The sequence below is a fragment of the Salvelinus fontinalis genome, chromosome 42 (assembly GCF_029448725.1).
Source record: "Salvelinus fontinalis isolate EN_2023a chromosome 42, ASM2944872v1, whole genome shotgun sequence".
NCBI lineage: Eukaryota > Metazoa > Chordata > Actinopteri > Salmoniformes > Salmonidae > Salvelinus > Salvelinus fontinalis.
The window spans coordinates 532,888-604,976 of NC_074706.1; the positions used below are offsets into that span (position 1 = coordinate 532,888).

General features: G+C 42.7%; 2 protein-coding genes across 2 annotated transcripts; one reads left to right on the forward strand and one right to left on the reverse strand.

The window, feature by feature from the left end:
* Window positions 1-1,722: 1,722 nt before the first annotated feature.
* On the forward strand, window positions 1,723-26,862 carry LOC129841037 (interferon-induced very large GTPase 1-like). The gene is made up of 10 exons (XM_055909150.1): window positions 1,723-1,881; window positions 5,441-5,560; window positions 6,295-6,408; window positions 12,997-13,291; window positions 13,738-13,762; window positions 13,929-14,195; window positions 14,316-14,582; window positions 14,848-15,117; window positions 20,185-20,454; window positions 20,535-26,862. Exons 1-10 carry the CDS (start codon window positions 1,778-1,780, stop codon window positions 25,151-25,153), a joined length of 6,351 nt encoding a protein of 2,116 aa, XP_055765125.1. The 5' UTR covers window positions 1,723-1,777; the 3' UTR covers window positions 25,154-26,862.
* Window positions 26,863-27,344: 482 nt separating this feature from the next.
* On the reverse strand, window positions 27,345-59,672 carry LOC129841038 (calcium-binding protein 5-like). Its single transcript, XM_055909151.1, has 7 exons — window positions 59,358-59,672; window positions 44,748-44,975; window positions 33,751-33,781; window positions 32,501-32,635; window positions 32,133-32,242; window positions 30,573-30,720; window positions 27,345-29,131 (listed from the first exon to the last, which is right to left on the reverse strand). The coding sequence occupies exons 1-7, from the start codon at window positions 59,670-59,672 to the stop codon at window positions 29,106-29,108; spliced, it is 993 nt and encodes a 330-aa protein (XP_055765126.1). The 3' UTR covers window positions 27,345-29,105.
* Window positions 59,673-72,089: the final 12,417 nt, after the last annotated feature.

Genomic DNA, 72,089 nt, shown 5'->3' on the forward strand with positions numbered 1-72,089 from the left:
ACTATGACAGACAAAATGAGGGGAAAAAATCCAGAAAATCACATTGTAGGATTTTTTATGAATTTATTTGCAAATTATGGTGGAAAATAAGTATTTGGTCACCTACAAACAAGCAAAATTTCTGGCTCTCACAGACCTGTAACTTCTTCTTTAAGAGGCTCCTCTGTCCTCCACTCGTTACCTGTATTAATGGCACCTGTTTGAACTTGTTATCAGTATAAAAGACACCTGTCCACAACCTCAAACAGTTACACTCCAAACTCCACTATGGCCAAGACCAAAGAGCTGTCAAAGGACACCAGAAACAAAATTGTAGACCTGCACCAGACTGGGAAGACTGAATCTGCAATAGGTAAGCAGCTTGGTTTGAAGAAATCAACTGTGGGAGCAATTATTAGGAAATGGAAGACATGCAAGACCACTGATAATCTCCCTTGATCTGGGGCTCCACGCAAGATCTCACCCCGTGGGGTCAAAATGATCACAAGAACGGTGAGCAAAAATCCCAGAACCACACGGGGGGACCTAGTGAATGACCTGCAGAGAGCTGGGACCAAAGTAACAAAGCCTACCATCAGTAACACACTACGCCAGGGACTCAAATCCTGCAGTGCCAGACGTGTCCCCCTGCTTAAGCCAGTACATGTCCAGGCCCGTCTGAATTTTGCTAGAGAGCATTTTGATGATCCAGAAGAAGATTGGGAGAATGTCATATGGTCAGATGAAACCAAAATATAACTTTTTGGTAAAAACTCAACTCGTCGTGTTTGGAGGACAAAGAATGCTGAGTTGCATCCAAAGAACACCATACCTACTATGAAGCATGGGGGTGGAAACATCATGCTTTGGGGCTGTTTTTCTGCAAAGGGACCAGGACGACTGATCCGTGTAAAGGAAAGAATGAATGGGGCCATGTATCGTGAGATTTTGAGTGAAAACCTCCTTCCATCAGCAAGGGCATTGAAGATGAAACGTGGCTGGGTCTTTCAGCATGACAATGATCCCAAACACACCGCCCGGGCAACAAAGGAGTGGCTTCGTAAGAAGCATTTCAAGGTCCTGGAGTGGCCTAGGCAGTCTCCAGATCTCAACCCCATAGAAAACCTTTGGAGGGAGTTGAAAGTCCGTGTTGCCCAGCAACAGCCCCAAAACATCACTGCTCTAGAGGAGATCTGCATGGAGGAATGGGCCAAAATACCAGCAACAGTGTGTGACAACCTTGTGAAGACTTACAGAAAACGTTTGACCTCTGTCATTGCCAACAAAGGGTATATAACAAAGTATTGAGATAAACTTTTGTTATTGACCAAATACTTATTTTCCACCATAATTTGCAAATAAATTCATTAAAAATTCCACAATGTGATTTTCTGGATTTCTTTTTCTCATTTTGTCTGTCATAGTTGAAGTGTACCTATGATGAAAATTACAGGCCTCTCATCTTTTTAAGTGGGAGAACTTGCACAATTGGTGGCTGACTAAATACTTTTTTGCCCCACTGTATCTCTACAATGCTTTCGGGTAAATTTCAACAAATGATATCAGATGCCCAACCTCCATTATTATAACAATAAGATTATTCACCATGAAGAGGGAGGTAACAATGTATTGTACTTTTTACCAATAGCATTTGTCACAAAATGGTTCTAGAAGGTCAGCAGTGTTTTTGTGTCTAAAGTGTTGTATCAATATCTTAATTTTTATTTGTTCTATTTACAGATTGATATGGGACTAGACCAGTCCTCTTCAGGATGCTGAGACCTCTCTGAGAGTTATAATGAGTTATCAGCAGGGGACTGAGGGTGGAGTCATCCCTAAAGAAAGACAGAAGGATGGGTCACCGTACAAGGAACTTGATGAGACCATGGACCCTGATATGAGGTGGGTGTGTCCAATTATGCATGTTTCCAATTCAGTTATTAGGATGAATGTTTATTATTATACACTGCTCAAAAAAATAAAGGGAACACTTAAAAAACACAATGTAACTCCAAGTCAATCACACTTCTGTGAAATCAAACTGTCCACTTAGGAAGCAACACTGATTGACAATACATTTCACATGCTGTTGTGCAAATGGAATAGACAAAAGGTGGAAATTATAGGCAATTAGCAAGACACCCCCCAAAACAGGAGTGATTCTGCAGGTGGTGACCACAGACCACTTCTCAGTTCCTATGCTTCCTGGCTGATGTTTTGGTCACTTTTGAATGCTGGCGGTGCTCTCACTCTACTGGTAGCATGAGACGGAGTCTACAACCCACACAAGTGGCTCAGGTAGTGCAGTTCATCCAGGATGGCACATCAATGCGAACTGTGGCAAAAAGGTTTGCTGTGTCTGTCAGCGTAGTGTCCAGAGCATGCAGGCGCTACCAGGAGACAGGCCAGTACATCAGCAGACGTGGAGGAGGCCATAGGAGGGCAACAACCCAGCAGCAGGACCGCTACCTCCGACTTTGTGCAAGGAGGTGCACTGCCAGCGCCCTGCAAAATGACCTCCAGCAGGCCACAAATGTGCATGTGTCTGCTCAAACGGTCAGAAACAGACTCCATGAGGGTGGTATGAGGGCCCGACGTCCACAGGTGGGGGTTGTGCTTACAGCCCAACACCGTGCAGGACGTTTGGCATTTGCCAGAGAACACCAAGATTGGCAAATTCGCCACTGGCGCCCTGTGCTCTTCACAGATGAAATCAGGTTCACACTGAGCACATGAGCACATGTGACAGACGTGACAGAGTCTGGAGACGCCGTGGAGAACGTTCTGCTGCCTGCAACATCCTCCAGCATGACCGGTTTGGCGATGGGTCAGTCATGGTGTGGGGTGGCATTTCTTTGTGGGGCCGCACAGCCCTCCATGTGCTCGCCAGAGGTAGCCTGACTGCCATTAGGTATCGAGATGAGATCCTCAGACCCCTTGTGAGACCATATGCTGACACATGCACATTTGTGGCCTGCTGGAGGTCATTTTGCAGGGCTCTGGCAGTGCACCTCCTTGCACTAAGGCGGAGGTACCGGTGCTGCTGCTGGGTTGTTGCCCTCCTACGGCCTCCTCCACGTCTCCTGATGTACTGGCCTGTCTCCTGGTAGCGCCTGCATGCTCTGGACACTACGCTGACAGACACAGCAAACCTTTTTGCCACAGTTCGCATTGATGTGCCATCCTGGATGAACTGCACTACCTGAGCCACTTGTGTGGGTTGTAGACTCCGTCTCATGCACCACTAGAGCGAGAGCACCGCCAGCATTCAAAAGTGACCAAAACATCAGCCAGGAAGCATAGGAACTGAGAAGTGGTCTGTGGTCACCACCTGCAGAATCACTCCTGTTTTGGGGGGTGTCTTGCTAATTGCCTATAATTTCCACCTTTTGTCTATTCCATTTGCACAACAGCATGTGAAATGTATTGTCAATCAGTGTTGCTTCCTAAGTGGACAGTTTGATTTCACAGAAGTGTGATTGACTTGGAGTTACATTGTGTTGTTTAAGTGTTCCCTTTATTTTTTTGAGCAGTGTATTTATTAGTAATTACTGGTATTATTAGCAAGGTATGGTAATAGATTTTTTAAAATGTTTTGGGTTGTCAATCTGTTTTGGAATGCATTTAAAATTTGACTGTATGCTGTTGTCTAAGGGTGGAACTCGGTTTCCCCTAATTAATCCTGAGTATGCACTGCAGTCTTTAATTTCCATCAAACTAATACTCTCTGTGTTCACCTTAAAACTTCTTATGGCTGCAGGGGCAGTATTGAGTAGCTTGGATGAAAGGTGCACAGAGGTGCCCAGAGTAAACGGCCTGCTCCTATGTCATAGTTGCTAATATATGCATATTATTAGTAATATTGGATAGAAAACACTCTGAAGTTTCTAAAACTGTTTGAACTTTGTCTGTGAGTATAACAGAACTCACAAGGCAGGCAAAAACCTGAGAAGTTCCACTTCCCGTTTGTATTTTTTCTGGGGGTGCCAGATTTTCAACCAAGCTCTCATTGAAATTACAGCGAGATATTGATGAGTTTTCACTTCCTACGGCTTCCACTAGATGTCAACAGTCAATAGAACTTTGTCTGATGACTCTAATGTGAAGGGGGGCCGAAGGAGACAGGAATTAGTGACCACTGCCACGAGGTGATCACGCATTGAAGAGGTGCTTTCACGTGGGAGGCAGCTCCGTTCCATCGGTCAACTGAAGTCAAACTAATTCTCCAGTTGGAACGTTATTCAAGTTGTATTTTAACAACATTCTAAAGATTGATTCAGTACATCGTTTGACATGTTTCTACTGACTGTAACGGAACTTTTGGACATTTCGTCACGTTAAAGTGGACGGTAGTGGACGCGCTTTATTACTTTGGGTTGGGCGTTTGGTAAACAATCCCAAAGTAGCTAATTGGACATAAATAACGGACATTATCGAACAAATCAAGCATTTATTGTGGACCTGGGATTCCTAGGACTGCATTCTGATGAATTCATCAAAGGTAAGGAAACATTTATCATGTATTTTCTGGTTTCTGTTGAGTCCAACATGGTGGCTAATTTGGCTATTGTTCTGAGCTCCGTCTCAGATTATTGCATGGTTTATTTTTCCGTAAAGTTTTTTTGAAATCTGACACAGCGGTTGCATTAAGGAGAGGTATATCTATAATTCCATGTGTATAACTTGTATTATCATCTACATTTATGATGAGTATTTCTGTTGAAACGATGTGGCTATGCAACATCACTTGATTTTTTTGCAACTAGTGAATCTAACACGCCAATGTAAACTCAGATTTTTTTATATAAATATGAACTTAATCAAACAAAACATGCATGTATTGTGTAACATGAAGTCCTATGAGTGAAACCTGATGAAGATAATCAAAGGTTAGTGATTAATTTTCTCTATTTCTGGTTTTTGTGAAAGCTATCTTTCGCTGGAAAAATGGTTGTGCTTATTGTGGTTTTGTGGTGACCTAACATAATCGTTTGTAGTGCTTTCGCTGAAAAGCATATTTGATATCGGACACTTTGGTGGGATTAACAACAAGATTACCTTTAAAAATGACATAAAACACATGTTTGTTTGAGGAATTTTAATTATGAGATTTCTGCTTTTTGAATTTGGCGCCCTGCACTATCACTCGCTGTTGTCATATCATCCCGGTAGCGGGATGGCAGCCATAAAAGGATATCACTATCAGAAAAGTTCTCAGAAGCTAAAGCTGCGCTACAAATATTCTCTGTTCAGTGTCCATGTGCATAAGACAGACTTTCCTACACCCAGCTGTGAGCCCACTAGAATACTGGAGAGTGACGGAGAACTAAGGTGCTTCTACTTCTAATTAGTTGTGTATCTGATGTTTTTTTTTCTTGATTACCTCACAATTCACAGTTGAGTCAGTTTTTAAAATTTGTTTTATTAAAAATGTGAGTACCTTTTTTTTATATGTTCACAGCATTTTTAAGAATCTCCATCTACGTTCAGCTAGTCATATGTCTATGAGTGTCCAGAGCGCCCAGTCAGGGAATTCAAGCATAGACCCAAGTGATGATGGAGACCAAACCAGAGATGAAAGGTAAACTAGTACAACCTATGCAGAGTTGTATGACATAGTATACCTATATATAACATGTATGACATAGTAGGTCGATATATAACATGTATGACATAGTAGACCTGTATTTAACATGTATGACATAGTAGACCTATATATAACATGTATGACATAGGTCTATATATACCACAGTAGGTCTATATATAACATGTATGACATAGTAGGTTTATAGGTTTATATATACCATGTATGCCATAGTAGACCTATTTATAACATGTATGACATAGTAGGTCTGTATTTAACATGTATGACATAGTAGGTCTATATATAACATAGTATACCTATATATAACGTGTATGACATAGTAGACCTGTATATAACATGTATGACATAGTAGACCTATATATAACATGTATGACATAGGTCTATATATAACATAGTATGTCTATATATAACATGTATGACATAGTAGGTTTATATATATCATGTATGACATAGTAGACCTATATATAACATGTATGACATAGGTCTATATATAACATAGTAGGTCTATATATAACATGTATGCCATAGTATACCTATATATAACATGTATGACATAGTAGGTCTGTATATAACATGTATGACATACTGTAGTAGACCTATATATAACATGTATGACATAGTAGACCTACATATAACATGTATAACACGTGCGGCTGTTTAATGTACAGTAAGTTTGATTGAATTGTGGGACTTTCTTTTACTGCTTGCAGGATCCACCTGGAGAGATCAATGTCACAAACCCCCAGTTATCTATCCATGAAGAGTGACACATCTATGGATCCCCCACTTTTCTTCAAGGAGGGAAACTTAACTCAAAAACAGGAGTGAGATGATACATTTTATTATGGCATTTTATACAATTTGACGTAATTAATTAACTAACTGTTGTTGCTTGTAATCGGCTATATTTAACTATGGACATAGCTGTGGGAAGTAGGGGGTTCTGGAGGTGCTGCAGCACCCCATGATAAATTGAAATATTTCCAAAATTATAAATAATTTCCCAAAAAATTGTATTACTCCTGTCTGAACAGACAAATACAATCAGAATGTTTTAAATCTTTAATTTACAATCTGTAGAAACTATGAGAAAAGAAAGGTTCAGAACGTTTGTAAACATCACAGCACAGTTAAAAATATAAGGCAAATAGAAATCAAAACTGGATGGTGTTCATTGATAGATTGGAGGGGTTGAGGGTAGCTGAAGGAATATTTTTTTTAAATATAACTATTGTAAAATATACTATGTTCGTAAAATGTATATAGTATGTATAAGCTGGAAGTATTTGTATTTTTTATGGATCCCCATTAGTTCCCGCCAAGACAGCAGCTACTCTTCTTGGGGTCCATCAAAATGAAGGCAGTTAGAAGCCTAAGTGTTGTTGTCCATTAGTTTACTCCAATTAGGGAACGGGTGGCAGGGTTAGGGGAACATAAAAAAATATATAAAAAATATATATTACCAAAAAAATATATGGGGGATTGGAAATGATGTAGACAATTACATTGATGGAAGCTACAATCTCTCTGCAATATTACAAACGATCTACCCACTAAATAAAAAAATAAACCATTAAAAATACTACACTAGAGAGCATAATTTAGCCACAGAGTATCAGTAGCTTAAAAAGAAATAGCTTCTAAAAAAATTGTTAATAAGACATGTAGCTAGCTAGCTAGCTAAACAATGAACCATAATACCAGCTCATGACGTTACTACCATGCATGAATCTGCAGGTAGTTAACCAACCATGTTCAATGTTAGCTAACTAACATTAGGCTATAATTGGTTAAGCAAATAGCTCTGAGATACAAATATTAAGATCATACACGTAACGTTAGCTAGCGAGCCAGCCAGATAACATTAGCTAGCTAACAGTATAAAACTAAACCACTTTCTCCAAATTAGATAATATCTGAATTAGTGTAATATCTGAAAATGTATCAAGCTAGACTATCTCACCCGTATACATTGATGGACGCGTCTCCTGTCAGATGCCATGGTTGCCCTTAGTTTGAAGATGTAATCCGGAGACAGGTGTTTTCTCCATCTCCTATCATACTCGAATTCCACTGATTTCAAAACTCGGTCCTCCAGAAAGTGGAGAGCATACACATAATGTTAGCTAGCTAACGGTATACATTAACTTGACATTAGGTTTATGCAGTTTTACTATGTGAAACATAAAATGTTAGAGAGGATTACCTAGATGTACTGACCAGCTCAAATAGACAGAAGCGTGCAATATGACAGACCAATCCAAACTCATCTCTCGCCATGTCCAGCCCGCTCATTATCTCAGCCAATCATGGCTAGCAGGAAGGTTGCTCCCTTTTTCTGTGGCTAAACCAACTAGGCTCGTAATTTAACACTTTTTTTCGTTAATACATTTGTTATTAAGGCACATGACAGTTCACATATTTGAGAAGGCATTTTTGCCACAAAAAAACAACAACTTTATTTTCAAACGGCTCTCCTGTGAAATTGTGACCCGCAACATACGTCTAGTTTCCTGAGACGGGTCACATATTCAAACCTTGTCTCTGATTTGTAAGCACATTTAAATCAGGACTGAGACTAGACCACTCAGGAACACTCAACACCACTTGGAAAGCCATTCTAGTGTGTCTTTGGAATATCAACTTGTTTTATTGTCTCGCTGAAAATAAAACTCAATCCCAAGATTAGGTTTTCAGAAGACTGAATTCAGTTTTCCTCTAACTTTTTATCTGGGCTTTGCTCCTTTCATATTTCTTCTGATCCTAACAAACTCCCAAGTTGCTGCCTCTGACAAACATACCCATAGCATGATGCTGCCACCACAATACTTGAAAACACAAAGGGATCAACAATATTGCATTCACTCCATATTACTGGCCTGTGTGACAAAGTGAAAAGAAGGAACCCTGTGTGAAAAAGGCTGTTAAGTAATACTATAAGGTAACACGGCAAAAACATGTACTTTTTGTCCTAAATAAAAAAATACAGGGTTGGGTCAAATCCAATACAACACAGCAGAGTGAAAACCTCTCCATTTTTAAATATTGTGGTGGCAGCATCATGTTATGGGTTAATCGTGTAGATTCTCCTCTAAGAATGGTCCAAACCTCATGTCTCTATCATAATCCATTAAAAAAGTTATTGAAGTTTTAAACCTTGTAGGATGGGCAGAATTTGGGTGGCTAAGTCAATGGAGGCCAGGGTAAAAAAAGGGTAAAAAACATGGTAGAGAATATTAGAATTAAGTCTTACTGACTTGCTCACCGTTGAACATGTCATCTTACTTCTCAAATCCGGAGAGCATTAAACAATATAAAGTAAGATAGATAAAGATTTTGAGGACATGACATGTATTATTTTTATATTTTAGTACACGCTTTTCATATTAATTTGAAATTCTTGTTCTTTTTCAAAGATTTCTCACAAAACCAGCGTATCTCTGTGAAATGTCAACGGAGCACTGAGCGCACATTAGGCTTTTCATTTAATTCAGCTTGTGTCATGTTAATTTTGCTTTTTGCAACCCGAGAGAGAGAGAGAGAATTTAGTTTTACTTGCATTTAAGAGCAGTTGGAGGCCACGGAAGGAGAGTTGTATGGCATTGAAGCTTGTCTGGAGGTTAACTAACACAGTGTCCAAAGAAGGGCCAGAAGTATACAGAATGGTGTTGTCTGCGTAGAGGTGGATCAGACAATCACCAGCAGCAAGAGCGACATCATTGATGTATACAGAAAAAAAGAGTTGGCCTGAGAATTTAACCCTGTGGCACCCCCATAGAGACTGCCAGAGGCCCGGACAACAGGCCCTCTGATTTGACACACTGAGCTCTGTCTGAAAATTAGTTGGTGAACCAGGCGAGGCAGTTGTTTGAGAAACCAAGGCTTTTGAGTGTGCCGATAAGAATGTGGGGATTGACAGAGTCGAAAGCCTTGGCCAGTTCGATGAATACGGCTACACAGTATTGTCTTTTATCGATGGCAGTTATGATATCGTTTAGGACCTTGAGCGTGGCTGAGGTGCACCCGGGACCAGCTCAGAAACCAGATTGCATAGCGGAGAAGGTACGATGGGATTCGAAATGGTCAGTGAACTGTTTGTTAACTTGGCTTTCGAAGACCTTAGGTAGGCAGGGTAGGATAGATATAGGTCTAGAGTGTCTCCCCCTTTGAAGATGGGGATGACCGCAGCAGCTTTCCAATCTTTGGGGATCTCAGGTTGTCTAGCCCAGCTGATTTGTAGGGGTCCAGATTTTGCAACTCTTTCAGAACACCAGCTGTCTGGATTTGGGTGAAGGAGAAATGGGGGAGGTTTGGGCAAGTTGCTGTGGGGGGTGCAGGGCTGTTGACCGGGGTAGGGGTAGCCAGGTGGAAAGCATAGCCAGCTGTAGAAAAATGCTTATTGACATTCTCAATTATCGTGGATTTATTGGTGGTGACAGTGTTTCCTAGCCTCAGTGCAGTGGGCAGCTGGGAGGAGGTGCTCTTATTCTCCATGGACTTTAGTGTCCCAGAACTTTTGGAGTTTGTGCTACAGGATGCAGGATGCTTTTTCTGTTTGAAAAAGCTAGCCTTTGCTTTCCTAACTGCCTGTGTATATTGGTTCTTAACTTCTCTGAAAAGTTGCAATAATGGTGGGGCCCAGGCCTCTAATCTAAGCTCTGTTACAGTCAACTATGATATAGGCCCTCATGAGAACTATGTTAACCATGAGACTGTTTCTTATACTGATTTCTATAAAGGAAATAGATACTAAAACATCTGCAGGTCCAGACATCCTGGACCCCTGCCTCTTAAAGATAGCAGCAGGTATTATTACTGAATCTGTGGTTCACATTTAACTTGAGTCTCTTGACCAATTCCATACCCAGCATTTGGAAATCAGCTTATGTCCTCCCACTGCTAAAGGGAGGAGATCCCTCAGATGCTAATAACTATGGTCCTATCTCTAAACTCCCTATCCTGGCCAAAGTCTATGAATCCCTAGTGAACTCAGTTAAAAAAACGTCTTATATGAAAAGAACATACTGAGCGGGGTTCAGTCTGGCTTTAGATCGGGGCACGGCACCACAACTGCAGCTATGGCAATGGCAAATTACATCATTAATGCACTTGATAAAAAGCAAACATTGTGCTGCTCTGTTTGTGGATTTATCAAAGGCATTTGATTCAGTTGACCATGAATTGTTGCTAGCTAGACTTAGTAACATTGGTCTCAGTGAAGGGACAGTAATTTGGTGTAGGAATTATCTTTCTGACAGAACACAATGTGTATATACTGACAATCACAAGTCTAGCTTTCTTGAGATGAAAAGAGGTGTGCCCCAGGGTTCCATTTTAGCTTCAGTGTTGTTCTCAATTTTTATTAATGATTTGGGAAATGGGATACAACAACTAGCAAAGTTACATCTATGATGTAACTCAGCCTACTGTTCTGACTTGGTGGTGCACATTTACCCTGTAGCCTGTTTAAGAGAAATGTCATCATCGAATATTGTAAGAACTTTCCTTGTCTGCTTATGCCCCCTTTATTTATCCTACAGTTCTGGGTTGGTGCACAGCGAGTACACTGTAAGAATTCTGAATTCTGTCGCAGTACATTTTCAGAAGTGCTGAACAAACAGTTATATTGACTACATCCATCCTAGCTCGCTCATTAATGTCTTAAACGAAATTACGGATTGCCTCTTATCCACTCGTCGTCCCGTTATGCCATAGTTTGTACATCTCAATTGTCAGCAGAACCCACGTCTTTAGGCAAGTCAGCCATATCAGCTATGTCCAGAACTTGGTAGGGTTGTTTAGGTTCTCTGTGACTGCATTTAATAGTAATCTGATTTGAACTTCCTGATCAAACCTGTGCATTTGTTTCTTAGCGCTCTGAAGGAGGCCCAGTCAACAGGAGCATTTGTATGTCTAGCTTGAACCCAATAGATATGTCCCTTTCTAATTAATTCTGCAAACCAGGGATTGTCCCTACCACTGATTTAAACATTTCTTCACAGGGGCATGCTAATCAAAAATGGACACAAATTTCATATAAAAATAGTCCCAGGCAGTGTCAACATCAGGAATCAGACTTACTCTGTCAATATTATGGTACAGATCATGTAAGAATGCTTGCTCATCAAACGGTCTAAAATGTCTTTAAAAAATATAATGTGATTTGGCTTGTAGGGGTCGGGCACTGATGTTGGACAATTAGTCCTGGCTCGCATTCAGCATTCCAATTCATCCTAAAGGTATTCGATGGGGTTGAGGTCAGGACTTTGTGCAGGCCAGTCAAGTTCTTCTACACCGATCTCAACAAACCATTTATGTTTGGACTTCGCTTTGTGCACCGGGGTATTGTCATGCTGAAACAGGAAAGGGCTTTCCCCAAACTGTTGCCACAAAGTTGGAAGCACAGAATCGTCTAGAATGCCATTGTATGCTGTAGCATTAAAATTTCACTTCACTGGAACTAAGGGGCCTAGCCCGAACCATGAAAAACATTATTTCTCCTCCACCAAACGTTTGTTGGCACTGGGCATTCGGGCCGATAGCGTTCTCCTGGCATCCGCCAAACCCAGATTCATTGGTTGGACTGCCATATGGTGAAGCGTGATTCATCACTCCAGAGAACGCGTTTCCACTGCTCCACTGCTCCAGAGTCTAATAGTGGAGAGCTTTACACCACTCCAGCCAACGCTTGGCATTGTGCATGGTGATCTTAGGGTTGTGTGCGGCTGCTCGGCCATGGAAACCCGTTTCACGAAGCTCCCAATGAACAGTTCTTGTGCGGACGTTGCTTCTAGAGGCAGTTTGGAACTCGGTAGTGATTGTTGCAATCGAGGACACGTGTTTTTTACACGCTACACGCATCAGCATTCGGCGGTCCCGTTCTGTGAGCTTGTGTGACCTACCACTTCACGGCTGAGCCGTTGTTCCTCCTAGACGTTTCCACTTCACAATAAAAGGTCACCCAGTCAACTTACAGTTGACCAGGCAGCCTTAGCAGGGCATAAATTTGACAAACTGACTTGTTGGAAAGGTGGCATCCTATGGTGGTGCCACGTTGAAGGTCACTGAGCTCTTCAGTAAAGTCATTCTACTGCTAATGTTTGTCTATGGAGATTGCATGGCAGTGTTCTCGATTTAAAACACCCATCAGCAACGGGTGTGGCTGAAATAGCCAAATCCACTAATTTGAAGGGCTGTCCACATACTTTTGTATATTTAGTGTACTTCACAACACTTTCAAGGATGTAACAGTATGACAAAGGCATAAACTTGTGATGAAGACAAGGCTGCTAGACTTGTGTTTATAGGAAGGAGGGGGGAAGAATTAGGACTTGAATCTAATAGAATAATGCATTTTATTCAATATATTATAATGTTGATAATTGTGCGGTATTCCACTTCTGTATCATCAGGCCAGAGGAGGTGGTCTGTGATGTCTGTGAGGTCAAAGCTGTGAAGTCCTGTCAGACCTGCAATCAGTCCTACTGTGAGACCCACGTTAGGAAGCACTACACACTACTTAAACTACAGACACACACCCTGGTGGTGGTGACTGAAGAACTGAAGGAGAAACTCTGTCAGGAGCACCACAGAGCTCTGGAGGTGTTCTGCAGGACAGACCAGAAGCTGATCTGCAGTCTGTGTTCTGTGACAATGCACAAAGGACATGATGTAGTCTATGAGGAGATAAAACAAGCTGGAAGACAGGTAGGGGCTACACTTTTGTGCTCTTTCTTGAGATAAACAAAGTAATGGAGTATGCTTGTATCTTAGGATTCCAGTACTAGTGTGAGACCCAGTTCCTAAAGAAAAGGCAGGATATAATTCAAGTATTTTGGGGCTGCAGCATTTACTTGTTTGTGTGATTTGTAGCACAATGTCATCATCATGTAAAATCTAATATTTGCTAAGCAAATTAGTGCAGAGTCATATCAGATCAGTAGAATGCAATGTTCAAAGATCTCAATGCCTGCATTCTGGATATTAAGCAAGGCCAATATTGGTTATGTTGATATGACAAGGCAATTCTCACTAACCATATTGTCAGAATTACAGTGGATATTACATTCATCTACTAATTTAAAGATTTTAAATGTATCATTATGCTAAAACAAATTCTGCTTTTTCTTAATTAACATTTATTTCCACCAAAGACTCCAGATGAAGACCATGACCAAAGTCAGACTTTAATTGAAGGTTGGTATTCAAGCTTTAGAAAACTCATATTTCACTGTCTTAGTTGAAGCAAATAGTAAGTCATTACAGAAATATGTTGATGTTTTTGAGATTATGATTTGTAATTAACAACCGTATGGACTATATTTCTTATTCACTCCTTTGCCAGTGCTGCCCCCTCCTGGTGAGATTCAGTTCCTGTCGGTGAAGTCAGACTCAGTGTCTCTGAGCTGGGGTTCTCCTCGGGGGGTTAAAGGACCACAGAAGTTTAGAGTGACCTGGGAATGTGATGGGGAAAAGCACAGTCTAGATGTGAAGTACATGCATCAAGTTGAAATAGATGGACTGAAACCTGGTGAAAAGTATCAGTTCAATGTAGCCACTGAGGGGGTCGATGGAAGTTTAAGTAGATGTGTCTCGGGATCTGTATTCACAGGTACAGTAACTTGTCTTAAAGGTTTTGTAGATATATCATTATGGAATATCTTTGATATTATCTCTCAAAATGACAAGCACTGCACCCATTCTTTGAAACTAATTGTGATTTTCATTCCAGTGGTGCCAGCTCCCAGAGACTTAAATATAAACCAGTTGAAAGACACCTTCAATATCAGCTGGACCAAGGCTGAAGGATTGGATAAAGTCACACAACGCTTCCTCATATCCTACTGCAGCCCAGGAACTGAGCCCAAGGCAATACATACTGAAGAATGCCACAAAACATTATTCTATCTACAACCTGGTACTGAGTACACCATCCATGTCTCAACTGTGCTGAACAATGGGAAACAGAGTGAACCCATCTCTACAACCATCTTCACTAGTAAGAGATCTGCCTCATCTTATTTTAGTTCATTAGAAGACTGTGGACAATAGAATGTGAGTGGAGCAAGTGACAGATGTCTTTATCACAACTAATTAACAACACTAATTAAGCGTTTTGGTCTGAAGCCAATTGCCCACCTTTCAAAGCACTTTAGTCACTTATACAGACCAATGTTTACCCTGGCTATGTTTTACTTTTAGTCATAGATGTCTGTAGTTCACTAATAACTATTCAGTAAATTACAATACTTCTCTGCTCCTAGTTGTTCCTGCTCCAGAAAGTCTGAATGTTCACTCAGTAACCACCTCATCAGCTACTGTGAGATGGAACCAGTCACATGAATTTGAAGAAACCCAACACCATTACCAGATCTCCTACCACCGCTCTGGGAAAGAGAAACACATCATTACCACATCCTTACAAAGCAACACTCTCCATGTCCTGAAACCTGGTACTCAGTACTCAGTGACTGTCTGCACTGTGCTGGAAAATGGGGAGCAAAGTCAACTGGTGTCAACAACCTTTAATACATGTATGTACTTAGTTAACTATTATCAATATATGCCATTTGGCAGATGCTTTTTATAACTGTTATAGCTGGTGTCAAGTGAATCCTTTGGAGTGGGAGGGGGGAATGGGGGGTGATTAAACAAGAAAATATTATGTGTAATGATTTCGGTATGGAAGGGTATGATTCAAATATCTTTTAACCATCAAATTCCCCGAACTATTTGAGAATCTGAGAATGGACCAGTATGAACATCGACAGTCGTGGCCAAACGTTTTGAGAATGACACAAATATTAATTTCCACAAAGTTTGCTGCTTCAGTGTCTTTAGCTATTCTTGTCAGATGTTACTATGGGATACTGAGGAATACTGAAGTATAATTACAAGCATTTCATAAGTGTCAAAGGCTTTTATTGACAATTACATGAAGTTGATGCAAAGAGTCAATATTTGCAGTGTTGACCCTTCTTTTTCAAGACCTCTGTAATCCGCCCTTGCATGCTGTCAATTAACTTCTGGGCCACATCCTGACTGATGGCAGCCCATTCTTGCATAATCAATGCTTGGAGTTTGTCAGAATGTGTGGGTTTTTGTTTGTCCACCCGCTTCTTGAGGATTGACCACAAGTTCTCAATGGGATTAAGGTCTGGGGAGTTTCCTGGCCATGGCCCCAAAATATCGATGTTTTGTTCCCCGAGCCACTTTGTTATCACTTTTGCCTTATGGCAAGGTGCTCCATCATGCTGGAAAAGGCATTGTTCATCACCAAACTGTTCCTGGGTGGTTGGGAGAAGTTTCTCTCGGAGGATGTGTTGGTACCATTTCTTATTCAATGCTGTGTTCTTAGGCAAAATTGTGAGTGAGCCCACTCCCTTGGCTGAGAAGCAACCCCACACATGAATGGTCTCTGGATGCTTTTCATGCGTTGGCATGACACAGATGGTAGCGCTCACCTTGTCTTCTCCGGACAAGCTTTTTTCCGGATGCCCCAAACAATCGGAAAGGGGATTCATCAGAGAAAATAACTTTACCCCAGTCCTCAGCATTACCCCAGTCCTCAACATTCCTCACCCCAGTCCTCACCTATTGCAGAATATCAGTCTGTCCCTGATGTTTTTCCTGGAGAGATGTGGCTTCTTTGCTGCCCTTCTTGACACCAGGCCATCCTCCAAAAGTCTTCGCCTCACTGTGCGTGCAGATGCACTCACACCTGCCTGCTGCCATTCCTGAGCAGGCTCTGTACTGGTGGTGCCCCGATCCCGCAGCTGAAACAACTTTAGGAGGTGGTTGATTTCGGTGCAATCTTACTGCGCCCTGAAGCCTTCTTCACAACAATTGAACCGCTCTCCTTGAAGTTCTTGATGATCCGATAAATGGTTGATTTAGGTGCAATCTTACTGGCAGCAATATCCTTGCCTGTGAAGCCCTTTTTGTGCAAAGCAATGATGACGGCACGTGTTTCCTTGCAGTTAACCATGATTGACAGAGGAAGAACAATGATTCCAAGCACCACCCTCCTTTTGAAGCTTCCAGTCTGTTATTCGAACTCAATCAGCATGACACAGTGATCTCCAGCCTTGTCCTTGTCAACACTCACACCTGTGTTAACGAGAGAATCACTGACATGATGTCAGCTCGTCCTTTTGTGGCAGGGCTGAAATGCTAAATAGTGGAAATGTTTTTTTGTGATTCAGTGTATTTGCATGGCAAAGATGGACTTTGCAATTATTTGCAATTCATCTGATCACTCTTCAAAACATTCTGGAGTATATGCAAATTGACATCATACAAACTGAGGCAGCAGACTTTTTGAAAATTAATATTTGTGTCATTCTCCAAACTTTTGGCCACAACTGTACAGTATGTATGGTTCTTCTTAGCAAGTGTTTAAATATTGAATAGACATGTATATATTCCTTAAAGATCAACATAGTAAGCAGTACCTACTTTTCCCTGAAACATATTTCAAACCCATGCAATATGAAATTATTAAGACCTGGCTGTGATGATATGGCCTTGGGAGAGTTGGTGCTACTTTCCCGATGAGCTTTTCCAAGCTGGACCTGACGATCTAGGTGTCTGGTGCAGGCTCTGCGCTATTTCAGTCTGTCTCTTCACCCTCACGCCTCCAAATCAGGGTCTGCGCTTTTCAGTCTGTTTCTGTACTCTCACCCCTCCAACTCCGCCATGCAGCTTCTCCTTCTTTGCCAGGCTGGGTTGCTTAGTCAATAACAGTCCAACATTGATCTTGAGGCAGCGTAAATACATAAAACAATATTGTTATGTATGATTAATGCATTAATAAACATAAAGACACTATCATGCGTAAAGACAAAATATTTTTTTATGAGTGTTTGTTTAACCTCATTGAAAACCTGTGGTTTGAATTGAAGAGGGCAGTCCATAAGCACAGACAAAGGATACCAAGGATCTGGGTAGATTATAAATGGAGGAATGGTCTAAGAGCCCTCCTAATGTGTTCTCCAATCTCATAAAATATTTTAGAATAAAATCTCAGTGTCATTGTGGCCAAGTTTCAGCCTCCTGGCAGAGGCATCCAGGTTTTTGGCTAAAATGTGCTGGTAATTCATTATTTTATCGACCTTAACAAAAGGCCCCAGGACCATTGGAAGCAAAACAGCCCCATAACATCAAAAATCCACCAACATATTTTACAGTGGGTTTGGGGTTCTTTTCCGCTTATGCATTCGCCACCAAACCCACCGCTAGTGTGGTTGACCAAAGAGCTGTATTTTAAGGTAATCTGACAATGGCACCGGTACGAATCCAAGTGCCAATGTCATTTAGCAAACTCCAGGCATTTACATTTGTTCGATGAAATGACAATAGGGCTCTTTGGCCACGCACACCATTGGTGGGTTTGGTGTCTAAATAAATCCCCCCCAAATTAAAATGATGTATTAGTTACATACAGGTGTTTAGCAGATGTTATTGCGAGTGTAGCGAAATGCTTGTGTTTCTAGCTCCAACAGTGCAGTAATATCTAACAAGTAATATCTAACAATTTCACAACAATACAACCAATACACACTAATCCAATGTAATGTAATGGAATTAAGAATACATACACTACCGTTCAAAAGTTTGGGGTCACTTAGAAATGTCCTTGTTTTTGAAAGAAAAGACCATTTTTTGTCCATTACACCTCTCTGGGATAGCGGGACGCTTGCGTCCCACCTGGCCAATAGCCATTGAAAATGTAGAGCGCCAGATTCAAAAAAATTATATATAATCAAACTTTCATTAAATCACACATATAAGATACCAAATTAAAGCTACACTCGTTGTGAATCCAGCCAACATGTCAGATTTCAAAAAGGCTTTTCGGCGAAAGCATAAGATGCTATTATCTGATGATAGCACAATGTCAACAAAGAGAGTGTAGCCTATTTCAACCATGCCGGCGCTACTCAAAACGCAGATATAAAACATGCATTAGCTTTGACGAGATTCTTTTGTTGGCACTCCAATATGTCCCATAAACATTACAAATGGTCCTTTTGTTCGATTAATTCCGTTCATATACACTGCTCAAAAAAATAAAGGGAACACTTAAACAACACAATGTAACTCCAAGTCAATCACACTTCTGTGAAATCAAACTGTCCACTTAGGAAACAACACTGATTGACAATAAATTTCACATGCTGTTGTGCAAATGGAATAGACAAAAGGTGGAAATTATAGGCAATTAGCAAGACACCCCCAATAAAGGAGTGATTCTGCAGGTGGTGACGACAGACCACTTCTCAGTTCCTATGCTTCCTGGCTGATGTTTTGGTCACTTTTGAATGCTGGCGGTGCTCTCACTCTAGTGGTAGCATGAGACGGAGTCTACAACCCACACAAGTGGCTCAGGTAGTGCAGCTCATCCAGGATGGCACATCAATGCGAGCTGTGGCAAGAAGGTTTGCTGTGTCTGTCAGCGTAGTGTCCAGAGCCGGGTCAATCTGTTTTCAATACAGGAGATCAACAAACTCAGCTACTTTTCAAGTCTTGCGCAACTCTCAAACAAAACACAAGACGTTACTCTACTTCCTGGTGTTTTTCTTCTTCATTGCACAAACGAATAACCTCAACCTATTTCCATACACTGGTGACATCCAGTGGAAGCAGTAGGAACTGAGAGTAGAGTGATTAGAAATCTGGCCAGCCCATAATAACTCATTGAACAGACAGTGACTTAAAAAAAAAAATGGTTAGTCCTCAGGGTTTTGCCTGCTACATAAGTTGTGTTATACTTACAGATATGATTCAAACAGTTTTAGAAACTTCAGAGTGTTTTCTATATAAATCTACTAATTATATGCATATCTTATATTCTGGTGATGAGTAGAACGAAGTTGAAATTGGGCACGCTATTTTTCCCTAAGTGAAAACTCTGCCCCCTATCCTAGAGAAGTTAAAATAACATCAAATTGATCAGAAATACAGTGTAGACATTGTTAATGTTGTAAATGACTATTGCAGATGGTTTTTAATGGAATATCTACATAGGCGTACAGAGGCCCATTATCAGCAAACATCACTCCTGTTTTCCAATGGCATGTTGGGTTATCTAATCCAAGTTTATAATTTTAAAAGGCTAATTGATCATTAGAAAACCCTTTTGCAATTAAGTTTGCACAGCTGAAAACTGTTGTTCTGATTAAATAAGCAATAAAACTGTCCTTCCTTAGACTAGTTGAGTATCTGGCGCATCAGCATTTGTGGGTTCGATTACAGGCTCAAAATGTCTAGAAACAAAGACTTTTCTTCTGAAACTCGTCAGTGTATTCTTGTTCTGAGAGATGAAGGCTATTAACCCCATACCTACTTGCTAAATAAATATATCTTTCTCTGAGCAATTGTATTAGTATAAAATAATATAATGTTCAACTTTTTTAGAGCATACAGTATAGCCCAGTATTAGCATAGCTACAGGGTAGCTGTGAATGTTCAATGGGATCTTACCAGTGCTGTTTGGTGGCTTGCACATCAGATTTTACAGGATGTGTACAGGTTGAAACATTTTCAGAAATCCCTCATTTCATGCAGTGTTGTTTTGTGTTATTTATGTTGTTCTACAGACCCTACTCCTCCAGGAAATCTTGTTATATGGTCTTATAGTGCGACCTCTGCCAAACTCATCTGGGATCGTCCTGATGGCATTGAAGACATCCAGCACCACTTTAGGGTGACATGGTGTTACAATGCCAATCCAATTGAGTCCTTCACTACCAAAGAAAACTGTGGAAATGTCACTGATCTGACACCAGGGAAGAAGTACACCATCACTGTCTGCACCATTGACGAGAGAAATATGGAGAGTGAACCAGTCTGTACTAGCCTACATACAAGTAAGTAATCAATTGCAGTTTCAAGATGAAAAAGAACTAGAATATAACAATTTTTAAAAAAAATCCCTTTGTTATTGCAGAGCTCACTCTGAAACTTTTTATGCAGAAGTTGGGACTGACACAGCATTTTGAGGAGAAACTATCGCTGAATGCCGTGCTTGAAATCGATGGCCTAACGTTAGGAAAGAACCATACGGTTACTCCTCAAACTCTACCATGGTGTTTTCTGAAAGAACTGATGAGGATGAACGTGTCTGCAAGGGATGTAAAGTACATCACCAATGATAAGGAGGATCATATGAAGGTAAACCCTCTAGACCTTATCACAGCCCTGTGTCTGTGCTCAGATGGTTTCCTGCAGCAGGAGATGGTCCTTAAAATGTCCATGTGTCAGTTTGCTGTTCCTCTCCTGCTGCACAACTGTGACACAGAACAAAGCACTTTGATGCTGTGGGCCTTGAGGGACATAGTGAAGAGGTTTAGACCCTCTTCCCAAACATCCACAAAGGCTTTTGTGGAGGAGAGAATAGTACTTTCTGATATTCATATGGTGTCTTTTGTTAGGTTAGGAGAAAGTAGCTTGTCTAAGTCTCAGATCTTGAACAAACTGCTTAGTAACCCTCAACAGCACAATGACACATTTGTTCATCATGATATGGAATGTGGGAACGTCCCTCGCAGAATCTCAGATGGCCTAGTTGAAATCAGCTGGTACCTCCCATGTGGGAACAGAAACATAGATAGGTTATCTAAGCCTGTGGCGGTGGCCAATCTCAGAGGAGACATCAGGTCCTTTAAAAAACTGTTTAACTTTCTGTGTCAGATATCAGCTGCAGTGTTCATTTTCAGTGATGATTTAAAGGCAGATTCTGAGCTTTTGGAAGGTGACTCAAAAGCAGAGTTATTTCTGGTTGTCAACTCTCAGAGAAAAACATTCAGCAAAGACAAATTGAGGACATTTACCACTGAATTCAGTATCAATTCAGCACATGTGATTGTTAAGGAAATTGAAAATGATGCAGAATTTGTAAAAACCCTGCAGTCATCTATGGGTGACATCACCAAAACAAGTCCAAACAGATTGACAGTTGAAAACATGGCTCACGTGGCTCATCAGAGTGGGATTCTGGTTGATGAAGACATCGATGAGTGTCAGAATGCCAGGAAGATGGCAGATGCAATTACCAGTAACATCAAAGACACAGTGAAATTCAAAGACCATCAACTACCCTTACAAGGAACAATCTGGAAAGAGCTTTCCCAGTTGGAGAAAGAGAGATGTAGACTGAGAAAAGCAGGAGGTCAAGAAATTGAACACTACAAGAGCTCTCTGAATAAAAAGGAAAAAGAACTGAGGGAGAAGCAACAAAGCTTTGGTATGACAGAGACAATGACAAACTTCATAACTGGCATGTCAAGTTCAAAAGCGGAGCGATCCCATTTCCTCAAATGGATGCAGATTCATTTGGACAATCTGTCTCGGCAGAACCTGTCTGGTTTGCGGGAGCAGTACAAAGATCTTTGCCAAAATCATCCAGAGAAAAAAGCCATTGCAGATTTAGATAGGCAAATGTCTGATTGTTCCTTGGGACTTGAACACTTCATTCGTGAGTTGGGCCAGCTGTATGAAGCTGCCTGCTCCCTCCCTGAAGACAGCCCTCAAAGGAAACAGATGGAGCATCTCCCTGGATTGTGTGCTCAGATGCTGTTGGATGGTTTCCCCATTGAGCTTCTAGATGGAGATGCATCAAATATCCCTCTGAAATGGATATCAGGTATTCTGACTAAGCTTCATACTCTTGTCCAATCCGACAGCAAGATCAAGGTTGTCACAGTTTTAGGGGTCCAAAGCACAGGGAAGTCCACTCTCCTCAATACCATGTTTGGGGTCCAGTTTTCTGTCAGCAGTGGAAGATGCACCAGAGGGGCCTTCATGCTACTGATTAAAGTCAACAAAGACCTCAAGGAGGAGTTGAAATGTGACTACATCATGATCATTGACACAGAGGGGTTGAAATCACCAGAGTTGGCTCAACTAGATGACAGCCATGAACATGACAATGAACTGGCAACACTGGTGATAGGACTCAGTGATGTCACTATCATCAACATGTCCATGGAGAACTCCACAGAGATGAAAGACATTCTGCAGATTGTTGTTCATGCTTTTATCAGGATGAAGGAAGTGGGTAAGAAGCCAATATGTCATTTTGTTCATCAGAATGTGCCTGACCTCTCTGCTCATGACAACAACATGAGGGACAGGAAGAGGTTGGTGGAGCAGTTGAATCAAATGACCCAGGCAGCAGCCAGAATGGAGAAGGAGGAGAATATCACCAAGTTCACTGAAATGATGAAGTATGATCCAGACACAAGCAGCTGGTACATCCCAGGACTCTGGCATGGGACTCCCCCGATGGCTCCAGTCAATGCTGGCTACAGTGAGGCTGTGTATGATTTCAAAAAGAGCTTGATGCAAGACTTAATAAAATGCCAGAGTAATGATGACATGGCACATTTCCTGAAGTGGACACAAACCTTGTGGGAGTCTGTAAAATTTGAGAAATTCATCTTTAGTTTCAGAAACAGCTTGGTTGCAGATGCATACTCCAGTTTATGCTCTGAGTACAATGGTTGGGAATGGACCTTCCAGAAGGAGATGTATTCCTGGATTGTAAGTTCTGAAACCCAAATTTCAAATTTTGGCATAACAGATCCAAATCCCCAAATGAGCATAAGAAATGTGCTGAAGGACTTGTTGATGGAAGCATCTGAGAAGCTGGCAGTTGGAGAAAAGAAAATCCAAGACAATCTAGTGAAATACTTTGAAAATGAAGATGGACATGTCAATCTGGTGGAAAAATACAAGGAGGACTTTGTGTCTAGTGCTAAAACACTGAGACGAGAAATACAAAACACAGTGAGTAACACTCTACTTGGAGTTGTTGAAATCAAAGAAGGAATGGCCATACTGGATGACACCAATAGTTCACAGGCAAATACACTAGAAAAGAAGGTGCTGGCTTTGCTGCAAACCTGTAGACAGAAAAAATCTGATTTATCAGAACAGGACCTCAGAGAAGAGTTTGAAAGTATGTGGGAGGAAACTCTGTCTGAGATCAACTTTAGCGGACTGCCAGAGAGAGATGTGGCTCAGGATGCCTTCCTTATGTTACGTGATAACTTATCAACAAGGGGCAGTCATGTAAATAAAATGTTGGTAAAAAGCTGTTTGGTGGATTGTGGGAAAACAGTCTTTGTTGTTGAATCAGGCGGTTTGTTGGAGAAGGCTAAAGGCCTTGTGGTGCACTGGGATCCAGACCATTACAGGAAAAAACAGCAAGACTTCTGTGATGACATCATAACCCAGTGTCAGAACTTTATAACCCAGAAGGTGGGAAGCAAAACAGCCTATCATAATACTTACATCAAAGAACTGCTGAAAATGATTGAAACATTGCAACAACGAAATAATTTTAAAGTTAGTGAGGAATGTGAGGTTCGTCTGAAGCTACACATCTGTGGCATTGCAACCAGAGAGTTCCAGAAGATGATTAATCATTTCATTGCATTTAATGACCCTCGGAAGTGTCTGGAGAGGTATAAGAACAAGTATCTTACGGAGTTCATAGACTTGTTTCATAACCAAGACCAGTGCCAAAAGAAAGCTGAAGAGTTCACAAATCTCTTACGACCAGCTGTACAGGACTATGTGACCAATATGATTGGTTCTGATGTGGTAGATGAAGTGAAGACAGGTGAAGGGTCAGAGGATTACAGCACACGAGGGGCTTTCCAGTTCTCCATTTTACAACAACTCCTGACAGATGGAAAATATGAGAAATATAGAGAATACATAAACCATTATGAAAGGTTTGTGAAGGACTGGCTGTTTGACCGAATTGTCCAAACACTCTCAAAGGACAACAGACTGGAGAAATTGGAGAAGAAACATCTTTCAGAGATAGTCAAGATAATCACTGAATCAATTTCAAAGATTAGAAACACAACAAGCACTGTAAAAGATATCAAGACGTTCATTCAGAATATGTGCTGTGCCCTTGAAGAAAAGCTTGTTTTTCCAAAGGATGCTCTGGATTCCATCATGACTCTGAACTATTCTGCTAACATAGCACAGTTTGCTGACGACCTCACAGCGTTTGTGGGGAAAATGGAACAGTCACTGGCAGCTGAGTATGATAAGGGAGGAGACATCAAAGAGAGACTCAGATCTCTGCCATTCAAGCCTCAGGAAAAGATGTTCACCAGTCTGTTTGGATGTGGAGAACAATGTCCTTTCTGCTGTGCACCATGTGAAGCAGGAGGGAAGGAGCACGCCAAACACTCTACCTCTATTCACCGTCCACAAGGAGTCAGTGGTTGGATGAATTTAAAGACACGTTTTTTAAGAACTGACATATGTTCATCCTCTGTGATTAGTGACAGAAAATTCAGAACAAACCTGACTGAAGGAAAACCTCACCTCTACAAGGACTACCAGACATATTACCCTGACTGGATGATAACTGGAGATTCCAGCATTAAGGCTTCAGACTACTGGAAGTATGTGATGGCCACATTCAACGAGAGAATCGCTGAAGACACAAATGCACTTCCTGCTGATATCCCAGAGGACTGGAAGGTGTTAACAAGTGATGACGCATTGAAGAGCTTGAAAAACGCATTCAATGTGAAATAAAGTGGAAAACAATAGCATGACTCTTCTTGACCCAAACAAAAATTGTCTAATCAAAGATTTCAGACATTGCAATCAGAAATAACTCACCAAGCATGAATGTTTCTTATCAAAAAGCCAGATCGAAGAACTTGTGAAATAAATCAATTCCAATACAATTTCCCATCGCACAGCTGATCAGGTACTTTTTCCCTTTCCCTTCCCTTGATTGGGTTGTTGAAGGAAGCAACTGTTGATCAAAAGGTACCACCTTTCACAATCATAAAAAACGAGGAAAATGTTAGACTGAACTAGGATACTGACCATCCAAAAGATACCATGGAACTCTAACCAGATAGTTGCAGATAAAAAGCCTTTATTATATTGGCATATCAGTGTAGGAACACATGTCGCTACTGCCAACAACTTCATCAAGGCCTTGTAGCAAGGCTAGTGTTTGAGTGGACATCACTGACTGACAGATACCTGCAGTATAGGAAGGAAGGAGGAGTTATACAATACATACTGTAGACTGACAGATACCTGCAGTATATGAAGGAAGGTGGAGTTATACCATACATACTGTAGACTGACATGTACCTGCAGTATAGGAAGGAGTTATACCATACATACTGTAGACTGACAGATACCTGCAGTATAGGAAGGAAGGTGGAGTCATACCATACATACACAATCAATCAAATGTATTTAATAAATCCCTTTTTACCTCAGCAGATTCTAATTATACAGAAACCCAGCCTAATCCCCAAACAGCAAGCAATGCAGACGTAGAGTCACCGCGGCTAGAAAAAACTTCCTAGAAAGGCAGGAACCTAGGAAGAAACCTAGAGAGGAACCAGGCTCTGAGGGGTGGCAAGGCCTCTTCTAGCTGTGCCGGGTAGAGATTATAATCATACTGTTGACTACTAGTTGACTTGGACTGTGATTGACTCTAACATTCATTCACAATGTTAGACAAATATATTCACAATTGTTTTTATAACCATCTTGATTAGAAGTGAATGTAGATAATGTTCATTGTGATTACAAGTATATCAGTGCAAGATAGAAGTGTAACTCTGTAAAAATGAAGTGAAGGTCATTTTTTTGGTTGATCTTTGATATTGTGTATTGCCTTTGATTTGATTTAGTTTGATAATGTATGTCATTCATTTAGTCTTTGAAAGACCAGCCCAATGTTGGGCTGAAAGGGATCCTAACGTCATGCAGAATGTACATCATGTTATTGTCAATGGTCCATTAGAGTTTTATACCTATGGATATGTGATTATGTTTAGATTACCATGACAACAAGCCTCAAACAGATGCATACATACTGTACATTGGAAAAGGCTTTTATAGTCCTGGTCTTTGTCTGATACAATTGAAATGTATTGTATTAAGGGCTACTGTAGTTGCATGCATGCTAAAAGATTATGTAACAAGTTCATTATTCTTTTGTTTATTTTTGTCAGTTTTGTCAAACGTAAAGAATGTGTTTACCTCTGATTTAATAAAAACATTGCAGCATTATTTTACTGTAGAAAAATGCATGTAACATTGTATGATTCCTCTCCCAAACATCAAACTAACAAGGATTGTTAATTATTGTTAATGAAAACATTTTATTGACACAAAGTTATTTTAAATGCAATGGATCAGTCTGAAACTTTGCACGTACACTGGCCATCTAGTGGCCAAAATCTAAATTGCAGCTGTGCTGGAATAATACATTATGGCCTTTCTCTTGCATTTCAAAGATGATGGTGCAAATAAAATTACAAAAAACAGTTGGTTTTTTCTTTGTATTATCTTTTACCAGATGTAATGTGTTTTATTCTCCTTCATTTCTTTCACATTTCCAAAAACTTCACTGTTTCCTTTCAAATGGTACGAAGAATATGCATCCTTGCTTCAGGGCCTGAGCTACAGGCAGTTAGATTTGGGTATGTCATTTTAGGCAAAAATTTAAAAAAAGGGGCCGATCCTTAAGAGGAGCGCCTCCAATTCGTAAACTATATATATATATATATATATATATATATATATATATATATATATATATATATATATATATATATATATATATATATATATATATATATATATATATATATATATATATATATATATATATATATATATATATAAAGTCAGAAGTTTACATACACTTAGGTTGGTGTCATTAAAACTCGTTTTTCAACCACTCCACAAATTTCTTGTTAACAAACTATAGTTGGTTAGGACATCTACTTTGTGCATGACACAATAGTTTTTTCCAACAATTGTTTACAGACAGATTATTTCACTTATAATTCACTGTATCACAATTCCAGTGGGTCAGAAGTTTACATACACTAAGTTGAATGTGCCTTTAAATAGCTTGGAAAATTCCAGAAAATGATATCATGGCTTTAGAAGCTTCTGATAGGCTAATTTACATAATTTGAGTCAATTGGAGGTGTACCTGTGGATGTATTTCAAGGCCTACTTTCAAACTCAGTGCCTTTGCTTCACATCATGGGAAAATCAAAAGGAATCAGCCAAGACCTCAGAAAAATAATTGTAGACCTCCACAAGTCTGGTTCATCCTTGGGAGCAATTTCCAAATGCCTGACGGTACCACGTTCCTCTGTACAAACAATAGTAAGCAACTATAAACACCATGGGAACACGCAGCCATTATACGGAAGGAGATGTGTTCTGTCTCCTAGAGATGAACGTAAAAGTGCAAATCAATCCCAGAACAACAGCAAAGGACCTTGTGAAGATGCTGGAGGAAACAGGTACAAAAGTATCTATATCCGCAGTAAAACAAGTCCTATATCGACATAACCTGAAAGGCCGCTCAGTAAGGAAGAAGCTACTGCTCCAAAACTGCCATAAAAAAGCCAGACTACGGTTTGAAACGGCACATGGGGACAAAGATCGTACTTTTTGGAGAAATGTCCTCTGGTCTGATGAAACAAAAATAAAACTGTTTGGCCATAATGACCATCGTTATGTTTGGAGGGGAAAAGGGGGATGCTTGCAAGCCGAAGAACACCGTCCCAACCGTGAAGCATGGGGGTGGCAGCATCATGTTGTGGGGGTGCTTTGCTGCAGGAGGGACTGGTGCACTTCACTAAATAAATGGCATCATGAGGCAGGAAAATGATGTGGATATATTGAAGCAACATCTCAAGACATCAGTCAGGAAGTTAAAGCTTGGTCGCAAATGGGTCTTCCAAATGGACAATGACCCCAAGCATACTTCAAAGTTGTGTCAAAATGGCTTAAGGATAACAAAGTCAAGATATTGGAGTGGCCATCACAAAGTCCTGACCTCAATCCTATAGAAAAATTGTGGGCAGAACTGAAAAAGTGTGTGCGAGCAAGGAGGCCTACGAACCTCACTCAGTTACACCATTTCTGTCAGGAGGAATGGTTCAAAATTCAATAACAAGAAATTTGTGGAGTGGTTGAAAAATGAGTTTTAATGACTCCAACCTAAGTGTATGTAAACTTACGACTTCAACTGTGTATATATATATACATTTTTATATGGATGTTTTGTAAGACGTAACAAATCATACAAAATGGATGCTGTAAGAAACATTTAAGGGGACCCATTTTGGCTCGTGAGCTTTTTAAACTACTGGCTGAAACTATACAAAAGCATTACTAACTGATAACATAGCGGAGCACTTTGAACATAATACATGAAAAGCACTTTACAAATATTATTATTATTATTTTTTACAATGTTACAGTTATACAACAAAAACATACAGTATTAGGAGGAATTGTTGCTATAGCAATGAAAATAAGTTAGAACAAATACCCTAAAAACAACATGAAATATTTGTACATCAATAATACTGTAATTACATGTTCAACAATATACTGAGGACTGGTCCATAACATCTAACAGAGGAGGTTTTGTTGTTTACTAGTCTCTAAAAGTAATGTCATCATGATGTTCTGGCCAGGCAAGTCAGCGAGACATCATCCTGACAAACTCTGTAGAAAGAACACAAAATATGAGCTACATTTTTATTAGTATGGTGACAACATAGTTAGTATTAGTATAGTGACCATATGGTGAGTATTAGTACAGTGACAACATGGTAAGTATTAGTATAGTGACAACACTGAGTATTAGTACAGTGACAACATGGTGAGTAATAGTATAGTGACAACACTGAGTATTAGTACAGTGACAACATGTTGAGTATTAGTATAGTGACAACATGGTGAGTAATAGAATAGTGACAACAATATGAGTATTAGTACAGTGCCAACATGGTGAGTATTAGTACAGTGCCAACATGGTGAGTATTAGTATAGTGACAACATGGTGAGTAATAAAATAGTGACAACATGGTGAGTATTAGTATAGTGACAACATGGTGAGTAATAGTATAGTGACAACATGGTGAGTAATAGAATAATGACAACATGGTGAGTAATAGAATAATGACAACATGGTGAGTAATAATAGTGACAACATGGTGAGTATTAGTATAGTGACAACATGGTGAATAATAATAGTGACAACATGGTGAGTATTAGTATAGTGACAACATGGTGAGTAATAGAATAATGACAACATGGTGAGTAATAATAGTGACAACATGGTGAATAATAATAGTGACAACATGGTGAGTATTAGTATAGTGACAACATGGTGAGTAATAATAGTGACAACATGGTGAGTATTAGTATAGTGACAACATGGTGAATAATAATAGTGACAACATGGTGAGTATTAGTATAGTGACAACATGGTGAGTAATAGAATAGTGACAACATGGTGAGCATGGTTGTCACAACATAGTGAGTTTAGTATGGTGAAACAGGGTGAACATAGTATTGTATCTCAATGTCACATTTTCCTCTCTGATCCATTAGTTCTCCCCTTATCCCCTCTCTCTCCTTCTTTCTCTATTCGTTTCTTTCTACTCGTCTCCACACCCTTTCCTCCCGCTCCCTTCCCTCCCCCTCTCTCCCATCCCCCTCATAGTCCACCAAACTGTCCCCCTTTCTCCCCTCCTCACTCACCCTCTCTCCCCTCACCTTCTCCCCCTCCTACTCCCGCTCTCTCCCATCCCCCTCATAGTCCACCAAACTGTCCCCCTTTCTCCCCTCCTCACTCACCCTCTCTCCCCTCACCTTCTCCCCCTCCTACTCCCGCTCTCTCCCATCCCCCTCATAGTCCACCAAACTGTCCCCCTTTCTCCCCTCCTCACTCACCCTCTCTCCCCTCACCTTCTCCCCCTCCTACTCCCGCTCTCTCCCATCCCCCTCATAGTCCACCAAACTGTCCCACTCTCCCCTCACCTTCTCCCCCTCATCCCCCTCTCTCCCATTCCCCCTCAAAGTCCACCAAACTGTCCCCTTTTCTCCTCCCACTTTCCCCTCACCTTCTCCCCCTCATCCCCCCCTCCCCCTCTCCCCTCACCCTCGAAGTCGAGCAGGCCGTCCCCGTTGAGGTCGACATCTCGGAGGATCTCGTCGATCTCTGGTTGGTTGAGCTGCTCCCCCACCAGCTTTTTCATGGCCTCCTTCAGTTCAGCCAGGCTTATCTGACCGTCCCCGTTAGAGTCAAACTGGAGAAGAAGAAGGATGAGGAGGAGGACAGGAGGAAGTAAAGTGAGGTGAGGGAGCGAGCGAGCGAGGGACAGAAAAAGGTGAAAAGTCAGTGGTGGGCCGTCAGGGCCAGCAAGGCCTTCTCTGCTGGCCTAAACATCATCAGAATATAATTTTTTTTTTTTTAAATATCTTTTCCCACAAATATGTATTAAATTATTCCCCAGAGTAAGAGTTATACTCTTCATTTCATAGCTTTCCTCTTGGTTGCACTGCTTCCAGCCCCAGGTTGAGATTTGGAGGGCTGGTCTTTATGTTAGATCTTTTATCCTATTATTATCATATTCAGCCATCATGTGTTGCCAGGGGTCTAAAATCTGCCCTCAGGCCTTCAGAATCAACAGTGCGGGCGCTTGTAGCTTAAAGTGAATGTAAATGAAAATTTAGTGTCAACCAATCAGCTTTAGAGTTGGCTATTGTACGCCTGCTGGCTGGCTCCAGTGTTACACAGGAGCCAGCTAGCAGGCGTAGTGCGTGCACGTCTTTTGATTGGATTACCAATATTGAGAAGCAGGTCCTATGGGCAGGTCTATGCAGAACCTCAGAACTAGGAAACTGAATTTGATAAACGAATTAATTTGCGTACTACTAAGCTTTTTTTTCAACCCACAATGGCGGAAGGAAGAGAAGATATCGATTTGGTCGAGGATATAATTATAACGCCATTCTCAAGACGAACTTTTCAAGAAAAGTTAGACATTGTAAGGAGAGGTCGCCCGACGCCGACGCTACAAAGCCTGTCACAGGCGGGAAAGGGGTTCGTTCGCCACTTTCAAAGTTCCAACTACGAGCGCTATCGATGGCTCACAGGCTCCGAGAAGCACTGCAAACTGTACTGCTGGGAATGCCTATTATTTGCAAGTGATCGATTTGGTGTTTGGAGCCACACTGGCTTTGCAAACTTGAGTTGTCTAACCAAGGCAGCAACGAGACACCAAAGTACGGCTGGGCACTTACAAGCAATGGTGCTTTTGAAAACTTTTGGGGACACCCGAGTGGATCTACAGCTCAACGAACAAGCGCGCAGGGCAACGGAGCTGCACAATGAAAAGGTGAAGAAAAATAGGGAAATATTGAAAAGACTTGTCAATTTCAAGGTGACGCAACGCCTGGTTATACTGCGTTTCTGTCTAAATGTATAGTGTCTAGAGCCATGGCATCATAATGATGGTAATAAGAGGTGGATTCATTCGGGTGGGACTGTGTAGGCCCCAGGCCCACAGCACGCCACTGGGAAAAGTGTAGTAGAAAGGGAGGGGAGAGGAGAGATTAAATGAATAGAAAGAGCAGGTTAAGAGAAAATAACTTGTCATTTAATTTGTGGTCTTGTATTATAAACAGATATGATAAGATTAATATTGTCTCTCCGTACTTCTTTGAAAGCATCCCTGAGCTCCTTCACTCCTATCATGTCTGCTGTCTCTGCCAACATTTTAGGACCCATCAGCTCCACAAAGTCCTCAAAGTCCACTCTGCCGCCACCTAGTTGGAAACAAGAGTCATTACAGAAATGGTCACGGGTGATGAAGAGCTGAAGAGCTTCAAATACTATACACAGAGGGTATGCCCTCGCTTTCTCTGGTTAATGTGTGTGTGTGTGTGTGTGCTGCATGTGTGCACACTCACAATGTGTGCATGTATGTCTTTACATCCGTGTGTGTGTGTGTGTGTGTGTGTGTGTGTGTGTGTGTGTGTGTGTGTGTGTGTGTGTGTGTGTGTGTGTGTGTGTGTGTGACTCACAGATGTTCTGGCTGAGTTCGATGAGCTCCATCTCAGTGGGCATGTACCCCATAGTCCTCATGCACTCTCCCAGTTCCTTACAGCTGATGTAGCCATCTTTATCCTTATCAAACTCCCCGAACGCCTCCTTCAGCTCTGCACAGGGAGGAGGGGAATGGGGGAGAGGAGAGAGGGGTAGATAAGGGTGAGGAGAGGTGGATGGGGGAATGGGGGGAGGGGAGAGCGGAGGGGTGTTGAATAGAAATGAGAAAAATAGACATTGTTTCTTATATTCATTTTAGGCTCTGAGGACAAGCCACACCCATAGCTGCAGGAAGTAGGAGTGATGCGGGTGCTGCAGACCCCCTGATACATTTTGTTTTACACAATTGTGAACAAGGTCTCTATTACTCCTGTATGAGCGGTGGAAACACCTGCAGCCACATCAAAGTATCTTTAAGTTTGAGGGAGGACAACACAGTAGAGCCAGATCACTGGGATTTATTGGTGTTGTCTGGGAGTAAATACAGTATGTTGAAAATATGAGTATGTATGGAAAAGACAGGAAGATGGAGAGAGAAACAGGGTGAGAGGGATGATGGTAGTGTTGACTGATTGAAACAGGGAGAGAGGAAGGATGGTGGTGTTGACTGAGAGAAACAGGGAGAGAGGGTGGATGACAGTGTTGACTGAGAGAAACAGGGAAGGAGAGGGAAGATGACAGTGTTGACTGAGGGAAACAGGGACAGAGGGAGGATGACGGTGTTGACTGAGAGAAACAGGGACAGAGGGAGGATGCCGGTGTTGACTGAGAGAAACAGGGACAGAGTGAGGATGACGGTGTTGACTGAGAGAAACAGGGACAGAGGGAGGATGACAGTGTTGACTGAGAGAAACAGGGAGAGAGGGTGGATGACGGTGTTGACTGAGAGAAACAGGGAGAGAGGGTGGATGATGGTGTTGACTGAGAGAAACAGGGAAAGAGAGGGAAGATGACAGTGTTGACTGAGAGAAACAGGGACAGAGGGAGGATGACGGTGTTGACTGAGCGAGACAGGGACAGAGGGAGGATGACGGTGTTGACTGAGAGAAACAGGGACAGAGTGAGGATGACGGTGTTGACTGAGAGAAACAGAGACAGAGGGAGGATGACTGTGTTGACTGAGAGAAACAGGGACAGAGGGAGGATGACGGTGTTGACTGAGAGAAACAGGGACAGAGGGAGGATGACGGTGTTGACTGGCTCTGTGTAATGTCTCTTATATCTGTACCTTCAATCTCTTCTGGCCGTAGGTCTCTGTCCTGCAGGGTTTCAGATTGGAGGGGACACAGACAAAGTGACAGACACAGTGTGTTAGCTCGCACGGACACAGACACACACACAAAGATAAGGACACTGAATATACTGTAGTGTAGATGAACAGAAATACACACACACAATGACTGACAGAGAAACATCCTCATAAACACAAAGAGAACTGTACATCTTTGATTTAGCTCCATCTGAATGTTGCGGACTGAACTGGAAGGTAGTAAAACAGTTGATATGGACTCATTTGATAGGGAATCATTTGATGGGGAATCATTTGATAGGGAATTGTTTGAGAGTGAGAGACGGCAGAAACCTAAATACAGAGGATTAATTTACTTCTCTCTCATACAAGTTGCATCCTTTAACTCCATCCCTCCCTCCCTCCCTCATCTCTAAAACCCCATCAATTTATGTTACGCAGCCAGACCGGCGATTTGTTACAGGATTACACAGCATGTGATCCGACTGGCTTTAGCAACCCCTCAGTTCGCTCAACACAGTCCTATTCCGTCCCCTGTGATTGGCTGCACTGCTCTGTCTGTCAGTGGTAGGCTACATCGAAGGGGCTATGTCCCAAATGGCACCCTATTCCATGTATAGTGCACTACTTTGACCAGGGCTCATCAATCCAAAGCAGTTTACTATATGGGAATAGGGTGCCATTTGGGATGTAGTCAGTGTGAGGTAGACACAGGCAGCGTGTTAGAGGGGATCAGTTTGTTGCAAGGGGATTTGTAGAGTAATCAGTGATGTTGTGCAATCGGACTGTAGTCAGTCTCAAACACACAGAAGGTTCTGCCAATGACTGGACACACACACACACACACACACACACACACACACACACTCAGTGGGTTCTGCCAATGACCAGGTAAGCATTTCACTGTTAGTCTACACCTGTTGTTTACTAAGCATGTTACAAATAATATTTAATTCATGTGACAAATAACATTTCATCATGCAGCCAGGGTCATAGGTCAAAACAGATTACAGGCCCAGAGTTGCCATGCAGCCAGGTTCATAGGTCAAAACAGATTACAGGGCCAGAGTTGCCATGCAGTAAGGGTCATATGTCAAAACAGATTACAGGGCCAGAGTTGCCATGCAGTAAGGGTCATAGGTCAAAACAGATTACAGGGCCAGAGTTGCCATGCAGTAAGGGTCATAGGTCAAAACAGATTACAGGGCGAGAGATGCCATGCAGCCAGGGTCATAGGTCTAAACAGATTACAGGGCCAGAGTTGCCATGCAGCCAGGGTCATAGGTCTAAACAGATTACAGGGCCAGAGTTGCCATGCAGCCAGGGTCATAGGTCAAAACAGATTACAGGGCCAGAGTTGCCATGCAGCCAGGGTCATAGGCCAAAACAGATTACAGGGCGAGAGTTGCCATGCAGCCAGGGTCATATGTCAAAACAGATTACAGGGCCAGAGTTGCCATGCAGCCAGGGTCATAGGTCAAACAGATTACAGGGCCAGAGTTGCCATGCAGCCAGGGTCATAGGTCGAAACAGATTACAGGGCGAGAGTTGCCATGCAGCCAGGGTCATAGGTCAAAACAGATTACAGGGCCAGAGTTGCCATGCAGCCAGGGTCATAGGTCAAAACAGATTACAGGGCGAGAGATGCCATACAGCCAGGGTCATAGGCCAAAACAGATTACAGGGCCAGAGTTGCCATGCAGCCAGGGTCATAGGTCAAACAGATTACAGGGCAAGAGTTGCCATGCAGCCAGGGTCATAGGTCAAAACAGATTACAGGGCCAGAGTTGCCATGCAGCCAGGGTCATAGGTCAAAACAGATTAGAGGGCCAGAGTTGCCATGCAGCCAGGGTCATAGGTCAAAACAGATTACAGTGCCAGAGTTGCCATGCAGCCAGGGTCATAGGTCAAAACAGATTACAGGGCCAGAGTTGCCATGCAGCCAGGGTCATATGTCAAACAGATTACAGTGCCAGAGTTGCCATGCAGCCAGGGTCATAGGTCAAAACAGATTACAGTGCCAGAGTTGCCATGCAGCCAGGGTCATAGGTCAAAAGAGATTACATGCCAGAGTTGCCATGCAGCCAGGGTCATATGTCAAACAGATTACAGGGCCAGAGTTGCCATGCAGCCAGGGTCATAGGTCAAAACAGATTACAGTGCCAGAGTTGCCATGCAGCCAGGGTCATAGGTCAAAACAGATTACAGAGCCAGAGTTGCCATGCAGCCAGGGTCATATGTCAAACAGATTACAGAGCCAGAGTTGTCATGCAGCCAGGGTCATATGTCAAACAGATTACAGAGCTAGAGTTGCCATGCAGCCAGGGTCATATGTCAAACCGATTACAGGGCCAGAGTTGCCAAGCAGCCAGGGTCATAGGTGAAAACAGATTACAGAGCCAGAGTTGCCATGCAGCCAGGGTCATATGTCAAACAGATTACAGGGCCAGAGTTGCCAAGCAGCCAGGGTCATAGGTGAAAACAGATTACAGGGCCAGAGTTGCCAAGCAGCCAGGGTCATAGGTGAAAACAGATTACAGGGCCAGAGTTGCCATGCAGTAAGGGTCATAGGTCAAAACAGATTACAGGGCTAGAGTTGCCATGCAGTAAGGGTCATAGGTCAAAACAGATTACAGGGCCAGAGTTGCCATGCAGCCAGGGTCATAGGTCGAAACAGATTACAGGGCGAGAGTTGCCATGCAGCCAGGGTCATAGGTCAAAACAGATTACAGGGCCAGAGTTGCCATGCAGCCAGGGTCATAGGTCAAACAGATTACAGGGCCAGAGTTGCCATGCAGCCAGGGTCATAGGTCGAAACAGATTACAGGGCGAGAGTTGCCATGCAGCCAGGGTCATAGGTCAAAACAGATTACAGGGCCAGAGTTGCCATGCCGCCAGGGTCATAGGTCAAAACAGATTACAGGGCGAGAGATGCCATGCAGCCAGGGTCATAGGCCAAAACAGATTACAGGGCCAGAGTTGCCATGCAGCCAGGGTCATAGGTCAAACAGATTACAGGGCAAGAGTTGCCATGCAGCCAGGGTCATAGGTCAAAACAGATTACAGGGCCAGAGTTGCCATGCAGCCAGGGTCATAGGTCAAAACAGATTACTGGGCCAGAGTTGCCATGCAGCCAGGGTCATAGGTCAAAACAGATTACAGGGCCAGAGTTGCCATGCAGCCAGGGTCATAGGTCAAAACAGATTACTGGGCCAGAGTTGCCATGCAGCCAGGGTCATAGGTCAAAACAGATTACAGGGCCAGAGTTGACATGCAGCCAGGGTCATAGGTCAAAACAGATTACAGAGCCAGAGTTGCCATGCAGCCAGGGTCATATGTCAAACAGATTACAGAGCCAGAGTTGCCATGCAGCCAGGGTCATATGTCAAACAGATTACAGAGCCAGAGTTGCCATGCAGCCAGGGTCATATGTCAAACAGATTACAGAGCCAGAGTTGCCATGCAGCCAGGGTCATAGGTGAAAACAGATTACAGAGCCAGAGTTGCCATGCAGCCAGGGTCATATGTCAAACAGATTACAGGGCCAGAGTTGCCAAGCAGCCAGGGTCATAGGTGAAAACAGATTACAGGGCCAGAGTTGCCAAGCAGCCAGGGTCATAGGTGAAAACAGATTACAGGGCCAGAGTTGCCAAGCAGCCAGGGTCATAGGTGAAAACAGATTACAGAGCCAGAGTTGCCATGCAGCCAGGGTCATATGTCAAACAGATTACAGGGCCAGAGTTGCCAAGCAGCCAGGGTCATAGGTGAAAACAGATTACAGGGCGAGAGATGCCAGGCAGCCAGGGTCATAGGTGAAAACAGATTACAGGGCCAGAGTTGCCAGGCACCAAATGGAGATGAGGAGATTTGGGGTGTTTAGTAAAAGTGAGGAACACGTGCACATACGCATGCACTCAGAAAACCTTCTTTAATATCACCAAGCCTGTACATCCTCAGTCCTAAACCAGAGATACTTCTGTAGGATGCATGTTACAGTCAGATATTGAGTTTGGATGGTGGAGGATAGTCACAACACTTCAACTGATGCTGTGGTGATGACGCAGCCATAATAAACAACATCTGCTTGCTAAAAGTAAAGGCACAAATCTCTCATTTATAAATTCAAGGTCCATCATTTATCTCAATGATATCAAAAGCTTTGTCATTCTTTGTCACGCAAACAAGCATTTCGCTACACCCGCAATAACATCTGCTAAACACGTATGTGTCAAATAAAATGTGATTTGATTGATTTGATGAGCCGAAACGTCCGTGTTTGTAATGTAATGTAATCTAAATGCACAACGGATTCTAATTCACAGCAATTGAGAGTTTTTCTCTACTTTTGTTGAAACAATTTGCCTAAGCACACCCTCTTTCTCCCGGCCGTGTGTTTCTAGGGTGGCTGGAGAGTTTGGAATGTGTCCCAATAGCCTTGTTTCACACGTGTTCTGTTTCTGCTCTGTTCTGTGACTGACAGCCAATCACATCACCAGGAATAGTAATACAACAGGATTGGATTAGAGCGAACAGGATAGAGATTATATGTATGCTAAACTGTATCGAGATAAATTACTAATGATTATAGTTTTTTCTCCTAATTTGGATCATTCATTTGTCTGCCGGCACTATGCCCATTGACTTGTTTACACACACAGACACACACAATTGTATTTAGACTTTCACCTTCCAACCAAGTTGTTGGGGCTTGGTTGGATTTATAGGTTCATATCCCCAGCAACATGCATCATTTTTACATTTACATTTAAGTCATTTAGCAGACGCTCTTATCCAGAGCGACTTACAAATTGGAAAGTTCATACATATTCATCTTGGTCCCCCCGTGGGGAATGAACCCACAACCCTGGCGTTGCAAGCGCCATGCTCTACCAACTGAGCCACACAGGACCATCATCATAGCTCTTATACTGTAGGTTCATATCCCCAGCAATACGCATCATCACAGCTCTTATAGGTTCATATCCCCAGCAATACGCATCATCATAGCTCTTATAGGTTCATATCCCCAGCAATATGCATCATCGTAGCTCTTATAGGTTCATATCCCCAGCAATATGCATCATCATAGCTCTTATAGGTTCATATCCCCAGCAATACTTATCATCATAGCTCTTATAGGTTCATATCCCCAGCAATATGCATCATCATAGCTCTTATAGGTTCATATCCCCAGCAATACGCATCATCATAGCTCTTATAGGTTCATATCCCCAGCAATACGCATCATCATAGCTCTTATAGGTTCATATCCCCAGCAACATGCATCATCGTAGCTCTTATAGGTTCATATCCCCAGCAATACGCATCATCATAGCTCTTATAGGTTCATATCCCCAGCAATACTTATCATCATAGCTCTTATAGGTTCATATCCCCAGCAATATGCATCATCATAGCTCTTATAGGTTCATATCCCCAGCAATACGCATCATCATAGCTCTTATAGGTTCATATCCCCAGCAATATGCATCATCATAGCTCTTATAGGTTCATATCCCCAGCAATACGCATCATCATAGCTCTTATAGGTTCATATCCCCAGCAATACGCATCATCATAGCTCTTATAGGTTCATATCCCCAGCAATACGCATCATCATAGCTCTTATAGGTTCATATCCCCAGCAATACGCATCATCATAGCTCTTATAGGTTCATATCCCCAGCAATACGCATCATCATAGCTCTTATAGGTTCATATCCCCAGCAATACGCATCATCGTAGCTCTTATAGGTTCATATCCCCAGCAATACGCATCATCATAGCTCTTATAGGTTCATATCCCCAGCAATATGCATCATCACAGTTCTTATAGGTTCATATCCCCAGCAATATGCATCATCGTAGCTCTTATAGGTTCATATCCCCAGCAATACGCATCATCATAGCTCTTATAGGTTTATATCCCCAGCAATAAGCATCATCATAGCTCTTATAGGTTCATATCCCCAGCAATACGCATCATCATAGCTCTTATAGGTTCATATCCCCAGTAACATGCATCATCATAGCTCTTATACTGTAGGTTTATATCCCCAGCAACATGCATCATCACAGCTCTTAGTCCACTCTGGACCTACAGACACCTCCAACTGGTCTCAGACATGAGATCAGCTTTCATCTCCATTTCAGAGAACAGAGGATTGTAGGATTACATAACCAGTACTTTGTGTTCCGTATCAATAGACTATTAACCCTTATGCCATTCTAACTCATAATTCCATGAGTGGGTCAAATGGTCCAATACCCTGCCATTTACCCTCCTGGCCTTTGTAGCTTTTAGGTCAAACCTGTGTAGAATAGGTTCTAATGATCTGATTGATTGGCAGCCCTGTATAGATAGCAGTACTACACTCTATGATTGGTTCAAAATGGTCCACCGCTTTCAAATTGACCAATCACTGCCTACATGCCTCTATGCTGGCCTCCCATAAACATGAGTGATGGGCATTCCTGAAACGTTTCTGAGTCGTATCGTTTGGCTGCCGAACGGCTCTTCATTCAAAAATGCTTGAAAATCCTAGAACCGTGAACACATTGAAAATCTCTAACGTAAAGCCAAAAAAGTATGCTACCATTATATCAGACCGTTATATGCATATTCAAATGCATTTTTACCTGGCCAAAGTGTTAACGTAGATCCGCTACAATTCTTTTTAACGCATTGCTAAAATGAGTGACCAGAATGACATGCTCTCCCCACTATGTATTGTTTCTGCAGTGAGGATTCACCTTCTTTAGATAATGTTGTAACGTTAGATAATGTTGTAACGTTAGATAATGTTGTAACGTTAGATAATGTTGCTGTAACGTATATGCAGATAATCATTGTTTTGAGCTCATAAAGCAGTAGCAGCAGTATGCAAATCAGGGCGCCAAAGGAACAGCTCTTTCACTGATGCGATTCGATTTCCAACGTTCATCAAAAAAAGCCGTTCAAAAAAGGCCGTTAGTTCACGAAATACCCACCACTAATAAGCATCTCCAATTCAAAATGACGGAATCAAAACCACACCATCTCCCCACACAATGTGATATTTCTCCTCAACAGTCCATCTAAGGACAGATCCACTATCAAGTGCTAGCTCGTCAGTCACAGTCGATCTAAGTACCTGGCCCAAATGGCAAAACACCCAGCTAATAGCGCTTAGCATTAGCCTAGCATAGCTGCTATCAGGAAATTACTCCCCTATGTGTGTGATCATGGTCGTGTACAAAATGGCACCATATTCCCTATGTAGTGCACTACTTTTGACCAGAGCCCTGGTTAAAAGTAGTGCACTAAATAGGGAATAGGGTGCCACTTGGGACTGAGAATGTGATCTCTTCTCACTCGAACAAAGACACTAATCTGGAATAGGAGGCCATATCAGACGCTGCTCGCTCGGTGAGCAGGAGATGAATCCATCATCTAAATGACAACGTTGAGGAACAGGCTGAGCACTGACCATGGCATCGCCACTCACTCTGTCTGCGACCACATCTACAGTACATTCTGTTCTAGGCCGTCCTTCTCTTTAATCTTTCTTTGTTCTACTCAAAACGAAGAAACTTTAAAGGGTTTTATCTCGATCAAATCATTTCTGGGAATCAATTAAAGGGATCCTTCGGGATTTTGGCAATGTTCCCTGTATCTACTTCCCCAGAGTCAGATCAACTCGTGCATACCTTTTTTTGTATGTCTCTGCGTCCAGTATTAAGGAAGTTAGAGGTAGTTTTGCGAGCCAATGCTAAGTAGAGTTAGAGCAATGGCTGGAAGTCTACAGGTACAGCTAGCATGCAGTCATTGAACTAACGCTAGTTAGCAACTTCCTTCAAACTGCATGCAGACATACAAATGGTATACACGAGTTCATCTAACTCTTGGGAAGTGCAAAAATCCCGAAGTATCCCTTACTGTAATTGTTTTTAATTAAAATGATCAAAAATAAACAAAAGTGGCTTTTTAGCAAAATTACATTTCTCAAGCAATAATTTTGCTAGGAATGTCTGGGAGTGGTCTGAGCAAGGGGTATAATTGAGGCAAAAGGGAGGCAAATGGGAGGAATATGTAACCTGAAAAATAGCTGTTATTGGCAGTGAAGTTTGAAACTCCCTTTGCTATTGGTTAATTAATTTAAATCAACTGGTGATGTCGCCAGGCAGGCCAAAAATCCACCCATGCAAAACAAGCTGAAATTTCAGGTGCTCTTTTCAAACAGCTCTTACACTAATAGGACATTATCATCATTGTTACAATTTCACAGTATTATTCCAACCTCATGATGGGAGATTATAATATAAAAAACAGCAGGATGTGGTCTATCGGAGAAAGTTTTGCTTGCTAAAATAATGTTGTACGGTGCTCTATATGTAAAGTAAATACAGTAAGTCATCACTAAAAACAATGTGTAGCGGCATCAATGGATATGGGACGCTCACAGAGATAGCAGATTATCTTTGGTGGAGATGACTCCAATCCAACCATGCTGCTCGGGATTGTAATGGTGATGAGGATGTCACAGGGGAGATGCTGGTGTCATAGAAATAGAACCTGATATTGAGTGGATAGGATCAGAGCTGTGGACAGGGTGGTGAGTGGATAGGGTCAGAGCTGTGGACAGGGTGGTGAGTGGATAGGATCAGAGCTGTGGACAGGGTGGTGAGTGGATAGGATCAGAGCTCTGGACAGGGTGGTAAGTGGATAGGATCAGAGCTGTGGACAGGGTGGTGAGTGGATAGGATCAGAGCTGTGGACAGGGTGGTGAGTGGATAGGGTCAGAGCTGTGGACAGGGTGGTAAGTAGATAGGATCAGAGCTGTGGACAGGGTGGTGAGTGGATAGGATCAGAGCTGTGGAGAGGGTGGTGAGTGGATAGGATCAGAGCTGAGGAGAGGGTGGTGAGTGGATAGGATCAGTGCTGTGGACAGGGTGGTGAGTGGATAGGATCAGAGCTGTGGACATGGTGGTGAGTGGATAGGATCAGAGCTGTGGACAGGGTGGTGAGTGGATAGGGTCAGAGCTGTGGACAGGGTGGTGAGTGGATAGGGTCAGAGCTGTGGACAGGGTGGTGAGTGGATAGGATCAGAGCTGTGGACAGGGTGGTGAGTGGATAGGATCAGAGCTGTGGACAGGGTTGTGAGTGGATAGGGTCAGAGCTGTGGACAGGGTGGTGAGTGGATAGGGTCAGAGCTGTGGACAGGGTGGTAAGTGGATAGGATCAGAGCTGTGGACAGGGTGGTAAGTAGATAGGATCAGAGCTGTGGACAGGGTGGTGAGTGGATAGGGTCAGAGCTGTGGACAGGGTGGTAAGTGGATAGGATCAGAGCTCTGGACAGGGTGGTAAGTGGATAGGGTCAGAGCTGTGGACAGGGTGGTGAGTGGATAGGGTCAGAGCTGTGGACAGGGTGGTAAGTGGATAGGATCAGAGCTCTGGACAGGGTGGTGAGTGGATAGGGTCAGAGCTGTGGACAGGGTGGTGAGTGGATAGGATCAGAGCTGTGGACAGGGTTGTGAGTGGATAGGGTCAGAGCTGTGGACAGGGTGGTAAGTGGATAGGATCAGAGCTGTGGACAGGGTGGTGAGTGGATAGGGTCAGAGCTGTGGACAGAGTGGTGAGTGGATAGGGTCAGAGCTGTGGACAGGGTGGTGAGTGGATAGGGTCAGAGCTGTGGACAGGGTGGTGAGTGGATAGGGTCAGAGCTGTGGACAGGGTGGTGAGTGGATAGGGTCAGAGCTGTGGACAGGGTGGTGAGTGGATAGGATCAGAGCTGTGGACAGGGTGGTAAGTGGATAGGATCAGAGCTGTGGACAGGGTGGTAAGTGGATAGGATCAGAGCTGTGGACAGGGTGGTGAGTGGATAGGGTCAGAGCTGTGGACAGGGTTGTGAGTGGATAGTATCAGAGCTGTAGACAGGGTGGTAAGTGGATAGGATCAGAGCTGTGGACAGGGTGGTGAGTGGATGGGATCTGAGCTGTGGACAGGGTGGTGAGTGGATAGGGTCAGAGCTCTGGACAGGGTGGTGAGTGGATAGGATCAGAGCTGTGGACAGGGTGGTAAGTGGATAGGATCAGAGCTGTGGACAGGGTGGTGAGTGGATGGGATCTGAGCTGTGGACAGGGTGGTGAGTGGATAGGGTCAGAGCTCTGGACAGGGTGGTGAGTGGATAGGGTCAGAGCTGTGGACAGGGTGGTAAGTGGATAGGATCAGAGCTGTGGACAGGGTGGTGAGTGGATGGGATCTGAGCTGTGGACAGGGTGGTGAGTGGATAGGGTCAGAGCTCTGGACAGGGTGGTGAGTGGATAGGGTCAGAGCTGTGGACAGGGTGGTAAGTGGATAGGATCAGAGCTGTGGACAGGGTGGTGAGTGGATAGGGTCAGAGCTCTGGACAGGGTGGTGAGTGGATAGGGTCAGAGCTGTGGACAGGGTGGTGAGTGGATAGGATCAGAGCTGTGGACAGGGTGGTGAGTGGATAGGATCAGAGCTGTGGACAGGGTGGTGAGTGGATAGGGTCAGAGCTGTGGACAGGGTGGTAAGTGGATAGGATCAGAGCTGTGGACAGGGTGGTGAGTGGATAGGATCAGAGCTGTGGACAGGGTGGTGAGTGGATAGGATCAGAGCTGTGGACAGGGTGATGTTTGATGAAGTGATCATGATGGTAATGATATTATGGGATGGATGTAAGGTTTTGGTGAACATACAAGCTCATATGGTGTTACACTCTTGTAAAAGCTAGTCAAGGACCACAGAGAACTGGTGATTTGTTCAGACCAAATGTCTGAAATGGAAAAATGGATGACTATTATATCAGTATAGTATGTTGTTTACACTAGTGTGTGTTTGTGTGTGTGTGTGTGTGTGTGTGTGTGTGTGTGTGTGTGTGTGTGTGTGTGTGTGTGTGTGTGTGTGTGTGTGTGTGTGTGTGTGTGTGTGTGTGTGTGTGTGTGTGTGTGTGTATCTCTGTAAGGTTACATACGAGCTGGCTCTGAATGAACGCCTCTCTGAGGAAGATGCAGGCGGGGCCCACGATGTTGTGTAGAACGGTGCAGTTCTGGACCACAGCACACAACGGCTCCTCAAACACTCTTCTCCTTTCATCTTCCTCCTCTTCTTCCTCCAGGGCCCCCACACCCCCCAGCATTGCCACCGCAGCAAATGGGGCTCCGCTCCCCTCCGAGGGCAATACACCCTTAGGGAGGGGAACCAATCAAATCGATTAACTAACCACATGCCAACCAATCAGAATGATCAGAAAAGGTGTGTTTAGCCAATAAAAATGGCAGGTGAGTGAAGTAGTTCTTCAACCCTGTTCCTTATTGTTCTAAGACACACTAGGCTGTAGACTAGATCACTACAGTAGTCATGCTTCCTTGTGTTAGTCATTCCTACCAGTGTGTATGAACCAGTATGCTGTCACTAAAGTAGCAATGCTTCCTGGTTTCAGTCATTCCTAGCAGTGTGTATGAACCAGTATTCTGTCACTAAAGTAGCAATGCTTCCTGGTTTCAGTCATTCCTAGCAGCGTGTATGAACCAGTATTCTGTCACTAAAGTAGCAATGCTTCCTGGTTTCAGTCATTCCTAGCAGCGTGTATGAACCAGTATTCTGTCACTAAAGTAGCAATGCTTCCTGGTTTCAGTCATTCCTAGCAGCGTGTATGAACCAGTATTCTGTCACTAAAGTAGCAATGCTTCCTGGTTTCAGTCATTCCTAGCAGCGTGTATGAACCAGTATTCTGTCACTAAAGTAGCAATGCTTCCTGGTTTCAGTCATTCCTAGCAGCGTGTATGAACCAGTATTCTGTCACTAAAGTAGCAATGCTTCCTGGTTTCAGTCATTCCTAGCAGCGTGTTTGAACCAGTATGCTGTCACTAAAGTAGCAATGCTTCCTGGTTTCAGTCATTCCTAGCAGCGTGTATGAACCAGTATGCTGTCACTAAAGTAGCAATGCTTCCTGGTTTCAGTCATTCCTAGCAGCGTGTTTGAACCAGTATGCTGTCACTAAAGTAGCAATGTTTCCTGGTTTCAGTCATTCCTAGCAGCGTGTATGAACCAGTATGCTGTCACTAAAGTAGCAATGCTTCCTGGTTTCAGTCATTCCTAGCAGCGTGTATGAACCAGTATGCTGTCACTAAAGTAGCAATGCTTCCTGGTTTCAGTCATTCCTAGCAGCGTGTTTGAACCAGTATTCTTTCACTAAAGTAGCAATGCTTCCTGGTTTCAGTCATTCCTAGCAGCGTGTTTGAACCAGTATGCTGTCACTAAAGTAGCAATGCTTCCTGGTTTCAGTCATTCCTAGCAGCGTGTTTGAACCAGTATGCTGTCACTAAAGTAGCAATGCTTCCTGGTTTCAGTCATTCCTAGCAGCGTGTTTGAACCAGTATGCTGTCACTAAAGTAGCAATGCTTCCTGGTTTCAGTCATTCCTAGCAGCGTGTTTGAACCAGTATGCTGTCACTAAAGTAGCAATGCTTCCTGGTTTCAGTCATTCCTAGCAGCGTGTTTGAACCAATATTCTGTCACTAAAGTAGCAATGCTTCCTGGTTTCAGTCGTTCCTAGCAGCGTGTTTGAACCAGTATTCTGTCACTAAAGTAGCAATGCTTCCTGGTTTCAGTCATTCCTAGCAGCGTGTTTGAACCAGTATGCTGTCACTAAAGTAGCAATGCTTCCTGGTTTCAGTCATTCCTAGCAGCGTGTTTGAACCAGTATGCTGTCACTAAAGTAGCAATACTTCCTGGTTTCAGTCATTCCTAGCAGCGTGTTTGAACCAGTATTCTGTCACTAAAGTAGCAATGCTTCCTGGTTTCAGTCATTCCTAGCAGCGTGTTTGAACCAGTATTCTGTCACTAAAGTAGCAATGCTTCCTGGTTTCAGTCATTCCTAGCAGCGTGTTTGAACCAGTATGCTGTCACTAAAGTAGCAATGCTTCCTGGTTTCAGTCATTCCTAGCAGCGTGTTTGAACCAGTATGCTGTCACTAAAGTAGCAATACTTCCTGGTTTCAGTCATTCCTAGCAGCGTGTTTGAACCAGTATTCTGTCACTAAAGTAGCAATGCTTCCTGGTTTCAGTCATTCCTAGCAGCGTGTTTGAACCAATATTCTGTCACTAAAGTAGCAATGCTTCCTGGTTTCAGTCATTCCTAGCAGCGTGTTTGAACCAGTATGCTGTCACTAAAGTAGCAATGCTTCCTGGTTTCAGTCATTCCTAGCAGCGTGTTTGAACCAATATTCTGTCACTAAAGTAGCAATGCTTCCTGGTTTCAGTCATTCCTAGCAGCGTGTTTGAACCAATATTCTGTCACTAAAGTAGCAATGCTTCCTGGTTTCAGTCATTCCTAGCAGCGTGTTTGAACCAATATTCTGTCACTAAAGTAGCAATGCTTCCTGGTTTCAGTCATTCCTAGCAGCGTGTTTGAACCAATATTCTGTCACTAAAGTAGCAATGCTTCCTGGTTTCAGTCATTCCTAGCAGCGTGTATGAACCAGTATTCTGTCACTAAAGTAGCAATGCTTCCTGGTTTCAGTCATTCCTAGCAGCGTGTTTGAACCAATATTCTGTCACTAAAGTAGCAATGCTTCCTGGTTTCAGTCATTCCTAGCAGCGTGTTTGAACCAATATTCTGTCACTAAAGTAGCAATGCTTCCTGGTTTCAGTCATTCCTAGCAGCGTGTTTGAACCAGTATTCTGTACAGTTAACTCAGTGTCGTCAATGTTAATAAACATTTAAAATTCAGCTAAAAGTCAATGTACAAGAAACAATGTCGTTTTTTTTAAAGTCATGCACATTGCAAGTCTTAGAAACGTTACTTTTACACCGCCTACAGTAAAAAATAACGAAAACATACGTCTGTCTCTCACACATCTTTAGAATCAATAGATCTCCAATACTAAATCCCAAAATAATCTAAACGACAATAAATAATTGAGGAATAATCCCTTACCTTCCTCATTTTGCTTCTCTTATTTCCCATCAGTTTTTCTTTATATCTGAGTCCTCCTCTCCTCCCCCTCTCTTTCCCTCTGTCCCGTCCCCCTCCTTTCCTCTCTCCCTCCCTCTCTCCAGTTAGCTATTACATAAACTCTCCAGCCAAAGTCCCGGTCCAAACCTAAAGTTCTAATCTATCCCAGAATTGAGCTCTTCAGCCACCAACAGAACACTACTGATGTTGATGATAATGAAGATGATAATCCAGCCAATGAGGTCCTCCTAAATGCTGAATCAAAGATCCAATTGGTCTATTGAGAGACTATGTTGCCATGCGGTCGCCATGTGTCTCTTGTCAAAGCTCCTTGAATTGATGGAAACCCTCACACATGGTGCTACTGGCAGGATAAGTTAGGAGAGCAAGGTGATTCTATTGTCAGTTTATTTCTCTCTCTCTCTCTCTCTCTCTCTCTCTCTCTCTCTCTTTGTCACTCTCTCTCTCTTTCTCTCTCTCACACACTCTCACTCTCACTCTCACTCTTTCACTCCATTTATTTTCCCTTGATTACCCTTCAATCTAGTCCATATCAGCCCTTTACCGTTCTTTTCCTCACTCACTCACTCTGCAAATCACCAGTTTGACAGAATTGAGAGGGAGGGGGGGGGAATTAGAGGGGAAAACGGGATGCCTTTTTAATCCTCAACATTTTAGATTAAAGGAATAGAGCGATGGGACTAGTAGAAAATGAGGGATGGAGAGGAGGGAATGCCAGAAAGAGGAAAGGGAGGGATAGAGAGGAGGAGATGCCAGAAAGAGGAAAGGGAGGGATAGAGAGGAGGAGATGCCAGAAAGAGGAAAGGGAGGGATAGGGAGGAGGGGATGCTAGAAAGAGGAAAGGGTGGGATAGGGAGGAGGGGATTCTAGAAAGAGGAAAGGGAGGGATAGAGAGGAGGGGGAGGTAAAGTGAGGGGTTGGCCCTGAGAAGAGAGCAACACAGGGTTGGAGAGGAGGGGATGATAGGTAGTGTAACCTATCAGAGAGGAGAGGAAGGACATGTAGAGATACTAACAGGACATACACTATAGGAAGAGTGAATTCACCAGGAAGAAGAAAAAGAAAGTGGAAAGGAAAGAAAAGAAAGGATATGAGATGAGTTCATTGTAGATCGTATATGAGAAAGGTGAGGCTGTTTGTCCTCTACACAAATACTGTTGTAGCTACTTCAGTGAACAAGCGTTTTGCCTTTCCTAAAGCCTTTTGATAAATCCTCATGTGACTATTGTCATAATGTCATACTTGATTTAAAGACATGCTGTTATAAATGACCAGACATGGTGTAGGGGTTGAGAATCACATGTATTTATTGTACTAATGTGGGGTTAGTCATGTTATTGTTGATCACCTGTCAAAGAAACATGCCTGTTATGAGTTTGACTTCGGAGCGTCAGGATTATTGGTTTGGCGCTGAAACCTTTGGTTGTGCATCTCCACAGGGGCATTCTCAAATTGCATGTTTGTCCCCTCCAGTTTTATCATTGCACTGTGATACAAAACATGTGCTTCAGGACCGTGCGGACGCCTCAGAGAGCAGTTATGCCCCCCCATTTCTAAAACCAAAGTTGAGCGGGTGCATCTCCAGTTAATATAACTCTTTCTGTGGGTGCATTCAGTGATCACAAGTTGCATGCATAGTAGAACTGTCACGTTCTGACCATAGTTCTTGTGTGTTTTGCTTGTTTTAGTGTTGGTCAGGACGTGAGCTGGGTGGGCATTCTATGTTGTGTGTCTAGTTTGTCTGTTTCTATGTTTGGCCTAATATGGTTCTCAATCAGAGGCAGATGTTTTGTGTTGTCTCTGATTGGGAATCATATATAGGTGGCTTGTTTTGTGTTGGGATTTTGTGGGTGGTTGTTTCCTGTCTCTGTGTTTTCTCTGCACCAGATAGGGCTGTATCGGTAAGCCACGTTTGTTATTTTGTAAGTGTTCACAGTTTCGTCTTGTTTATTAAAATCATGTTGAACACGGAATACGCTGCGTCTTGGTCCGATCCCTGCTACACCTCCTCTTCAGACGAAGAGGAGGAAGGCTGCCGTTACAGAACCACCCACCAATCTCGGACCAAGCAGCGTGGGTACGGGCAACAGCAGCAGCAGCAGCAGCGGCCCAGTACACAGGACTCATGGACATGGGAGGAAATTCTGGAGGGTAAATGACACTGGGCTAACATTGGAGAATATCGCCACTCTCGTGAAGAGATGGAGGCAGCTAAAGCCCAGGAACGGTGGTATGAGGAGGCAGCACAGAAGCGTGGCTGGAAGCCCGAGAAGAAACCCCAAAAATGTCTTGGGGGGGGGGGGGGGGGGGGGCTAAAGAGGAGTGTGGCGAAGTCAGGTAGGAAACCTGCGCCCACTTCCTGTGCTTATGCCTTGAACTGGAGGCACTGGGCTGGAGACACGCACCTTCAGGCTAGTGCGGGGAGCAGGTACAGGGCACACTAAACTCTCGAAGTGCACTATAGGCCTGGTGCGTGGTGCCGGAACTGGAGGCACTGGGCTGGAGACACGCACCACATGGAGAGTGCGTGGAGGAGGAACAGGGCTCTGGAAACGCACTGGAAGCCTGGTGCGTGGAGTAGGCACTGGTGGTACTGGGCTGGGGCGGGGAGGTGGCGCCGGAAATACCGGACCGTGCAGGCGTACTGGCTCCCTTGAGCATTGAGCCTGCCCAACCTTACCTGGCTGAATGCTCCCCGTCGCCCGACCAGTGCGGGGAGGTGGAATAACCCGCACCGGGCTATGTAGGCGAACCGGGGACACCATGCGTAAAGCTGGTGCCATGTAAGCCGGCCCAAGGAGACGTACTGGAGGCCATATATGAAGAGCCGGCTTCATGGCACTTGGCTCAATGCCCATTCTAGCCCTACCAGTGCGGGGAGGTGGAATAACCCGCACCGGGCTATGAACACGTACAGGAGACACCGTGCGCTCTACTGCGTAACACGGTGTCTGCCCGTACTCCCGCTCTCCACGGTTAGCCTGGGAAGTGGGCGCAGGTCTCCTACCTGCCCTCGGCCCACTACCTCTTATCCCCCCCCCAAGAAATTTTTGGGTGAGCCTCTCGGGCTTCCAGACGCTCTGCCTTGCTCTCGCCTCATAATACCTCCTCTCCGCTTTCGCTGCCTCCAGCTCCGCTTTGGGGCGGCGACACTCCACTGGCTCTGCCCAGGGTCCTTTACCGTCTAGGATTTCCTCCCAAGTCCATTCCTCCTTTCCCCATTGCTGTTGTTCTTGCCTTCCTTCTCCAATCCGCTTGGTCCTGTTATGGTGGGTGTTTCTGTAACGGCTGTCGTAGTCGTTCTCCTCCTCAGACGAGGATGAGCATGGATCGGACCAAGATGCGGATTGGTAAGTATTCATATTTTAATGGGAAAACAACAAACACTACAAAATACAACAACCAACAAACGTGACTAACCTGAAACAGTCCTGTGTGGCCCAAACACTGACACAGGAACAAACACCCACAAAACACAAGTGAAACCCAGGCTGCCTTAGTATGATTCTCAATCAGGGATAACGATTGACAGCTGTCTCTGATTGAGAATCATACCAGGCCGAACACAAAATCCCAACATAGAAAATCAAACCTAGACCAACCCACCCAACTCACGCCCTGACCAACTAAAACAAATACAAAACAAAGGAAAACAGGTCAGGAACGTGACAGGCATGCTACTGGCTTTACAGGCATTGAAGCCTTGGTGTTCTTCTGTTAGAGTTTTATGTTAATCATGTCAGTTTATCAGACCTGCCTTTTTGTTCATCATCAAATCAAATTAAATGTATTTATATAGCCCTTCTTACATCAGCTGATATCTCAAAGTGCTGTACAGAAACCCAGCCTAAAACCCCAAACAGCAAGCAATGCAGGTGTAGAAGCACCTATGTGATTTTGTAAGTAATTGTACAGTTCCCCGGCTCGTTTATCCTCCCTTTGCAAATAAAAAGCCTCACATTGGCAAGATAAAGCACATCTTCCTCCTATGCCTCCTCAATGTTAAAATCTAACCTCATGGTCAACCTTACACCTCATTTTGCCTCCTCAATGTTAAAATCTAACGTCATGGTCAACCTTACACCTCATTTTGCCTCCTCACTGTTTTAAAATCTAACCCCATGGTCAATCTCACACCTCATTTTGCCTCCTCACTGTTAAAATATAACCTCATTGTCACACCCTGGCCTCTGTTATATTGATTTTCTTTATTAGTTTAGTTAGGTCAGGGTGTGACATGGGATGTTTGTGTGTTTTGTCTAGTTTAGGGTGTGTGTATTGTTTAGGGGTTTGTGTATAGTGTATGGGATTGTGTTCAGTAGAGAGGTTTAGGAAAGTCTATGGTTGCCTGGTTTGGTTCTCAATCAGAGACAGCTGTTTATTGTTGTCTCTGATTGGGAGCCATATTTAAGGCAGCCATAGGCTTTAGGTGATTGTGGGTTATTGTCTATGTCTATGTTGCATGTGTGCACGTAGTTTGTTTTAGCTTCACGTTCGTTTATAAGTGTTTTGTTTGTCTTCATTAAAAGAAGATGTCTTTCTTTCACGCTGCGCCTTGGTCCACTCATTCGTCTTATAACGATCGTGACACTCATGGTCAATCTCACAACTCACGTTGCCTCCTCACTGTTAAAATCTAACCTCATGGTCAACCTCACACCTCATTTTGCCTCCTCACTGTTAAAATCTAACCTCATGGTCAACCTCACACCTCATTTTTCTATATTCTCCTCTTGCAGATGTTTTGGGTTCTTGGCCTGCTGTTCTTTCTGTGTGGATCTACCCAGCAGGACTTGGGTTCCAACAGAAGATAAAGGCATTACTTGTATTTAAACAACCACCGTAGTAATACAGTTTAAATACTGCTTAAACCAGCAGGGGTTACATGAGACTACTGCTTTAGAACATTTAGAATGCAATGTCAAAGAATGTTTAGAATGTCAAGGAATGTCCAGAATGTCTAGGAACAGTTAGAATGTCTAGGAACAGTTAGAATGTCTAGGAACATTTAGAATGTCTAGGAACAGTTAGAATGTCTAGGAACAGTTAGAATGTCTAGGAACAGTTAGAATGTCTAGGAACAGTTAGAATGTCTAGGAACGTTTAGAAGCCAACATTGTCTCGTTTTGCCGTGGATGATTGGGAAGAAGATTCCGGCACAAATGAGACAGATGGTATCAGCATTATGAGAAATGGATGAAGAATATTAGGGTGAAAATGTCACAGTGAATTATGATGTAATAGTTGTATTATGAAAAACGATTATGTACTTCATATCTTCATGATCAAATAAGCCCTGAAATTGCTGCTGGAATATGTTCAAGTTGTACATTATGATCATTTGAGAAATGGTAAAAAAAAATCCTCGTCAATGTAATTTGAGTAAGTGTGAGTTTGTGCTGAAAGTGTGTGTGTGTGTGTGTGTGCTCCCCCAGCAGTGTGGTGACTACAGTAGAGAGTAGCAATGTGTCCAGGCCATTAGAGTAGAGCTGGGCACCACAACACTAATCCCTATTGTCACATTGGAAAGGCAATCACACACACTCCTCCCTCTGTATCTCTCTGTCTTGTTCTATCGCTCTTTGTATCACCCCCTCTCTCTTTCTTCTCTCTCTCTCCCTATATCACTGCCTCTATCACTCCCTATACCATTCCCTCTGTCTCACTCTCTCTGCCTCTCTCTCTCTCTCTCCCTTCCTGTATTCTGTATCTCCATCTTTTGATAGAGCTCTCTCCCTCCCTCTCCCCCTCTATGTATCAATCTATAGCAAACTGCAATGGAACGTCCCAACACTAACTACAGCACCAAGCCCAGTTTTGCATGAGAGGCTGCAGTACTCAATCTAGACCACTAGAGGCAGTCATTCTAGAGAATCCCCACTAGATGGCAGTCATTCTAGAGAATCCCCACTAGATGGCAGTCTAACACAATCAGAAGATCAATGGTCACCGGCTGACTCTCCGGTTGAGGACTACTGAGTGTGCAAGCTTGGGTTCCAACCAGGCCAGCTCTGTCAGATCATAGTGAATGCTGTTGAGCAATGTATATACATGTCTTCCTCCGGTTGACCCATTCTTAGGGTAAATAAATAAAGATCGTTGCACCAGTTCAGGACCTTTTGACAATTGTAGCTTTTTGGTCCCAAAAACACTTTTGATCAGATTTCATTTTAACATTCTGTCATAAAGAGCCACAGGAGGCTGGTGGCACCTTAATTGGGGAGGACGATCACGTGGTAATGGCTGGAGCGGAATAAGTGTAAAGGTATCAACAACATCCAACACGTTTTCCAGCCTGTATTATGAGCCGTCCTCCCCACAGCAGCCTCCACTGTAAAGAGCACATGTTCAACTTCCTAAAACACATGGTTTCTACCTGTATTATGAGCTGTCCTCCCCACAGCAGCCTCCACTGTAAAGAGCACATGTTCAACTTCATAAAAAACATGGTTTCCTGCCTGTATTATGAGCCGTCCTCCCCACAGCAGCCTCCACTGTAAAGAGCACATGTTCAATTTCATAAAAAACATGGTTTCTACCTGTATTATGAGCTGTCCTCCCCACAGCAGCCTCCACTGTAAAGAGCACATGTTCAACTTCATAAAAAACATGGTTTCCTGCCTGTATTATGAGTCGTCCTCCCCACAGCAGCCTCCATTGTAAAGAGCACATGTTCAATTTCATAAAAAAAGAATGTTTTCCATCTCAAGGGGGTTAACAACAAAAAAAGGACTATAGTAAGTGTCAAATAAAATAACAGGGTTGACTGTAACAGGGTTGACCGTAACAGGGTTGACCGTCACAGGGTTGACCGTCACAGGGTTGACCGTCACAGGGTTGACCGTCACAGGGTTGACCGTCACAGGATTGACCGTCACAGGATTGACCGTAACAGGGTTGACCGTAACAGGGTTGACCGTAACAGGGTTGACCGTAACAGGGTTGACCGTAACAGGGTTGACCGTAACAGGATTGACCGTAACAGGGTTGACGATTTCGTCTGCCGTAAATCTCCTTGTGACAGGAGGAATGGAAGCGTGTTGTGTGCAACAGGGAGTGACAACTGAACCCAATATATGTATTTTATTTTTTAAATTGTTCAAACCTTTCTATCTATTGAATGGTATTCAGGTTGACGCTCGACAAAACAAAACAGCAGAAAATGACCAGGAAGAGTAGAACCAGCTCACCTGCTTTTACACGATCGTTTCTAATTTCTTTTGAAAAGGAAGAGAATAGTTTCACCGTTTTTTAAAGGAGAGTTCAGTTCACGTAACAGTGTTGATTTTAAAATGAGAGACAGATGTAAATTAATCACTAATCACATCAAATAAATAATAATATTCAGAAATTACCTTCTCAAAGCAACAAATAAATAGGGCTTTACAATGATGCTGAAAACTTGGAGAAATGTCGGGGTTAGGTGGGTTAAAATCTTCCTAGAGGTCACAGAGGGTGCACGGAGCAAGTCTGTATTCGTAGAAAGAAATCTGATTTATTGAATTCTCCATGTGGTCTATATTAAACGGCACTTTAATTAATATAACAAGATTTTACAATTCAATATTGGTGCATCACTTCTACTTAAAATATCAAAGGGAGACAAAAGGTACTCTTCATGGAACGACCCCTGAATGACAATGTCCGATAACTGAAGGGCTACATACAGAACAGGGAAAGAAAGTCCACATTCATCAAACAGCAGAGAACTTCACATGTAAAACCATAGTCCTCGGACTCTCAGTGTAATTTCATGTTGTGTTCACAGCTGAGGAAAAAGCCTACAGTCAAGTAATAACACATGTAACCCCGGATCAAACAGCTGAGGAAATGTGATTGTCTTCTCTTTTCAACGGCATTAAACACACCAGATGTCTTAGGGTGTATCCCAAAAGGCACCCCTATTCCCTATATAGTGCACTACTTTTAACCAGGGCCCAATAGTCCACTATGTAGAGAATAGGGTGCCAGAATGGGACGCAAGTTTAGACATAGTAGGATGATGGGAGAGAGGGTAGAAACACATTTTAATAACACTCTCATATCGCAGAGTCAACAACTTTATGACAGTGTTCAGAAGAAAGGATCCCCAACACATCATCCTGACCCTGGTTCAACCTGGACTCTGGATCACAATGCTGGAAAGGTACAGAGGTGTGTGAGTGTGAGTGTGTGTGTGTGTGTGTGTGTAAGAGAGAGAGACAGAGAGCTTGGGTCTGTGTGTGTGTGTGTGTTTGCGTAACTATGTGTGTGTGTGTTCTTACGTGTGTGAGCCTGTGTCTGTCTGCGTGTGTGACTGCTTCCTGACCCTTTCCTCTGAGCCTCTTGAAGGTTGAGCGGAACTTTAATCAAGTTAAATGCAATAGTCTGCTGTGTTTTGTGTGTGTGTGTGTGTGTGTGTGTGTGTGTGTGTGTGTGTGTGTCATCTGTTGTAACATCTAGTCATCATCTGTCTAGTCCTACTGACTCACACATCACTCATTCACTAGTTCATCTGTCTCATGGGTTTTACATCAAAATACACATTCATATATTTTCCACAGCAAGATACATCTCATCTCCCCGATCTTTCCTCCTCTCCCCTCTCTCCTCCTCTCCTCTGTCTCCTACCTCTCCTCTCTCTCCTCTCCTCTCTCTCCTCTCCTCTCCTACCTTTCCTCTCTTTCCTCCTCTCCTGGCTCTCCTCTCCTCCTCTCCTACCTCCTCTCTCTCTAGTACACATATCCAGGCATCAGATATCTCAGAATGAACTGTGAAACAAACACACACACACATAGTATAGTAATTGAGGCCAACAGCAGCAGCAGCATATCGTTGCTGGTTCAAATGGAAGTTGACAGGTTTTCGATTGTCATCACAGAGGATAACAGCATCGAAACACAATATATATATATATTGTGTTTGTTCTTGCATGTGTAGGTACATGGATGTATAGCTTTGTACACTCTGGGCAGGTTTAATACAAACACTGTTAACACACTGGGATATCCCTCCCATGTGTTTATCTCTCTATTTACATGTAGACGATGTGAAAGATGTCCATTGTGGATGGAAGCTGTAGCACAACAGTGATGGGTTTTCCTAATATTGTACATGTCTAGGTTATGTAGTTATTTGTGTTGAATTTAGGCAATCACTGAATTGATCAATTAGCTCAGTTGGTCAGGTGTGGAGCCTAGATGGAACAAAACCCTGCAGTTCCTGCAGCACTCCTGGTACAGGGTTACGTACCCCTGATCTAGTCTGTTACTTTTGAACAATTTTGTCCCTCTTCCTGTCTTTCTCTCTCTTCTTATCTATTCTATCTCCATCTCACTCGCTCTCTCTATTTCTCTCTCTCTTTTTCTCTCTCCCTCTCTCTCCCTCTCTCTCTCACTCTCTATTTCTCTCTCTCACTCTCTCACTCTCCCTTTCTCTCTCTCTCACTCTCTATTTCTCTCTCTCTATCTATCTCTATTTCTCTCTCTCTCACTCTCTATTTCTCGCTCTCTCTCCCTCACTCTCTCCCTCTCTCTCACTGGATTGTTCCATATTTCCCATTGATACTCCCACATTCTCCATAATTCCCTATAGACCTGTAGACCTATAGACCTGTAGACCTGTAGACCTGTAGACCTGTAGTGTGTCGTATGATTGTGTTTTCTTTATCTACTGTATATGAGATTTGGGTTGTCTGGTATGTTCTAGAATGATTGGAATGGATTACAATAGGGCCACAATGACAGAAGGAGAGCGAGACCAGAGAGAAAGACAGTGAGAGAGAGGGAGGGAGGGAGGGATAGAGAAACAGAGGGATAGACATGATAGTGAGAGAGAGGGAGGGAGGGATAGAGAAATAGAGAGAGATAATCACTTATATTCTGTATGACAGCTGTCAAACGACTATGTCAGATCAGCTCAGCTTGTTTCAACTGTCTGTCTGTCTGTCTGTCTGTCTGTCTGTATATATTTATGATTTATCTTATTTTTACAGCACCTTCAACACCCGTACTTCCCACAGCTATGACCTTCACTACTATAACTCAGAGAAACACATTAATTAACACATTCATAAAAAGGCAAAGCAAACAGTCAAAAAAATAATCATAAGGTTTTGAAGTGTCTGTCCTATATCTATGAGACATAAGGAACATCTGTCCTATATGAGACATAAGGAACATCTGTCCTATATGAGACATAAGGAACATCTGTCCTATATGAGACACAAGGAACATCTGTCCTATATGAGACACAAGGAACATCTGTCCTATATGAGACACAAGGAACATCTGTCCTATATGAGACACAAGGAACATCTGTCCTATATGAGACACAAGGAACATCTGTCCTATATGAGACATAAGGAACATCTGTCCTATATCTATGAGACATAAGGAACATCTGTCCTATATGAGACATAAGGAACATCTGTCCTATATGAGACATAAGGAACATCTGTCCTATATGAGACATAAGGAACATCTGTCCTATATGAGACATAAGGAACATCTGTCCTATATGAGACATAAGGAACATCTGTCCTATATGAGACATAAGGAACATCTGTCCTATATGAGACATAAGGAACATCTGTCCTATATGAGACATAAGGAACATCTGTCCTATATGAGACATAAGGAACATCTGTCCTATATGAGACATAAGGAACATCTGTCCTATATGAGACATAAGGAACATCTGTCCTATATGAGACATAAGGAACATCTGTCCTATATGAGACATAAGGAACATCTGTCCTATATGAGACATAAGGAACATCTGTCCTATATGAGACATAAGGAACATCTGTCCTATATGAGACATAAGGAACATCTGTCCTATATGAGACATAAGGAACATCTGTCCTATATGAGACATAAGGAACATCTGTCCTATATGAGACATAAGGAACATCTGTCCTATATGAGACATAAGGAACATCTGTCCTATATGAGACATAAGGAACATCTGTCCTATATGAGACATAAGGAACATCTGTCCTATATGAGACATAAGGAACATCTGTCCTATATGAGACATAAGGAACATCTGTCCTATATGAGACATAAGGAACATCTGTCCTATATGAGACATAAGGAACATCTGTCCTATATGAGACATAAGGAACATCTGTCCTATATGAGACATAAGGAACATCTGTCCTATATGAGACATAAGGAACATCTGTCCTATATGAGACATAAGGAAGCTCAGGAAATACTGTGTATATTTATTTTGTTCGACACATCGTTATCTCCTTATTTGTGTTACTTCCATACTTCCATTCATAATTTGAATGGAAGTTTACCTTCAGGTTACCTTCAGACGAGTCCTGTCCCGGGTCTTAGAGCAAAACAGAGAACCCCATCATGTTAGATATCTCCAGCTTAAACAGACAAGTGTGTCAATCGACTCTTAAAGATTTTAACCTCTCTCTCTTTCTCTCTTTCTTTCTCTCTCCCTCCCTCTTTTTCTCTCTCTCTCTTTTCTCTCTCACCTTTACTCTCTCTCGCTATCTCTCCTCTCTATTTCTTTCTCTCTCTTTCTCTCTCCCTCCCTCTTTCTCTCTCTCTCTCCTCTCTCTCTCCCAGTGTCTCGCGTTCATCTCATCTTCTGTTCCATCTACTTCAGGTGTCTGTCCATTAATCTCATCTTCTGTTCCATCTACTTCAGGTGTCTGTCCATTCATCTCATCTTCTGTTCCATCTACTTCAGGTGTCTGTCCATTCATCTCATCTTCAGTTCCATCTACTTCAGGTGTCTGTCCATTCATCTCATCTTCAGTTCCATCTACTTCAAGTGTCTGTCCATTCATCTCATCTTCTGTTCCATCTACTTCAGGTGTCTGTCCATTCATCTCATCTTCTGTTCCATCTACTTCAGGTGTCTGTCCATTCATCTCATCTTCTGTTCCATCTACTTCAGGTGTCTGTCCATTCATCTTCATTCATTCTATATCAGATCAGGGGACTCTGGAGTTTGAACATAAAGAGCTGAAGAGCATCATATTATATCCTGGTTTCTTCCTTCCTTCTTTTAGTGAACATTGAACATTGACATTGTATTTTATTCAAAGCTTTATTTTTCATTATCAAAGCTTTATGGTTAATTTCCTCCACCACCACCTAATCTGTTGTTTCTCAGTGTACGGTGTGTTAACATGAAGGGCTGATGAACAGCGATTACAACAGAAAGTTCGAGCTTAATGACGAGGTTTGGAGGGTACTATGGTGTTAAATGCTGAGCTGTAGTCGATGAACAGCATTCTTACATAGGTATTCCTCTTTTCCAGATGGGTTAGGGCAGTGTGCAGTGTGATTGCGATTGCGTCGTCTGTGGACCTATTGGGGCGGTAAGCAAATTGGAGTGGGTCTAGGGTGTCAGGTAGGGTGGAGGGGATATGGTCCTTGACTCGTCTCTCAAAGCACTTCATGATGACAGAAGTGAGTGCTACGGGGCGATAGTCATTTAGTTCAGTTACCTTAGCCTTCTTGGGGACAGGAACAATGGTGGCCCTCTTGAAGCATGTGGGAACAGCAGACTGGGATAAGGATTTATTGAATATGTGTAACGGTCATCGTGGCATGAAGAAGTGGACCAAAGCGCAGCGTGGTAAGTGTTCATGCTTTCTTTATTAAAACTGAACACTGAGACAAAATAACCAAAAAATAGAACAACACGAAACAGTTCTGTCTGGTGCAGACACAAAACAGAAAACACCCACAAAACACAGGTGGGAAAAGGCTACCTAAGTATGGTTCTCAATCAGAGACAATGATAGACAGCTGTCTCTGACTGACAACCACACCCGGCCAAACATATAGAAATAGAAAACATAGAACACAAAACATAGAATGCCCACCCCAACTCACCCCAACTGACAACATGTCCGTAAACACACCAGCCAGCTGGTCTGTGCATGCTCTGAGGACGCGGAAAGGGATGCCGTCTGGGCCTGCAGCCTTGCGAGGGTTAACACGTTTAAATGTTTTACTCACGTCGGCTGCAGTGAAGGAGAGTCCACAGGTTTTAGTAGCGGGCCGTGGCAGTGGCGCTGTATTGTCCTCAAAGCAAGCAAAGAAGTTGTTTAGTTTGTCTGGGAGCAAGACATCCTGGTCCGCGGCGGGGCTGGTTTTCTTTTTGTAGTCCGTGATTGACTGTAGACCCTGCCACATACCTCTCGTATCTGAGCTGTTGAATTGCGACTCTACTTTGTCTCTATACTGACGTTTAGTTTGTTTGATTGTCTTGCAGTGGGAATAGCTACACTGTTTATATTCGGTCATGTTTCCGGTCACCTTCCCCTGATTAAAAGCAGTGGTTCGCCCTTTCAGTTTTGCGTGAATGCTGCCATCAATCCACGATTTCTGGTTGTTGAATGTTTTAATAGACGCTGTGGGTACAACATCACCTACATCACCGCACTTGCTAATAAACTCCCTCACCGAATCAGCGTATTCATCAATGTTGTTGTTCGACGCTATGCGGAACATATCCCAGTCTCGACCCCGCTGTGTGCAACTGGGTCCTGGACATCCTGACGGGCCGCCCCCCAGGTGGTGAGGGTAGGTAACAACATATCCACCCCGCTGATCCTCAACACTGAGGCCCCACAAGGGTGCGTTCTCAGCCCTCTCCTGTACTCCCTTTTCACCCATGACTGCGTGGCCATGCACGCTTCCAACTCAATAATCAAGTTTGCAGACAACACTACAGTGGTAGGCTTAATTACCAACAACGACAAGACGGCCTACAGGGAGGAGGTGAGGGCCCTCGGAGTGTGGTGTCAGGAAAATAACCTCACACTCAATGTCAACAAAACAAAGGAGATGATCGTGGACTTCAGGAAACAGCAGAGGGAGCAGCCCCCTATCCACATCGACGGGACAGTAGTGGAAAGGGTGGAAAGTGTTAAGTTCCTTGGCGTACACATCACGGACAAACTGGATTGGTCCACCCACACAGACAGCGTGGTGAAGAAGGCGCAACAGCGCCTCTTCAACCTCAGGAGGCTGAAGAAATTTGGCTTCTCACTAAAAACACTTACAAACTTTTACAGATGCACAATCGAGAGCATCCTGTTGGGCTGTATCACCGCCTGGTACGGCAACTGCTCCGCCCACAACCGTAAGGCTCTCCAGAGGGTAGAAAGGTCTGCACAACGCATCACCGGGGGCAAACTACCTGCCCTCCAGGACACCTACACCACCCGATGTCACAGGAAGGCCAAAAAGATCATCAAGGACAACAACCACCCGAGCCACTGCCTGTTCACCCCGCTATCATCCAGAAGGCCAGGTCAGTACAGGTGCATCAAAACGAGGACCGAGAGACTGAAAAACAGCTTCTATCTCAAGGATATCAGACAGCCATCACTAACATTGAGTGGCTGCTGCCAACATACTGACTCATCTCTAGCCACTTTAATAATGAAAAATTGATGTAATAAATGTATCACTATCCTCTTTAAACAATGCCACTTTATATAATGTTTACATACCCTACATTACTCATCTCATATGTATATACTGCACTCTATACCATCTACTGCATCTTGCCTATGCCGTTCGGCCATCGCTCATTCATATATTTTTATGTACATATTCTTATTCATTCCTTTACACTTGTGTGTATAAGGTAGTTGTTGTGAAATTGTTAGGTTAGATTACGTGTTAGTTATTACTGCATGATCGGAACTAGAAGCATAAACATTTTGCTACACTCGCATTAACATCTGCTAACCATGTGTATGTGACAAATAAAATGTGATTTGATTTGAACAATCAATCCTACTATCTATGCTGCTCTGCTACACTCTCTATAAACACAATAATGCTTCCTCTGTCTATAAACACTATACTGCTTCCTCTGTCTATAAACACTATAGTGCTTTCTCTATAAACACTATAGTGCTTTCTCTATAAACACAATAATGCTTCCTCTGTCTATAAACACAATAATGCTTCCTCTGTCTATAAACACTCTACTGCTTTCTATGTCTATAAACACTATACTGCTTTCTCTATAAACACTATACTGATTCCTCTGTCTATAAACACTATACTGCTTTCTCTATAAACACTATACTGATTCCTCTGTCTATAAACACTATACTGCTTTATCTATAAACACTATACTGCTTCCTCTGTCTATAAACACTATACTGCTTCCTCTGTCTATAAACACTATACTGCTTCCTCTGTCTTTAAACACTCTACTGCTTCCTCTGTCTTTAAACACTCTACTGCTTCCTCTGTCTTTAAACACTCTACTGCTTCCTCTGTCTATAAACTCTATACTGCTTCCTCTGTCTATAAACTCTATACTGCTTCCTCTGTCTATAAACTCTATACTGCTTCCTCTGTCTATAAACTCTATACTGCTTCCTCTGTCTATAAACTCTATACTGCTTCCTCTGTCTATAAACTCTATACTGCTTCCTCTGTCTATAAACACTCTACTGCTTCCTCTGTCTATAAACACTCTACTGCTTCCTCTGTATTTAAACACTCTACTGCTTCCTCTGTATTTAAACACTCTACTGCTTCCTCTGTCTATAAACTCTATACTGCTTCCTCTGTCTATAAACTCTATACTGCTTCCTCTGTCTATAAACTCTATACTGCTTCCTCTGTCTATAAACTCTATACTGCTTCCTCTGTCTATAAACTCTATACTGCTTCCTCTGTCTATAAACTCTATACTGCTTCCTCTGTCTATAAACTCTATACTGCTTCCTCTGTCTATAAACTCTATACTGCTTCCTCTGTCTGTAAACTCTATACTGCTTCCTCTGTCTGTAAACTCTATACTGCTTCCTCTGTCTGTAAACTCTATACTGCTTCCTCTGTCTGTAAACACTATACTGCTTCCTCTGTCTGTAAACACTATACTGCTTCCTCTGTCTGTAAACACTATACTGCTTCCTCTGTCTGTAAACACTATACTGCTTCCTCTGTCTGTAAACTCTATACTGCTTCCTCTGTCTGTAAACTCTATACTGCTTCCTCTGTCTGTAAACTCTATACTGCTTCCTCTGTCTGTAAACTCTATACTGCTTCCTCTGTCTATAAACTCTATACTGCTTCCTCTGTCTATAAACTCTATACTGCTTCCTCTGTCTATAAACTCTATACTGCTTCCTCTGTCTATAAACTCTATACTGCTTCCTCTGTCTATAAACTCTATACTGCTTCCTCTGTCTATAAACTCTATACTGCTTCCTCTGTCTATAAACTCTATACTGCTTCCTCTGTCTATAAACACTATACTGCTTCCTCTGTCTATAAACACTATACTGCTTCCTCTGTCTATAAACACTATACTGCTTCCTCTGTCTATAAACACTATACTGCTTCCTCTATAAACACTATACTGATTCCTCTGTCTATAAACACTATACTGCTTTCTCTATAAACACTATACTGATTCCTCTGTCTATAAACACTATACTGCTTTCTCTATAAACACTATACTGATTCCTCTGTCTATAAACACTATACTGCTTTCTCTATAAACACTATACTGCTTCCTCTGTCTATAAACACTATACTGCTTCCTCTGTCTATAAACACTATACTGCTTCCTCTGTCTATAAACACTATACTGCTTCCTCTGTCTATAAACACTATACTGCTTCCTCTGTCTATAAACACTATACTGCTTCCTCTGTCTATAAACTCTATAATGCTTCCTCTATCTACAAACACTATACTGCTTCCTCTGTCTGTAAACACTCTACTGCTTCCTCTGTCTGTAAACACTCTACTGCTTCCTCTGTCTGTAAACACTCTACTGCTTCCTCTGTCTGTAAACACTCTACTGCTTCCTCTGTCTGTAAACACTCTACTGCTTCCTCTGTCTGTAAACACTCTACTGCTTCCTCTGTCTGTAAACACTCTACTGCTTCCTCTGTCTGTAAACACTCTACTGCTTCCTCTGTCTGTAAACACTCTACTGCTTCCTCTGTCTGTAAACACTATACTGCTTCCTCTGTCTGTAAACACTATACTGCTTCCTCTGTCTGTAAACTCTATACTGCTTCCTCTGTCTGTAAACTCTATACTGCTTCCTCTGTCTGTAAACTCTATACTGCTTCCTCTGTCTGTAAACTCTATACTGCTTCCTCTGTCTGTAAACTCTATACTGCTTCCTCTGTCTGTAAACTCTATACTGCTTCCTCTGTCTGTAAACACTATACTGCTTCCTCTGTCTGTAAACACTATACTGCTTCCTCTGTCTGTAAACACTATACTGCTTCCTCTGTCTGTAAACACTATACTGCTTCCTCTGTCTGTAAACACTATACTGCTTCCTCTGTCTGTAAACACTATACTGCTTCCTCTGTCTGTAAACACTATAATGCTTCCTCTGTCTGTAAACACTATAATGCTTCCTCTGTCTGTAAACACTATAATGCTTCCTCTGTCTGTAAACACTATAATGCTTCCTCTGTCTGTAAACACTATAATGCTTCCTCTGTCTGTAAACACTATACTGCTTCCTCTGTCTGTAAACACTATACTGCTTCCTCTGTCTGTAAACTCTATACTGCTTCCTCTGTCTGTAAACACTCTACTGCTTCCTCTGTCTGTAAACACTCTACTGCTTCCTCTGTCTGTAAACACTCTACTGCTTCCTCTGTCTGTAAACACTCTACTGCTTCCTCTGTCTGTAAACACTCTACTGCTTCCTCTGTCTGTAAACACTATACTGCTTCCTCTGTCTGTAAACACTATACTGCTTCCTCTGTCTGTAAACACTATACTGCTTCCTCTGTCTGTAAACACTATACTGCTTCCTCTGTCTGTAAACACTATACTGCTTCCTCTGTCTGTAAACACTATACTGCTTCCTCTGTCTGTAAACACTATACCGCTTCCTCTGTCTGTAAACACTATACCGCTTCCTCTGTCTGTAAACACTATACCGCTTCCTCTGTCTGTAAACTCTATACCGCTTCCTCTGTCTGTAAACTCTATACCGCTTCCTCTGTCTGTAAACTCTATACCGCTTCCTCTGTCTATAAACTCTATACCGCTTCCTCTGTCTATAAACTCTATACCGCTTCCTCTGTCTATAAACACTATACCGCTTCCTCTGTCTATAAACACTATACCGCTTCCTCTGTCTATAAACACTATACCGCTTCCTCTGTCTATAAACACTATAATGCTCCCTCTATCTATAAACACTATAATGCTCCCTCTATCTATAAACACTATAATGCTCCCTCTATCTATAAACACTATAATGCTCCCTCTATCTATAAACACTATAATGCTCCCTCTATCTATAAACACTATAATGCTCCCTCTATCTATAAACACTATAATGCTCCCTCTGTCTATAAACACTATAATGCTCCCTCTGTCTATAAACACTATAATGCTCCCTCTGTCTATAAACACTATAATGCTCCCTCTGTCTATAAACACTATAATGCTCCCTCTGTCTATAAACACTATAATGCTCCCTCTGTCTATAAACACTATAATGCTCCCTCTGTCTATAAACACTATAATGCTCCCTCTGTCTATAAACACTATAATGCTCCCTCTGTCTATAAACACTATAATGCTCCCTCTGTCTATAAACACTATAATGCTCCCTCTGTCTATAAACACTATAATGCTCCCTCTGTCTATAAACACTATAATGCTCCCTCTGTCTATAAACACTATAATGCTCCCTCTGTCTATAAACACTATAATGCTCCCTCTGTCTATAAACACTATAATGCTCCCTCTGTCTATAAACACTATAATGCTCCCTCTGTCTATAAACACTATAATGCTCCCTCTGTCTATAAACACTATAATGCTCCCTCTGTCTATAAACACTATAATGCTCCCTCTGTCTATAAACACTATAATGCTCCCTCTGTCTATAAACACTATAATGCTCCCTCTGTCTATAAACACTATAATGCTCCCTCTGTCTATAAACACTATAATGCTCCCTCTGTCTATAAACACTATAATGCTCCCTCTGTCTATAAACACTATAATGCTCCCTCTGTCTATAAACACTATAATGCTCCCTCTGTCTATAAACACTATAATGCTCCCTCTGTCTATAAACACTATAATGCTCCCTCTGTCTATAAACACTATAATGCTCCCTCTGTCTATAAACACTATAATGCTCCCTCTGTCTATAAACACTATAATGCTCCCTCTGTCTATAAACACTATAATGCTCCCTCTGTCTATAAACACTATAATGCTCCCTCTGTCTATAAACACTATAATGCTCCCTCTGTCTGTAAACACTATAATGCTCCCTCTGTCTGTAAACACTATAATGCTCCCTCTGTCTGTAAACCCTATAATGCTCCCTCTGTCTGTAAACTCTATACTGCTTCCTCTGTCTGTAAACTCTATACTGCTTCCTCTGTCTGTAAACTCTATACTGCTTCCTCTGTCTGTAAACTCTATACTGCTTCCTCTGTCTGTAAACTCTATACTGCTTCCTCTGTCTGTAAACTCTATACTGCTTCCTCTGTCTGTAAACTCTATACTGCTTCCTCTGTCTGTAAACTCTATACTGCTTCCTCTGTCTGTAAACTCTATACTGCTTCCTCTGTCTGTAAACTCTATACTGCTTCCTCTGTCTATAAACACTATACTGCTTCCTCTGTCTATAAACTCTATACTGCTTCCTCTGTCTATAAACTCTATACTGCTTCCTCTGTCTATAAACTCTATACTGCTTCCTCTGTCTATAAACTCTATACTGCTTCCTCTGTCTGTAAACACTCTACTGCTTCCTCTGTCTGTAAACACTCTACTGCTTCCTCTGTCTGTAAACACTCTACTGCTTCCTCTGTCTGTAAACACTCTACTGCTTCCTCTGTCTGTAAACACTCTACTGCTTCCTCTGTCTGTAAACACTCTACTGCTTCCTCTGTCTGTAAACACTCTACTGCTTCCTCTGTCTGTAAACACTCTACTGCTTCCTCTGTCTGTAAACACTCTACTGCTTCCTCTGTCTGTAAACACTCTACTGCTTCCTCTGTCTGTAAACACTCTACTGCTTCCTCTGTCTGTAAACACTCTACTGCTTCCTCTGTCTGTAAACACTCTACTGCTTCCTCTGTCTGTAAACACTCTACTGCTTCCTCTGTCTGTAAACACTCTACTGCTTCCTCTGTCTGTAAACACTCTACTGCTTCCTCTGTCTGTAAACACTCTACTGCTTCCTCTGTCTGTAAACACTCTACTGCTTCCTCTGTCTGTAAACTCTATACTGCTTCCTCTGTCTGTAAACTCTATACTGCTTCCTCTGTCTGTAAACTCTATACTGCTTCCTCTGTCTGTAAACACTCTACTGATTCCTCTGTCTGTAAACACTCTACTGATTCCTCTGTCTATAAACACTATTCCACTTTCTCTATAAACACTATACTGCTTTCTCTGTCTATAAACACTATAATGCTTCCTCTGTCTATAAACAGTATACTGATTCCTCTGTCTATAAACACTATACTGATTCCTCTGTCTATAAACACTATACTGCTTTATCTATAAACACTATACTGCTTCCTCTGTCTATAAACACTATACTGCTTCCTCTGTCTATAAACACTATACTGCTTCCTCTGTATTTAAACACTATACTGCTTCCTCTATCTACAAACTCTATAATGCTTCCTCTGTCTATAAACACTATACTGATTCCTCTGTCTGTAAACACTCTACTGCTTCCTCTGTCTGTAAACACTCTACTGCTTCCTCTGTCTGTAAACACTCTACTGCTTCCTCTGTCTGTAAACACTCTACTGCTTCCTCTGTCTGTAAACACTCTACTGCTTCCTCTGTCTGTAAACACTCTACTGCTTCCTCTGTCTGTAAACACTCTACTGCTTCCTCTGTCTGTAAACACTCTACTGCTTCCTCTGTCTGTAAACACTCTACTGCTTCCTCTGTCTGTAAACACTCTACTGCTTCCTCTGTCTGTAAACACTACTGCTTCCTCTGTCTGTAAACACTCTACTGCTTCCTCTGTCTATAAACTCTATACTGCTTCCTCTGTCTGTAAACACTCTACTGATTCCTCTGTCTATAAACACTATTCCACTTTCTCTATAAACACTATACTGCTTTCTCTGTCTATAAACACTATAATGCTTCCTCTATCTGTAAACACTATACTGCTTCCTCTGTCTATAAACACTCTACTGCTCTCTCTATAAACACTATACTGCTTCCTCTGTCTATAAACAGTATACTGATTCCTCTGTCTATAAACACTATAGTGCTGTCTCTATAAACACAATAATGCTTCCTCTGTCTATAAACACTATACTGCTTCCTCTGTCTATAAACACTATAGTGCTTTCTCTATAAACACAATAATGCTTCCTCTGTCTATAAACACTCTACTGCTTTCTATGTCTATAAACACTATACTGCTTTCTCTGTCTATAAACTCTAAGAACAGTGCTTACATAAGATGACCACACTTCCTTATGTAAGGTCAACCCTGGTGTCATAATCAGAATTTTTTTATTGCGTCAGCTTTTTCCCAATCTGGCAGTTGGGTGCGGAGAGCATTTGATTAGGTCTGATTTAGCTACATCCCAACGCTGGGGTGATTACTTTTGTCTGACTCATTATGCCCTGAGAACAAGAGGTCACTGATAGGATTAGATGATTAGAAATAGAATTAATGGAACTGTCGTATCATTGACTTCAATGGGGATGCCTGTTCTATTCAAAAATGTTCAATGCATGTAATCCTGCAGACAACTGGGCCCAGGGAACAATGGGTCAGTGACACTGACATTCATTCTGTCTCTTCTCTTTCTCTTTATTTCCCCGTCTCTATATTGCTCTCGTTCTCTTGTTCTCTGTCTCTGGTCTTGGTGAAGTTTACTCCACGTCTGGGAACTAAACCCAGGAAAAGTGTTTGAACAGACTAAACAATTGTTATTTGTGTGTGAGTGTCTTCTCTCATTTAATTGTATCACAACAGAGTGCTCCGACTTCTTTTCTATACGACCACATGAAACCAGACTGAAAGAAGTCACAAGTAAAGAGACCCAAAGGTACAGAGACAGACCCAAAGGTACAGAGACAGACCCAAAGGTACAGAGACAGACCCAAAGGTACAGAGACAGACCCAAAGGTACAGAGACAGACCCAAAGGTACAGAGACAGACCCAAAGGTACAGAGACAGACCCAAAGGTACAGAGACAGACCCAAAGGTACAGAGACAGACCCAAAGGTACAGAGACAGACCCAAAGGTACAGAGACAGACCCAAAAGTACAGAGACAGACCCAAAGGTACAGAGACAGACCAACAGTTAAGATGTCCCTGAAGTATAAGGACTCTCACAAGTCAAGTGACCTACAAGTAAATGCCTTGACACTGCCAGGCTAGCACTCCCCCAGGTAAGGACTCCCCCAGGTAAGGACTCCCCCAGGTAAGGACTCCCCCAGGTAAGGACTCCCCCAGGTAAGGACTCCCCCAGGTAAGGACTCCCCCAGGTAAGGACTCCCCCAGGTAAGGACTCCCCCAGGTAAGGACTCCCCCAGGTAAGGACTCCCCCAAGTAAAGACTCCAACAGTTGAGTCGCTCCACCTGTCCCAGTATTTTACCTGTCCGAAGACGGAGGCGATGATGGGTTTGAGCCTCCTCCTCTCGGGGGTCTTGAGCCCCCAGGTCTCCTCTGGTGCCTCTGTAGCGGAGGACAGGCTTCTGGTCGTAGTCTTCTTAGAAGGCCTCTTTATGCTGCAGGAGCTCCATCTCCGCAACTTCTCTATCTTCTTCTTGATGGAGCCCTGACACAGACCAAGACAGAGACAGAGATGTATGTGAATCAGGATACAGTGTATGTCCTTGGTAAAGACGCTCAGATGGAGAGATAAAGAGATGGTTAGGATACAGTGTATGTCCTTGGTAAAGACGCTCAGATGGAGAGATAAAGAGATGGTTAGGATACAGTGTATGTCCTTGGTAAAGACGCTCAGATGGAGAGATAAAGAGATGGTTAGGATACAGTGTATGTCCTTGGTAAAGACGCTCAGATGGAGAAATAAAGAGATGGTTAGGATACAGTGTATGTCCTTGGTAAAGACGCTCAGACTGAGATGTTAGAATATACAGATGTGCTATCTTAATTTGATCACTCTGTTGTCCCAGATCATTTTCCTGCTCAGCAAAATGCTAATTGTAGTGTATTCAAGGTTTTAAAAGGCTTCTAAAGTTTGTAATTTCCACTTTAATGTATCAATCCCTACCCATGTCCATTAGTTAATACATTTCCTGTTGCTGCAGGATTAGTTTTCTGCTGTGAGAAGCAGGGTCAAATTAAGATAGCACATCTGTCCTGGAGACGGAGACAAAGACAGACGAACGTTGACATGTATGTGTCTTGGGTAAAGACACACAGACAGAGATGGAGATAAGTTCATGATACCGTATGATACAGGACCCAAACAGAGAGTTAACTGATGTTCTGATACAGGACCCAAACAGAGAGTTAACTGATGTTCTGATATAGGACCCAAACAGAGAGGTAACTGATGTTCTGATACAGGACCCAAACACAGAGATAATTGATGTTCTGATACAGGATCCAAACTGAGAGTTATTAACTGTCAGTGCTGTATGTTCTGATACAGAAAGTATATAGCCTCCAGTGATGTAGTAGGTGTGAGTGAAGACTCACAATAGGGCACTTTACTACTGTACTAGAAGACTCACAATAGGGCACTATACTACTGTACTAGAAGACTCACAATAGGGCACTATACTACTGTACTAGAAGACTCACGATAGGGCACTATACTACTGTACTAGAAGACTCACGATAGGGCACTATACTACTGTACTAGAAGACTCACGATAGGGCACTATACTACTGTACTAGAAGACTCACGATAGGGCACTATACTACTGTACTAGAAGACTCACGATAGGGCACTATACTACTGTACTAGAAGACTCACAATAGGGAACTTTACTACTGTACTATATGTCACAAGCCGGCTCATAGCCTGTGACAAAAATGAGGGGACACGAACAACAGGTATAGGCCAATTTAAAAGTGTTCTTTATTATTAAACAAACTATTAACTTAAACTAAGAAACAGGAATGAGGTGTGGATGTATCATAATGTAAGGTGTATGTAAAGTGCATGGGTGCATGAATATGTGTGTGTGTACATGACTGAGTGGAAACTATGCAAAACTACAAAGGAACAAGCAAATCATGAGCATACCTGGAGGAGCAGAGAGAGAGAGAGAGAGAGGTGATTAGTAAGCAGTTTTATCCCCTGAGCCCAGGTGGCTCCAATCACTAACGACCCTCCTCTGCCTGCAGGAGGAACCGCCCCCTGCACTGCAGA

Bases quoted from the DNA above. Each gene is read 5' to 3' on its own strand.
- LOC129841037 (XM_055909150.1), top strand. From the start codon at position 1,778: ATGAGTTATCAGCAGGGGACTGAGGGTGGAGTCATCCCTAAAGAAAGA. The intron at 1,882-5,440 runs GTGGGTGTGTCC...ATATGTTCACAG, and splicing joins ACCATGGACCCTGATATGAG to CATTTTTAAGAATCTCCATC. The intron at 20,455-20,534 runs GTAAGTAATCAA...TTGTTATTGCAG, and splicing joins CTGTACTAGCCTACATACAA to AGCTCACTCTGAAACTTTTT.
- LOC129841038 (XM_055909151.1), bottom strand. From the start codon at position 59,672: ATGAATGGACAGACACCTGAAGTAGATGGAACAGAAGATGAGATGAAT. The intron at 44,976-59,357 runs GTAGATGGAACA...TCGATTTGATTG, and splicing joins TTAATGGACAGACACCTGAA to GTTCCCCTCCCTAAGGGTGT. The intron at 32,636-33,750 runs GTACAGATATAA...CTCCCTGTGCAG, and splicing joins ACGGCCAGAAGAGATTGAAG to AGCTGAAGGAGGCGTTCGGG.